The 60,948-nt window shown below is 39.6% G+C and overlaps 1 protein-coding gene across 1 annotated transcript; it reads right to left on the bottom strand.

Annotated features, from left to right (window-relative positions):
* Positions 1-28,400: 28,400 nt before the first annotated feature.
* FAM171B (family with sequence similarity 171 member B) lies at positions 28,401-60,335 on the bottom strand. Its single transcript, XM_039555284.1, has 8 exons — positions 60,083-60,335; positions 38,682-38,915; positions 37,885-37,977; positions 37,435-37,590; positions 35,441-35,608; positions 31,779-31,895; positions 31,116-31,239; positions 28,401-30,845 (listed from the first exon to the last, which is right to left on the bottom strand). Exons 1-8 carry the CDS (start codon positions 60,249-60,251, stop codon positions 29,510-29,512), a joined length of 2,397 nt encoding a protein of 798 aa, XP_039411218.1. The 5' UTR covers positions 60,252-60,335; the 3' UTR covers positions 28,401-29,509.
* Positions 60,336-60,948: the final 613 nt, after the last annotated feature.

Raw genomic sequence — 60,948 nt, forward strand, 5'->3', positions numbered from 1 at the left:
GGTAGAAAAGAGGGGCAAACAAAATCTGTGCCCTTTTTTTGATCCTGAAATATTCCAAAAAAAAAGAACCTTAAGAAAACAGTGTATGTGTCTGGATTATATCAAAATCTAGTTAACCAAACTTGAATCTCCAGGGGGTGTATTTTCAGATTCCTTAGAAAAATAAGCCAAAGGCTTTAGTGGATACTTGTAAAAGCCACCAACAGCTAATGAGAACAACATTTTTATTTTATTCATAAAGCTTATCAAACTCATAAACTAGAATACAGGAAGAAATTATTCCCTATCTATTGGTTTAGAGAAACTATAGTTATTACTTACTGTCCACTCTACATGCTAAGTATTATTTTAACATAAACAGTTAACGGCTTCTTGGAAATGTCACAAAGTTATTCTTTCTCTCTAGTTTCAGAGAAGGTACTAAGGAGACTGCAGAGAAAGTAGATACCATCTGAAGTGAATGAACGGCTGCATATATGCTCTCCTTTAAGGTATTATTAGAGAGATTAATTTCATCAGGCACTTTAGGGAATTAAAAGGACACTTTTGAGCACCTAGTGATATTAATGTTTGAGCTTTACATTGGTAGAGAAACTTATTACGCATAGATGATATAACTGTGCATGGTACATTAAGCAAAGAACTTGAAATATCAGCAGCTAAATTGTCAAGGAAAACAATCTACCAGAAGCAATGACTTTGAGCTACATCCACCCAACACACATTGCACTGTATGTGACTCAGGAGCAGGTGGACTCTGCTGCTACTGATAAATATAACATTTTAAACACAGGATAAATACTTTCTGCACCTTTCTAAAGCAAAAGAATTCTTCTCAGAAGCCAGCACTCTCTCAGATCATTACTGGCTCCTGGTGAGCAGTCCAGAGCATTTATACTCCAAGGGACTCCCACAGTCCCACAGAAGGCATGAACAGCTGGCTCAAGATTCTGGACAGCCTTCAAAATAAACCCTGAGTACAGTTCTTAGCCAGCAACAGTAAACAAGTGTAGGGGGAAGGGGTCAGAGAGGCAGCTTGGCGTGTGTACAGATCACTGCACAAGCCCAGGCACAATAAGCACCGTTCATACCAAAACTCATAACACAACTCAACACAAGTTGATCTTCTGACACTGTTGTTTCCTCTGCCTTACTCATTCTTTTAATGCAAAACCAGACTTTAATAAGTTAGGTAGGGCTTTTTGGTGGTTTTTGCAATCATTTTGTATCACCAAGATAAACTACTCATTATTTTAAAGAGAAAGTTGTTTGAGACTATGGATGATGTGCATTGAAAACCCTTCTATTACCTCTTCAGCCATCTTCAACATTTCTACTTCAATATGCTGAAAATCAATAGAGAAAAAGCACCAGCGTGTGGAGAACACAAGAGCAGGCAAGTGTGGTGTCAGCACCTCTGTTCTGTCCAGGACAGAGGTGCTGACAGGCACAAGTGGCTTTCCAGCTGCAGGGATACTCAATTTTCTCGTACCCACTGGTGATAACATGCTGGCTCCAAAACCTAATTGTGTGTGAGATCCAATAATCATTATATACAACAGTCTGAATTTATGGAACTATATTATTTACATCATTTTTAAAAATCTGAAATTATTTACCTGTCTTTTAGAATTATCTACACTTGAGGAAAATTCATACAAGCCAGTGGAAAAGAATTCCATCATGTACATCACAAATCAATAAGCTGAAGCATTGCTTGGCTGACTATGTGGCTGCTTTTAAGCTGCTGTAGTAGCTTATGAACAAGAATAGAGAATGGAATTTTGCTTGGTTTTTTTCCTTACTATGAGATATTGATGCATTTTTATGCCACTTGCATTGTCTTTGTGGGCTGTTCTTTCTGCTAGAGGTCTAATGGAAAAAAAACATTAAAATGAAGAGCTGCTAGCAATGAGCATATAACAGAATTCTATATCTAGTAATATAATTGAAATGTGGTATTATGAAGAAAAGGCTTAATAAAAAAATCTGTTTAGATCAATGTTTTGCAGTCGTGAATATATATAGAATCGATGAAAAAAATTGCAGTTTAGAAATTACTATATGTAATCAATAACCTGTTCTTAAATCACCTTTAAATGTTCCTTGACCCTCTTAGAAAGTATGATGCAATAACTTCACAAGAAAGACACCTAAGTCCATGTGGTCCAACTGACTTCCATCCAGACTTCTAATGGAACATCAGGAACAGCTGCTTGAGCAGTGAAAGCTCTTTCAAATTCAAAAGCCTTCTCTTGTGTCTGCTGTAGCCTAACACAGTTGCTGCCAGCTGTAGTTGATGGGGCAAGAAAACAACCAGTGAAAGAAGGAGCTGCAAAGTCCTCCAGAAAAATGTGTGGAGGGAAGGAAAATGTGTCCCAGGGAGATGGAGCAACATTTAGATCTGCTTTTCACTCTGTGAGATTCAAGCACATTCATGTAAATGGTTGCAGAGCTTGGTCATAGAAATGTTTAGTCTGAAAAGAACTTCTGAAGCATCTCTCATGAATGTTACCCAGACTTCAGTTTTGTATCCTTTATTACACCAGGCATAAAAAAAAAGTAAAAGAATATTATGTAATACTCTTTATTCCATGTCTCCAGGAGAGAGATTAAACTGAATCTAATAACAATTTATTCATATGGCTCTCATCTGTTATATAATATAAAAACATTTTATATAAATATGCGATCAATGTGTCCACCAAACAGGAAAGGACAGGAGGGTGAGTACATGAAGCGGGCATTCATATCACCAAAGCTGTCAGACAAGATAAGCAGAACAATCTCCTTACTACACATGAAGGATGACCAGCAAAGCCAAAACCGAGAAGTACTGTGACAACCCTTTGGGAAGGGAGAGGGCATTAGCATAAAAACATCACACACAGTCAAGGAAAATCAGAGAAGGAAGAAGTGATCACCTTGGTCTCAGATACTAAGAACCACAAAGGATTTAATCAATAGTCCCAACTATATAGCATCATCTCTGTAGTATTGTATCCTCGGGATAATGTGTTATAAACCTACAGCTTTGTATAATTAGTAAAGTATAAGGATTAATCTTTGCCAAGAAATGTGTTGTTGATGAATTATTTTGGTAAGGGTAATCTTCTAAATACTCATTACAGCAATCTATAATTCCTTTTCCTTTATCCATATGTTCACCATCAACAGCATTACAATAAAGATGCATTAGGTGACCTATAGAATGCATTGGCTGGTCTCCTGCAAACCACTTCAGTGCACAACAAGCTGTCAGCATGTCTAGTCCCGCTAAATGCAACACAATCACTTATTTTAACAGGTGTAGCATTAAGAAGGTTTGATTATCATGGGAAGTTTTGACATCAGATCTTTAATCCTTAAATTTTATTTTTTTAATAATCAGAAAAAAAAAATCACTAGGACCACAGAATTACAGTAGTGACATAGTAAACTCCCAAGATAGACCCACCTTCTCACAATAAAGACAAATTAACTCTGGCCAGTAGAGAAAGCAACTACAGGATATGTTAATTTTATTATTATGGATATCGCAAGTTACCATGATCTGTGAGATTATACTCCAATGCCTCTGAAGTCTCATAACTGTAGAAGATTTATTCAAAAAGACAAGAATTAAGGAACACATTCCCAAAATTTATTAGCATGCTTTCTGCACAATCCCTTGGGAATACTTTTTCACCTTATATTATCTCTTGAAACTTAACTTTTGGAACAGTGTCTTGTTCTAAGTTGGGCCTATATTACAAAACTGATTTGAAGTCAAAGCAGGCCATGAACAGGCAAGAGCAAAAGTTAGGGTTGCAGCAGAGAGAAAACCACCAAGCCCTATACAAACCAGTCCACACAGATCACAGTCCTCCACAGAACCGGGAAGGAAAGTAAGCAGACTCCAGCTTGATGCACATATTTCATTTCTCACTTTTCAGACCTGCTGTCCGGGTGAGCTCAATGTAGGCACTCAAAGAGCTGGAGGACAGTGGCCGATAAGGCAGGAACAGAGAGAGTCATTAACTACAGGCTCAAATATTTTCAGTCTACAGTAGCTGCAAAATATCAAAAGCATAACATTGTTATTTTGCCAGAGAGGTAAAACAGTAGTTGTGTTCTAAGAATTTAGGGCATAGAAAATTAAAGACATTATTTTTATTTCTATTTCTTGCTGCTTTGCTTTTTTTTGGAAATTCTGCCAGGACATTTCGGGTTGGTCTCTTTATACTACCTCAACTGGTCTATGTGGATTTCCAAAATCCAAGCTACAAATGAAGATGTGTATTTTATTATCACATCTAACACTGGGAACTATGAATTAAGGAAAACGTGATGTGTTTATATTAGTCAGAATCATGTAATTCACAGGGGCAGACACAGTAGCCCAGGAGGACCAAAAAAAAACTATATTCTCTGTAGACAGAACATGATAAAAATGTTGAACATTTCTCACATCCTTTCATAGCATTAGGCAGGGGTCTGACTATAATTTGAAAACTAAGCAGCAAACTCAATAAAAACTCCACTCATTCCTTCGTATTCCCCTGATACTGTAGTCAAACAGAGAGCCCTAACCCTGTAAGAAATCATATGGAATCATCAAACTTACTGTTGGCTGGCCATGAGAAACTGTTCCAATGACTGGATTTTAAATCCCTGATTCAGTGATTGTAAGTAATTTGTTTCACTGAAATGCTGAAGTTTACCAGTTTTCTGTTTCTGGGAAAATGGGATAAAAGGCACTCTAGGGTTCAGGAGCAAAGGTACTTTTACAGGATATTTTTCATCTGTCATCTTGACCATTTATTTAATTCCTTATCTGTCAGTGTCTGTTATTTTTTCTCTTACCTGTAGATTAAACTTATTAACACAGGACCAATGATGTGAAGTTTATGCTCCCCTGTATGGCACAATGCATGCAGGGCCCAAGAGCCAAGTTCCTAAACACTGCAATAACACCATGAAATACCACTGACAGTCATCAGTTGAGCTGTATCTCCCTGATGAACACACTGTATCAATGTAGCTTAGAATGAATGACAGAACAAGGTCAAACTGCAGATTACAGCCCACTTTCGATGTAATACTTTGTGCCTTGACTTAAAAGCGGTGTTGGGTTCTAGTATTTTAATGAAGCACAGCAACTACATACAATTTTTACTGAAAATTCATTCACAGCCAGAATACCCATACTGTAATTACGTAGTTCTCCATCAAGAAAAGCATCTAGCCAGAATTACAAACATGCATCGAATATCCTACAGTCGGAAGAGGAGGGAGGAAAAAGAGAGCCCTTTCCTTTCTCTGTCTGGCATATTAAAATGTAAAGCCTTTAGAGCCAGCTCAGTCTTTTCAATATGCATTTGGACAGTGCCCAGCACAAAGAGCTCAAGTTTCCAATTAAAGTGTCTATTCTCCCTCACAACAGGAATGAATAAGTATTGAATATATTCAACACACATTAATTCACCAAATAGCTTAGGGTGATATTTCCGTTTCCTAAAAGAAGAGGAGAGCTCGAAAGGAAGTCACTTGGGCTGTAAACAGAAGTTTATCATATTCCACTTCCTTCTGTGATGATTTTTCTTTTTATGGCTACCTGATTTATAGCACCATACAAAGCTCAGCTGCCAAGCAGAAGGGAATCCGAGCAGCAGCAGAGGCTCCTCTCCCAGATTTTAACTCCATTCTCACTCTGGCCCGCAGTGTCCACGCCGCACATGTTTGCAGCAAGCAAACCAGCTTATAGATGAAATAAAGATAATCACAGCACTCAAGTTGGCACTCAGAAGACACTGGTTTCCCACATTCTGAGGGTGTGCCTTCCCAAAGAAACAGGAACAAACCACAGAAGCAGCACCTCTAATCCTTTTCTCACTCAAATTCTATGGTAGGAAGGAAGATACAGTTTATGCCAGTGTATCTAACATCTGAACTTTAAACTCACACCGGCACTAAGGCACCTCTAGCCTAGTCATCAGTATTTCTGTCAGATAATAAGAACAGATGGTGATATTTGATACAAACTAATCAGCTAACTTAGCAAAGAGTTGGGTATACATTTTCATAACAAGGCATCTGATGAGGCTTGATAAATAAAATTTCCCATGGGAACAGAATACTGGAAATACCATCCTTATAATAGAAAAATATAACTAATTCAATAAAGAGCAAGCAAAGGTAACCTTAATTATAGAAACCTCAGTGCTTACAATCTTTATGCTACTGGAATTACATTTTCAAAGTATAATTGCCAAAAGGTGACTTTCCCACAGCTAATAAATGCCAGCAGACAAATCAGTTGTGAATGTCCTGTTCTTTTCCTAGAGAATCCTTTTGCAGTAATACAATCATTATCAAATAAAGTAACTGGAACTAAAGCTGGTCAGGAAATTTTTATTAAGTGCTGTTCTTCAGAAAATACTAATTTTTATTATCATTAACATTGAGGGTTTTGGCAGAGAAGATTTGATTGATTTTCTTTCCCCCAAAAAAATCCCCAAGCTTGAAGTGTCCAATTTCTGTGACATTTTTCACAGAGAAGATTAAACCTTTCTTTTTTCATTATTTTGGCTGTCAGAAGAATAGTGATCTAAAAATCTTCAGGTTAATAATAGAGAGCTTTGCTTGCGATTTTTCTTTTTTCATTTTAGAACTAAAATGTATTTCAGAGATTATTTTTACCCTTCCTTCTGAATGGATTTTTACTTAGAAAAATATTGGAGCTATTATAATGGCATCTCAGCTCTGCTGAGAATGAGTAAAAAAGTTTATTTAGCAGAACAGGATACAATAAAACTTGCTTTGTTCTGTCTGATGTCTTGCATATGAGAGAATATCCATTACTGACCAAGAGTCAACAATGAGTTCAGCTATAAACTAAGTTAGCAGCTAACTCTGCACATCTCGGAAAGCTTAGCCTTTTTCTGTGCACTCTTTGAATGGGCTTTCTCAAATACACATTCTTGACTGTGCAATTCATATTTTAAGTGCCATTCATATTATATTCCAGAGCAGCTTAGATTGTTCTTCCCACAGGATATGCAAGATCACAGGGTAAAATTGCTTTGGTGTCAATGCAAATTCATGGGATTCTGGTGTTCCAGAGCTGAACACTTGTGCCACTGTCACTCTATTTGGTTCATTGCTCAGACTGTAGATGGATTTCACCTGAGAAAAACAGGATTTCACAATGCAAGAGCTCTTCCTCTCTGCAGACCACAAAAAGGCAACATGAAAACAATAACTGCACAACAGGAGCAACAGTTGATAGGCTCATTTGGTGTTTTGTCAGGTTTCCCTCTCTAGGATAAATGATTACTCATATCATGGAGTAACTGTCACCAGTATAGAATAATAAAGTCATTCAGGCTAGAAGGAACTTATGGCTGTTTTTTAGGCCAATCTCCCACCCAAAGCAAGGGCAACAGAAATAACTGTGTCAGCAAAATATACATTTGTCTTAAAAGATACACAAACCTTGTAGGTTTCCCTGTTAACTTTTACCCTTTGAGGTTCTTTAAAACTTGGTATCTTTATTATTGATGACAATAAATGAACTAACCGCATCAGCAGAAAGGTCTTCCAAACAAAATTCTATTCTGTTTGGTAGTGTAGTGTGACACCTGTTTCTTTGGGCTCATGTACTAATTTCTCAGCAGGAAGGCAAGAAGCAGAGGTATGTTTATTTGAACAGCTGAAGAGCAGTGCAAAGAGTTTATGCTGGGAAGACCATGACCTACAAGAATCCTCTCTATTGCCAGCTGTTTTTAAAACCTGTATCAATTTGAAACTCTATCACATATAACAAAGAACTAGGAATTTCTTACTTAGTGAAGTGAAAGATACAAAGTCTCTACCTGATGCTTCAAAGAGAAATTATGAACAAAAGTTTCAAAAATATATTTTTCTTTTTGTCCCCGTGGATCTTATTCTTATCATCAATAAGCCCCACCAAAAAACCTCAGGTTTTTTAGCCTTCTTGACTTCTAGCTGAAAGATGTCACACAAACAACAAGCTAGGAGGAGGTAAATGGGGTGTGGTCTCCAATTCATGGTGGACAGCCAGTGCCTACCCTTACATTTTGAATTCTTGGTCACAATGAAGTAGTGCTGAAGAAAAATCTTCATGTCCAGACTCTGTTTAAATAAAAAACACTCTTGGAAAAAGAAAAAAAAAAATTAGAAAATTCTACCATGGAGAATTGATGGCAAATTAAAGAAAGAGCATTTATGAGTTGAAAAGGAGGAAAGAGTCCTCATTTTTCTGACAGAAGCATGGCAGAATTAATGACAGTATCTCATAAAACTCCTGTTATTAATATTATGTGTCACATTTCAAATATGAAACAACACAATGGACATAAGCAAGCACTAGATAGATTCCTTCAGTTGTGGGAAAAAGAAAAGTGTGGGAAAATACAGATGGGAGGGGTGATGACACCATTGCTGACCTCTGTTCAAAGTTCCCAAGAGTAAATACAAAGCAAATTGTAGCTTGCATTGTGGCAACCTTTTATGGTGCCCTACATTTGATTTGTGAACTCTGCTGTACTCAATAACAACAGCAGAAAAGAGTGAGGATATAATCCCTCTTCAATTCTTCAGTAACTCTAAGACAAAACCCACTTAAGTGTGAGCTATTTTATTTACCAGTGCAATGCCCAAGAGATTTTTTTCTGTTATTCTTTTTTTTCTCTCTCTCTTTTTTTTTTTCTTTCTTTCTTCTTTTTTTTTTTCTTTCTCTTTTTTTCCTTCTTTGGTTGCTATTTTCAACAGAATATCAAAATGAACTAAACAAAGCTGAAAAGGAAAAGTTGTGTTCTTTTTCAGGAACAAAAAATGGGCCTCCATTATGCTGTTCCTCACAAGAGATGCATACAGTCTTCTGCCTATATGCTTTTAAATGTGTTAACAGTGTTTAAAAATTATTCTTCCTCATTTTGCATTCATTAGTGTTTCTCAAAGTACATATGCTGCTACCTTGGAAACCATTTCTCTCCTAAAAATAGTGCATTTTTTGTATTCTATTATTTTAGTTCTAAGAAAACTCACACAATAAACATTCTCAAACACTGAAAACATTAAGGCATCAAATTAAAAACCCATAGGCCCCGCCCTGCAAAGCCTGTCAGCTGTGTACAGAGACCTTCCAGGAGCATTGTTGGTGTTTTAAAACACTTGAATTGCTGCCAGGTGTGAAATCAATTTATTGCTGCAGGGTGAGATTTTCTAGAGAAAGGTCCAGCCCTCATGATGTTTACAGGCATTTAACACAACACAATACAAACTTAGAATGTGGCTAATGTAGATATGAGTAAGAAAGTTTTTCTAAGAATTCAGGGCATATAAACATGTATTTCAAAGAGAAATTACTACGTTCTTCCTAGAATTAGAAAACAAGAAAATTCAGATTTCCTCACAGGCAGAAACAGGACTTCTACATTACCTTTCTTGAATCATAATAATTCTCTACTGATCAAAACAAAGAGTTTGCAATCATTTACCACTTTAGACAGGTTTTTTTCTCCTCTAAAGCTGGAGAATAGACCCTTCCAAACCTTTTATTCATTAGATGTGAAAGACACTGCCTCCTCAGTCCCATCATCCTATTCCATTATGAAAAGTGGGGACTCAGCCATTCTCCTAGCACTGTCTGTGTGTTATGACATACACTCCTCCTTCCGGGTCTGCATGCTAAAAGGTGAATGAATGAGCCAAGGATTTATAGAATCCACTAACCTTTCAGATTCTTCAGAGATTATCCACTAAATAAAACTGGATCTAGAGTTCTACTACTACTTTTTCCAAAACCTGCTCACACTTAGCATTCCAAAATAGGGCAGTGATATTTGTCACTCCATTACAAAGCAAGGACAGAGCCTTTAAAAAGGATGCTGGCATCCTAAAAATACCAGTAAAACCAGGGATATTGTCTCAAGTGGACAAAGCATTGTTATTTCATTTCCCTTATCTTGGATAGATCATGGCTTAGATTTACCTCATGATGGTTCCCTAAAGAAATAAAGTTTCTCACAGAGATTTTTTCACAGCTCCTATTCTATGAGTTTCACTGCCAGACAATATGACCATTCCCAAGAATCCTTTTTACATCATTATTTTTGCATGCATTTGTGATCAAGGTACAAAACAAAAACCAGAATAGAACAATTGATTTCTTACCAGTGCCTTTTTTTATTTAAGCTTTTCAATAATTTTTGAGTCTACTCTTGACAAACAGTACAGTCCAACAAATCCCATATAAGAAGGACTTCCTTTATCGTCACAAAAAATAAGATCAACCAACCAACCAGAACACGCTTAGTTAAAACAGATCAGATTTAGACATTGCAAAGAACTCCAGCCCCCTCTTGTGACAAACGATCAGATGACAAACACAGATTCATAGTGTGATAATGCACAGTTTGAAGCTGTTTCCATCCCAAAAAAATTCCTTTCGAAAGATGGTGAGGCTGGAAGGAAATAACTTGGCTTCCTGTAGTCACAATCCTCTCTGTCTTAATTCAGGTAAAAAAGTAACATTCAGATAAAATTGCATCAAGTAAGAACAAGAAGACTTTTTTTACCAATCAGCATGAATTCCTTCCGCCTCTGTCATGTAAGGGCTGTTAAGACTACTGGATATAAAAACGTAGTTTTGGCGTAACATCTTGTTCCATTGGTGCATAATGAACACAGCTTTCAGGATCACCATAACATTAGCATATGCCCTTTAATCAGAGCACTTTTAGTATAAATTCTTCATGAATATGATTTGCAAAAGTTCAAAGGACTAAGAAAGGCATAACATGTGGCAAAATGCCCAATAATTTTTGACCTGGTCTGACATATCTCTGTATATGCATCTGTCTAGATACATGTTCATAAAATTACTCGTAGACTTTGTATCTCAGAAATTACAGTTCAACAGTGAAGAGAATACCAGCCTGCACTACACTGACTGGCTCTACAAATGGAGCAATTCAGCACTGGTGTATTGGGAAACCAGAGAAGCCATTTTCACTGCTGTTAAAGGAAATTTGTCAGAGACCTATTTAGGGTATGAAAAAGCTAATAACTTTCAGGACTCAGGCAGGATCCCAAACACAGGGTAAATTATCACGGTTCAAAAGGATTAGGATGAACCTTCCGGTATATCATTTCTAATCCAGGATTTTACCCGCAGGTAGGGAAAATACATTGTACATGTTCTGCACATGTAGAAGAGGTTTGTCCCTGCTATGCAGACTTGAAGAAACTTTTGGGGTCCTGAACATGACCAGTGTTCAGAGCTGTGATGAGCTGACAACTCTGTATGGACATACTGGTCCAAGCTAAACCTTCTACTGAGCATAACTGGGAGAGTCCATTGCATGCAACATGCATAGCAACACTCAAAGTGCTAACCACTTTCTAACAATTTTCCAAATACAAATGGTCTGAACCACCCCCTCAAACATTGATGGTATTCCAAAATTATCAATATAACCCTTCATAATAAAGACACATCCATTAAGACAGAAAAGCCCTCTTAGTTACTTCCAAAATGTATAGTCAGGAAAGTGCAGTCATCAGATGTGTTTGAAAACCTTTTTCAGTTCAGAGCCTCTCAGTAGCTCCAGCTTGCATGTACATACAGTGCAGTTTCACTGGAGGCTACAGAGATCTGTATTAAGCAGCACAAAGCTTTGAAGAAAATTGCTAAGAATCAGTCTTCTAGAATATCAGAACTGGAATTGTTTAATGTCATTTCTATTTCCTTCAGATAGACAAGGATCAAAAGCTTCAGATTAATCAAGATGATCAGTTGTACATACAAACAGGCTACCTACTCACCTCAGACCTTATCAAAACTAAAGTACCAGATCTCAATAGTTCAACTCAAATTAGTCCATTGAGTGGCTTTGCTCAAAGATGGAGCAAATAGAAAAATTCAAAGATGGCAGAAGAAAAATAATATCAATCATATTTCTTGTAGAACCACAAGCATAATCCTCCAAGTACCTCTTCTGTGAGTGAGCCATCTGCTCTGAATAGGCAGTTTAAATGCCAATTCACTAAAATGTTTCCCTCAGCCTCATCTCTTGTTTCTCTAGTTTCACCATCTGTTTAATTCTGGTCATTTCCTCAGTGACACCTTTTATTTTTTACTCTATCAGCAAGCACAGGTTTTTCAGCACTTGGATTTTAGCTAACATGAAAGGATGCCAAGTACAACTTACAAATTGCTGCAGTGATGGATAACTCAGTTTGAAATCATCTAAAAATGTATTGTTTTAAGCCAAGTTTAAAGCAGATGTGTAATGACATGGCATACTCTCAGCTAAAACTCTAAGTGCCATTTAATTTTTCATTCAATATCCTTTCTTCAGCTCTGTAGCCTGCCCTTGCTTCTGCCTATAGCCTTGCTTGTCACTAGTACAGGTACATACCTACTCATTATGCCTACACAGCCTTGAGCTGTGTAATGTCATGTGGTCACACATCTCTTTTCCAGCTGGCAGATATTTTATCTATTAATAAGCCACTTCCTCTCCCACTTCTTTTCCCCCAGCAAAATCCTGACAAACCTTTCTGATGTGATGTAAACCCAGACATTTATACATACACAAAGCCTGCAGTACTCATACAGACCTTATTATAAAATAATATGAAATCATTCAAGCACTTTCACTTTAAAGTAAAACAGAAGAGACAGGATTATAGCAGGATGTGAGTTTATATTCAGCCAGTCTATATTCACAGCAGCAACTCTATAGTAGAGCAGCAAGAGTTACTTGCCCTGATGGTCTATTTTGGGATTGAAAGCTCAAGTACTATTGTTACCCTTATTCTCCACCTCAGAGCAGTGACTGAAAGTAGTGCTTAATGCCAGCAGTCTTTAGGGACAACCTCCGAGCCCAGCTGCTGCATCCCTTGTGTGAGATGAAAAGCTTTACCAGCAGTCTCTGAGTTTCTGTTGCTGTGAATACACCATTTCTTGCTCTTGGTGCACCCTGCTAGATATACAGGCAGCTCAGGAATGTAGAAGTTTGTGTTTGAGTCGTAACATGATCCTATTTACTCATCTATCAACACCTCCTCACCAGACTTTCACAGCTGCTTGCTGTTTCTATCCACACAGCACTCCAAAGTGGCAGGACACAGGCACTGGATGCAGGATCTATACTTCTGGTTTCTCATTTAAAGTAATCTAGTGATCTTAATAGAGGAGGCAAACCATTTTAAGGCCCTTCTGAAAGTATATTAAGCTCTTGGCATAGCCACTGGTTATGTGAAAACAAAGATACAACAAGTAGAGAGATGGGACAAACTGCAGTAAGGCAGTGCTGCACTCACTGGCAGACCAAGTCATCAGACCAAAGACCCCATTCCTGACTCCCCTGAAGGCATGGACAAGCAGTCAACATAACTCTACTTCTGCAGTACTCTGTTCCCACAGATATCTGTGTATGTTATTTATGGTGTGGCCTAGAAATTCCAGGTAGAGGCAGTACATCATAGCAGAGCTTGCAGTGGTCCTTAGAGACAGAAGCTGGAACTCAGTGTGCTGACCTGATTTGTTCTGTCCTGAGCAAAAGCCAGAGGATAGGAACTAATATAATGTATTGGGAAGACTTTCCTGAAGCAGTAAACAATGTACCGGAAGCAGAAGAGAAGCCGCAAATAGATCCAAATTTAGCACTAATGACTGTGGTTCCAAAATAAGTGCTGAAACATAAAGGTTCTATTAAATCACCTTTCACATTCCAAAATTACAGAGAGGTGGGAAACGCACTTTTCCCAACACTACACCCACAGCATTTCATTAGATGAGCTTGCTAATATATTGTGCATCATTTTATTCTTGATACACAACACACTATATGTTAAAATGAGGAAATCCAGAATGAATGTAAGGCACCTTCCATCCTGTTTGCTAATTGAGTGTGAGATTGTGTCTGACCAGATGAACTTTATGTTCGATTCTTTACCACTTAATCCCATTGCAGCTTTGCTCTTTACTAACCAAGCAATTATTCTTCTAACACAATGCAGCCCTGCCACTGGAGATGATCCCACCTGTAAAAGGTTTGAAATGGATACCTGTAGTTAGGTTATAATAATATAAAACCAATCAGCAATAGACAACCACCCTTCCTTGAACTGAAACATACCCAGCATACAGAATAGGATTGCTGGGTTATAGTACTATTGGCTCTATACTACCTTAGCAGAGCTCCCTCAGCTTTTAACCAACCTGACACTCTTCCTGCGTTTGTACTTTGCTGAACACAAGCAGGCTCACAGCTTCCTGTGTGATGGTGATAACATATGTCTGACTTCGTTGTTGTCAGCTGGAGTGAAGGGGAAGACAATGCCCTTTGAACCATGAAAAGCAGTATAAAGCTTATCAGATCCTCTCCAGATACCACTGAAGGAAATGGGCTGGAAGAGTTTGCCCCACATAGGAAATATATATAAAAACCTGCCAGTACTAATCTTTTCGAAATGTCATTAAAACCATACTTTTGCAAATCCGAGTCCCTGCTAGACAATGTCATTTGTACAAAGTGAACTGAAGTAGAAGTGGAGAGGAAGAACTGTACGCCACACATTAAACTTAAGTACATATCACACAGTAGTCTTCCCCTACATTTTACAGTGCCAAAATAAACAACTCTTAGTGATTATTTCTCTGGTCCTTTTCTGAAGTTGAGATTTAAAGGTCTTGTACCATATAAAACATTATGCACAACTTTTCCTACTAAACAGTTCATTTGGGGGTTTTGTTTATCTGCAAAGCCTTCTCGATGAACTGCAGCAAAGAAAGATCATGGAATGACCCCCACAAAAACCCTGCACATAATAAAAAATATATTTTCAGACTAGTGTTAGGGTAATGTTCTTATTGCCCTGCCAGATACTGTAGACAGTATTAGCATATAAAACTTCTAATAAGAATCATGCAGTTTTATATTGATAAAAACACCTATTTGATTTACCCTGTACTATACAATCACAAAAACAGTTAAATAGCACAAACACAAAAGTTGTAAAAGTGAAAAAATCACTTGGACTTTTTTTTTTATATGATAGTTGAAAAAAATACAAACAAAATACTAATAACAAATGCAAGGTTGAAAAGATTATGAGCAGAGATTTGGGAAACTCAGTTCTTCATTTTGATGTGCTCACTTTGTGGTTATGGCAACACCAGTTAAAAAGCAATTTTTCGGTATCTTCACTGACATACTGGGGAACATTTCTAGTTATTACAACTGGAGAGGAATACAAGAGGGAAAAAAAAAGAAGCATATTCTCTATTCCTCAATTTAAGTAACTGAAAGAAAAAAACAACCAAATCTGCAGATGTCAGGTGAAGCATCAGCAAAAGAAGTGCTTCACAATATTTTCATTTAATTTGCTGTGGGTTTTTATTGCCCCTATAGCAGCATTATTACACAGTATATAATAAAACCTTGTGTTTCACACTCAGAAAACTCACCCCCTTAAACAATGGTTAAATCACTTAGAAGTCATGAAATAACACTGGAGATCATTCTGATGGTGTCAATATAAGAATGTAAGCAAGAGTAAATATTGTTCTCTGTATTATTTAAAAATCTGTTTTAAAATAACATCCAGGCACGTTTATTGGCAGGACTGAGCACACAACGTTCCATTGCAAATCTGCCCCAATTTATCAATGCTGTGCTCTGTTCCAGGTCTCTGTCACAATGCAAGCTTCATATATCCGGTAGAGAGGAAAAGGAGAAGTCAGTTTTTCTGATATCGGGTGTTCATTGGGTTTTTTTCTTATATTTATAGCTTTCGAAATAATGTGGAACAAATGCAGCTGGCTGATGTCTGCCAGGAGGAACCTGTACCCATATGGCTTTACTGAGAAACTACCATCCAGTTTCAGGAGCTCACAGCTCACTGAAGTCAGTCTTCTATTGGACAAATCCAAATCCCAAACTTAGGACCATGGCTTAGTGGTTGTTAGAAAAGCACAAAGTAGCTGATCAGAAGTCTACTGTGTCACTGCCAATATATACAAAAAGCCCTGAAATCCCCCTCCTTGAAAGGGGGATAGGTTGATCAGACAAGGCAGGGAAGAGGAGAAAGGAAACACTCCTAAGAAAAAACTGAGGCACTGAACTATTTTGACCAAGGTCACTCAGGATGCCTATAAAAGAACCAGGATGATGAGCTTCTCCTTGGTCCTGGTCTACCAGGTTTTTTTTTGGTCTTACTTCTTAAGTCTCACAATACTTAGGTTTTTTCACCACTAAGTTACTATCTCTGACAGGAGTTATATCTTCTATTTTCATTATTTGCAGGAGATTTCAGAAATATTGAGATTACATATATGTTTTTTACTTGCTCATATTTTATTTCATTTTGTTTACTATAGAGACCTTCTCAAAAAAACCCCAAGTGTTCACAGACCAATATATAAAGTAGCAAGGTAAAAAAGTCATCTTTCTGCTCTCTGACCCAATAAATCTTGACAAGATTACAAGAGAGGGGCAAAGTTCCCTTTTCTGTATTATTGCACATAGCTTAAATTCTGCAAATCAGAGACTTCCCAAGCATACAGAAAATAGAGATTTGACCTTCCACAGAGGTGGGAACTGAATTTTGTTTCTACTGTCTATTTCAAAATGAAATTCAGAACTGGGATCCCACAGTATTCAGAGGGCAAAATATTCCACTGTTACCTGGACACTTCATGGTAACAATTTAGAGAGATGAACACAGATAGCTGATGCCACCCAGCTGTACCTTTTACACAGCCAACAAACCCTAGGGGTTCAAGATGCTTTTGTGCAGTGACACTAAAGATTAAGCTATCATTGCCTTAAAACGCAATAAAACAAATTAAGAGGCACATGTCATCTAAAAAACATTAGGAAAAAACCTACAACAGTTATTACTTTTACACACAGTTATTTCCAAAGACCATTAGTCCAAATGGATCCTGAGACACAGCATGTGAGTGCCCATACCGGGAATATGCTATTCAAGCCTCTGCTGGCAAAAATCAGTACAGGCTGATCTGTTCTAATGGGAAATAAACCAGAGTAATTTCAAATTCTGTAATGTTATAAGGGACTGGGGTTAAGAACACTTGTACTCTGAGGCCAGTAAAGCCAGACAGAATAAAAAGTGAATAAATACCAGACTGGATCTAGAACAAGAATAGTTCAAGAGGCAAACAGTTCATAAGAGCAAATGGATACATCTTGTGTCATGTCATGGAATTTTGTAACTGCAAAAGGAACTGTTTACATATAATAAACAAATAGAACAAAATTTCCTGTGTTATCACCGAAAGGGCTCCCTATACCATGACCTGGGAAAAATATGTCCAAAATATGCTCAATGCAGCTGTTAATCTGTAACATTTACTGTAATAGGTTATTTTCTGAAGCTCTTTCTCTGAAGAAGTTCAAAATAATCTGTAACTTAATCCTTTTAAAGTATTTGTGATTCCATGCTTCAAAAGTTTAGCAAGGTACAAGCATTGTCAGGTACCATTCTCAAACCCAGGATTAAGAATTGTATAAATCACAAGATCATGGATTGATCTTATCCACTCTTAGGATTCCTCTTCCCGCACAAAATTTCTGCATGGCCGTTAACTCTATAACATTTTATGCCTAGCAGGGAAAGAAAAGTGAAAAATAACTTTTTATTTATTAAAACATGATTCAGAAGAGATGACACCATGGTGAAGACAAGGAAGAGAACATGAACAAGCTCATCTGGGAGATTTTGCAAGAACTCTGTGATACCTAGCTAAAAATGACATCTTGAGGACTTTGCTTAAGAACGTTAAGCACCTAGGAATGTTGTCTACTGATCCTCTTCCAGCTCCCTTCCCTTTATCCTCATTCTGCTGGCAGGATTAGTTTAAAGATTATTTAAAATTATTTGAAAGAATTAACTCTGAGGGCTATTTGACACACAACTTATTTAGAAACAGCCCCTTCAATTGTTCCAGTTTGATGTGTCCACTTGAGTTGACTCAAGCCACAGCTGTGACCAGCTCACCTGAGATGTTCCATGTTGTGGCTGTATCAAATCCCTGTGCAATTGGTGCCTTTCACATGACAGTTCTCTCTTACTCAGGCCCCTGTTTCTTTCATGAGCCAAGCATTCAAAAACCTCTATGTCTAACCTTGTTCTCACCTCTGCACTGATCTGGATTCTGCAGCTTGATCAGCTTTTCTTCAACAACACTTTTCCTTCACCAACACTTTTCCTTCACCATCTGACACAGGGAGGGTTTATTCATTTTGGTGTGGCACAGTGCCAGCTCCCAGAACCTCATCCCACCTCCTCTGGCAACCCCAAGCCCCTCTGCTGACCCTTCCTGCCTTTCTGGGAGCTCTGCTCCATCTCTGTCACGTTCCAGCTGGACTCAGCCACTTCTGAAACAAAAAGGCACTTCAGAGAAGCTGAGCACAGGACAAGAAGAATTTCTTACACCTTAAAAAAACATACATGTGATTTAAAGCTCCATTACCACATTATCATAGAATGGTTGGGTCGGAAAGGACCTTAAAGCCCATCCAGTTCCAACCGCCTGCCATGGGCAGGGACACCTTCCACTATCCCAGGTTGCTCCAAGCCCCATCCAACCTGGCCTTGGACACTTCCAGAAATAGGGCAGCCACAGCTTCTCTGGGAAGCCTGTGCCAGGGCCTCACCACCTTCACAGGGAAGAACTTTTTCATGCTATAATATATTTAATATATAATTTCCATATTATTATAGATATAATAATATATTACACATACTATATATGTACTGTAACATATTATAATATAAAGTGTATATATATATACATATATACACACACACTATATCCAGTAAACACTACATCAATTACTCTTCTATTCCTAAAAGACTCGTAACTATCAACTGTTTGAAGAATTGTTACAAGTATTTAACAGAGAGGGTAAATAAACGCATTTTTGCAGGCTAGAGGGAGTGCAACAGTTCCCCCTAGCGACCACCGCACAGAACAGAAACCCCGCTGGTGAAGGTTTTCAGGGCTGTTCGGCCTTTTAAAAGCACGTAATAAAACACGGCTATTTCAAGAACGTTCCTCGCCGAGGAGCGGCGAGGGAAGAGGGCACAACGGGGTGAGGCGGTTCCCCTTCTCTGCCCGGGAAGAACTGAGGCCGGGCCGCGGCATGGTGGTTGCCGTGACGACCGCCCGCTGAGGGGCCGCCCATGTCCGTGGGATCCCGCGTGTTCCCACCGGGAATGGTGGCTGTGTGCGCCCGTCGCTGAATCAAGGCATCCACTGGGCTGCAAAACACCTGCGAGGTCATGGGGTCCAACCTGTGCCTAACCCCAGCGCCCCAACACTAATGGGGCGTCCTCTTCCCTTAAACGCCTTCGGGGCCGTGACGCCGCCACCTCCCTGGGCAGCCCGTCCCAATGTCTAATCACCCTTTCTGTGAAGAAATTCTTCCTAATGTCCAACCTAAACCTCCCCTAACACAGCTTAAGACTGTGTCCTCTCGTCCTGTCACTTGTTAACTGGGAGAAGAGTGTGACGTCCCGTCAAGGAGTTGTAGAGAGCGATAAAGTCTCTGGATAAACAGCCCCAACTCCCTCAGCTCTGGCTCCTCTTCACACTTGTGCTCCAGCCCCTGTACCAGCTTTGTGGCCCTTCTCTGGACTCGAGATGTTTATAGATCAGATATGCAAATGTTTATATATCAGATACATAAACACAGTGAGCAGGTGTGTTTAAGTCAGAGAAAAGACAACCCTGGTGTCAAAAACAGCCATGCAAGACCCACCTCACGCTTCACAAGAAACCCTCGTGGCTCCTACCTGAGCCCCGGGTGCACCGAGAATGGAGACACGAACCCCTGCAGGGACACGCAGCAGAAATCAATTACATTGTCTCCTACTGCCACTGCAGTTGTCCCGTTCTCTCCTCACTGTTGGGGATATATTACTTACCTCAAAATTCAACAGGATGAATTAAAACCCACCACATCAACAGCAAATTAGTGGGTTTGGCTAGGTTAGTTCTTTTGGCAGTCTGGAGAGCAGGATCAGGTCACTGAAGAAATCAGTGACAGGAATATAAGCTGGGGGTGGGACTAAGCTCTTGATTTAAATTTATTTTTAAAAACGGATTTAAATTTATTAAACAGAATTTGCTACAGTAAGATTACTCAGCTTCTCTCATCACACAATACTTTCTCTGTAGAACAGTTTAAGACTCTTATAAGGAAGAGAATGTCAGATGCATTGATCAGGGAGAACTTGATTATGTTTTTCCCATATGTCAGGAGGCATTATTAAGGAAAATGCTCTCCATCCCTTAGTGCAGGTTAGGCATAAAATTTGTTATCTGTCTTCCTGCACTTCTAATCATAGAATAAATTCTACAAGACCTCATAACATAGCTACTCCAATACACAAGGAAAAACACCCAGCAGTTGTTACAGCCCTTTTGCAATCTGGGAAATTGGACAATCTGAGGAGTTAAAATGTGGATGGAGAGGAAGGAGGAAAAGAAAAGGAAGACTATTTAGTATTGCGATGTGATTTTTCTTATTTGCTTCTGGAGAGATAACAGAAATTGGAATTCATTTTCTGTAGATACCTTTGTGGTAATGTTCCCATTAAAAACATAATCTTTCGGCAGACCACCAAGATGAACTGGAGAATGGCTCTGCAGTGAAGTGTCCACTTTACAGAGAAAAACGTGCACCTCTTATTCTCATTCTAATAGAATTTAGAAACTAAACAACTTGTGAATGCAACAGAGAAAACAAGACTGAACAGGCACCTTAGAAACCCTTGTAATAACTGCAGAGCATTTCCAGCATAGCAAAGCACTACAATAAATATTTTTAAACCAGTATTTTGAGAGTCTTTCAGTATATCTTATAGCTTGTCACTTATTTCTCTGCCTTATTGTAACTGATTATGATGCCTAAAACCACAAGCCAAACAATATTAAAATGATAAAAAGTGGTTACCTTCAATGAAGGTCCTTCAGCTGCAAGTATGGCAAAAAGCACAAAATACAGGACTCCAACAATTTTATAAGTTTAACAAATTAGCATAATTAACAGAAATTATCCAATTGGAGAAACAATTAAGTAACCACCCTTTTGGTTCAGCCCCCCCCCTGAAGCCACTCCCCCCCCCCCCAGCTTCTAACCCCACATTTATTATGTCTAGAATATCTGGAAAAAAATAAAATGTCCTTGGTTCACTACAGAGGTAAGACTAGGTAAGATTCCAGGAAGGTTAGCTTGCTGTTCTAAGATCTAAGAGAAAGGGTAAGAAAAGTATTAGTTAGTTAAGGAGCTATATAACTATGTAATATTAGTCTAGAGAGCTACCAATACATGAAAAATGTATACAAAGCAAAAATCTTTTTGGCATCAGCTTCACCTAGAGAGTAGACAACATATGCTTTGATCCATGACAAACAAAGTTTGTCAAAGTTTGTTTGACAAGGTTTGATCCATGGCAAACAAAGCAAATGTTTTTAAACTTGCTTTTAGTGCAGTACATCTCCAAATGATTCTGTAGTATGCATTTGGGTTGTCCTTCTCCAAATAAATAATTTAGCTACTACTTTATCATAAAGGGTTAAAAGCTTATTAACCTAGCTCCTTATTCTGTTGATGTGCTTTTGGTTTTTTTCTGAGGTGTACCCAGTATGCTGAATATCACCTATGGCATGACTCCTTCACTGGCTTTTGCTGTTCTCCACAGTTTTTATTTTTAGACAGGTATGAAACATTTTTTTTGTATCCTACTCAGATCTGTTTAATAATTTTAATTTCCCTTTTACAAATCACACTGGATTTGATTTATTCAGCTAAAAGCTAAGTACTTACAGAAAGATACTGAGAAAAGCAAAAATAGCACTATAAAATAAGAAAGCTTCATCATCCTTTGCCTGTGTACATTGCATCATGGCACCCTTACAAGGACAGCAGATGCAAATACATCCTACCTTACCCTACCTTTCCCATATCTTTATGTAGATAAGTCCTTGCAGCTGACAATGTGGTCCAAAATAAAGGGCCATAGGAACCAACATGAGCTGAGGAGATTATGGAGGTTCTTTGGACTCTGCTTGTACAGGGCATAAACCATCAGTGCCAGGATCTTCCCCAGTTAAACCTGACTGGACCTTATTAACTTCTCACTGTTATTATCCAGGGTACCGGTCACCTTCTGTACGAGGTGTACCTGGGACTATTACAGCCTGGGGAATTCTGTCAGCATGAACAAATTCACAGCGAGTCCAGGCCTTGAACTAGAGCACAGCAACTGCAAAATTAAGGCTCTGTGAAAATGAGTATGTGTGGTTCTACAGATAGCTGGCTCTTTCATACCATCCATGAGTTTAGATAACTGTAACAATCACAAATGCATATACTTATGTCTTGGAAGTTAATTTTGTTGCCATGTTGTCTCTAGATTTCCAGAAAGAGCAGCATTTCAAATTTGAGTTGTCTCACAAACAAGGAGATTGTCTCCAAGGTCCAGCTGAAGACCAGAAGTTTTTCTTCACAAGAAACAGAACAGAGAATGTGACTGTATTAGAACTGGCAACCTGAAGGAGGATAACATCCTTTTTTCATGAGAATTATGGTGATGACAGAAATACATTTAATGATATTTAGAAAAAAAGTGTTGTGAGATGTCCCTAAACAACATATGGCTTCAAAGAAGCTCAAATAAAAGTTCAGGCATTGGTAACTTTTTCGAATTTTTATTATAATGCATAAGCTGCAACATTTTACAAATCTTAGTTACATTTTCAGCAACAGATACACTGATACTGTAGTAAATACAGAGATGAAAAGACACCTCTGACAAAATATAAAAAGGTAGAAATACTTCAAACCAGGATGCCGAATATCAAGAATGTTTTACATAAACAATATCCATACTAGAGAGTTTTTGCAAATGGTTGCCAAAGTCATGAAGCATTTGTTGAATATAAAGCTCCATAATTCAAGGTGGTGAACACAGTCAGTGCCATGAGTTCACCTGCCTTGCAACATCCAGAGCCAAGCTTTGTATGAACAACATGCTCTAATGAGCACTAAAAACTGCATTTCTACACAATGACATGTAAAAATATTACTGTTCTAACATGGACTGAAGTGCAACAAGTGCTTCAAAGGAACTAAATTAATTACCTGGGGAATAAAGTACCAGGATGTTTTGGGGAGGGGGAATATAGGAATGTTCAGTAAGTCCTAAAACCGACAAAAAATTTCATTTGGTAAAACAGTTTTCAGGCTGAGAATGCTAGAACAAAAAGAAATGACAGTTTTGCCCTGCCAGACTTAAAAAAACCTGAAGCTTTTTTTTTTTCAGAACACAATGCATACTGCTTTTAAAAAGAAAATTAAGCTCAGATTCAAGTCATTTAAACCACCTTTCATATAAATTCTTTAATGCGAATGTAGCTGCCTACTGTTAGAAGTGTGGCACACATTAGTACAAACTACTATAAAAGAATGCTCATTTAACTCCGTAGGCATAGTACTGTGTTTTCATTATACCGCTGAATTAAAAAAAAAAATTAAAAAACAATTAAAAACAATGCAGGTTATGCTCCAAATTGAGATGATAATTAGTTCTAGAAAATAAGAATTATGTACCCATCTCCATACACCTTCTACTGCTACTGGCAAGCAAAGTTAGCAGCTGAAAAAAGGAGTTTTATCATTATAATAGTGTTTATATATAAATATATATTATTTCATTTTTGTAGTTAATATCCCAGTCAGTTTCATATTTGTCCAGTGACTTCAAGATGCTTGCACTTGATGTACGAAGTTGAATCAGATCCCGTATGTGCATTTTAAAAAGACACTACTGTTCAGATTGCTAAAGACATTTTCTTTTAATTTCTTTTCAAACATAAAATACAAAAAACAGGGTTTACAACAATTACCATCATCAGCAGCATGCAGGAGTCAGTATTCCAACATAAAGAACACTAGATCTGCCTTTTAGAAGATTATAAAAGCTACATAATTGTATGAATTCAGGGGTTTTTTGGCTAACAGAAAAAAACCATAATGTGCTTTTCAGATAGTCAGGTGTCCCACTGATAAAATAAGTCTGATTAAAGAGAAAGGCACTTCAGCAGGCTAATTTATCTCCAGATTTTCCTAATGTAAAGTAATAGACAACAGACATAGTGCACTGCCTTTTCATTTACACAGTGTTAGATCAGTAGCGTTGTGAAACTGTGTCATTTTTTTAACTAACAAGAAAAATTTATACTGGTGCCCATTCATTTCATCCTCTTTGGTACAAATTACTGCATAAAACAAAGGAGACAACTAAACATTCCTACATCCTGGATTATTTTTGGCGCATCATCTCTAGCTTTATGTTGGCAAATAATGTCCCTAATCAACATAATAATTTTTACTTTCAGGTTTCTAATACCAGAGTTCTTCTATTTTCTGACCATACTATAAAGATTTTTTTCTTTTAATCAGATGTGATTTTTAAGTGATTCCCCCACCTTTTTTTTTTAATTCTAAAATATCTAGCATTTGGTAACAATCTAAAAATTACTGTCAATGAGCTTGCACTTAAAACTATATGTACATAAATAAAGGATTTTCTTGCAAAAGCTGACAGCTCAAGAAGTGCCTTGTGAAGAACTGAGACATAAGTCTTGCAAACATTTGTGTTCTTCAAAAAGAATTGATTCCACCAAAGCACAAATACATACCAGTTTGCAAATTAGCATCAGAAAGAAGCTGTATCCTTTCCAATTTTCCCTACTCATTCCCCTCTCCTTAGAAGGGGCTCACAGACATGGCCCACTTCTTATTCTCAAGGTAAGCAACCTCCAGATTCAAAGAAGTCAAAACCTCTGAAGGTTTCCCCAGCCTTTCCAAGAGCTATATGCCACAAATCCTTGGTAATTATTGTATAGGCCCAATTCCGGCACCAGCATTTTAACAGTCTGTTAATGCCACAAAGAGTCAACAGAAATCTTAAAAAAGAAATTCAGTGATTCCTATAAATTCATATGTTGAAATCATACAGAGAAATACAGAAAACCATTAGTTTGACTACCAAAACAAATTTCACTGTGACATTCTGTCTTCTCCACATGTTAAACATCATGTAGAATTTTTTGTGGAATTAAAATTCTTAGTGCTCAGCATAGTCAAACTCCTTTTTTTAATGATTTAAAACCAAAAAGAATTCTAATCACTAGTAGGCAATACAGGTTTTTCCAGTGCATAAATTCCAACATACAGCTAGAATGTGAAGACTGAGATAATATATTCTGAAATATTCTGTGTGAATATAAATCATAATCATTTTAGAGTTGGATTTCTAATCCTTTTTCTTTGACAACCAGATACATACTCTGTCAGAGAACGAGAACAATGGAGTGCCAAACCTGGTTCCTTTGAAACAAGGTAAATAAAGCCATTTACAGTAGGCTGTATTTTTAAATGATACAAGTAAGTTTGAGAAATTAGGTCTTTTTGGTACGTACAATGAAAAATGCATTAAAAAATCTGAAATATTATTGTAGGTGAACAAAATTTCAAGTAAAGACATATGAATTTAATATGAACTCCTCAAAACCATTAGCTTGTCAGGGATTTTCTATTATGTTCAACAGAATGTATAATAATCTCTTTTTGAAAAGGGAGCCATCAGAACCAATGCAACTCTGCAAACAGGGCAATATTGAACCTTAAGAGCAGCTTTCAGAAGAAATGTGCATACATAAATTGACTCCTACTAATGTAAATAATAAAGCAAAGGATGCAATTATCAATATCTGGGGCTAAGAAGTCATATAAAAAAATCCAGTAGAACTGCACATAAAAAAAAAGTATTGTGAAAATGTATTTGGTGTTGGACAACAAAATTCCTGTTACCTAAAAAGAGAACCGAAGGTATGCTAATATGACAAGCCATCTTCACATCTGAAATAGATGAATCATAATTAAACCTCTTTTAGGTTCTATAGGCCAATTTAATTACAGACTTATTTGCACACCGTAGTGGTTTGACCCTGGCTGGATGCCAGGCACCCACCAAAGCCACTCTACCAATCCCTTGGACAAAGTGGACAGAGGAGAGAAAATATAATGAAAAGTTCATTAATTGAGATAAGGACTGGGAGAGATCACTCACTGAATACCGTCACAGGCAAAACAGACTTACTCAGCTTGGGGATATTAACTGAATTTATTACTGACAAAATCAGAGCAGGATAATGAGAAGTAAAATAAATCTTAGAAACACCTTCCCCCCACCCCTCCCTCTTTCCCAGCTCTACTTCCTCCCTGCAGTGACACAGGGAGACAGGAATGGGTCCGTTCATCACCCGTGGTTTCTGCCGCTGCTCAGGGACAGAAGTCCTTCCCCTGCTCCAGTGCAGGGTCCCTCCCACAGGAGGCTGCTCTCCATGAACTTCTCCAACTTGAATCCTTCTCACGGGCAACAGTTCTCCACAAACTGCGCCAACGTGGCTCACTCTTCCACAGAGTGCAGTCCTTCAGGCACGGCCTGCCTCCAGCACGAGTCCCCCACAGGGCCACAAGTCCTACCAGGAAACCTGCTCCAGGGTGTGCTGCTCTCTCTGCATGTCCACAGGTCCTGCCAGGAGCCCACTGAAGCACAGATTTCCTGTAGGTTCACAGCCTCCTTCATGCATCCTCCACAGGCTGCAGGTGGATATCTGCACGCCATGGGTTGCAGGTTGCAGCTGCTTCACCATGTGTATTAAGTTTGAGTGGCCAGGTTTTGGTAGTGGGGGGGTCTACATGGGTGGCTTCTGTGAGAAGCTGCCAGAAGCTTCCCCTATGCTAGCAGCTCCAGGACAGAGCCGCTGCTGACCAAGGCTGGGCCAATCAGAAATGATGATAACACCTCTGTGATAACAGATTTGAGAAGGAAAAAAGTTACTGTGCAGATGTAATTGTGGCCAGAGAAGAGTGGGGTGAGAATATGTGAGAGGAACAACTCTGCAAGACACCAAGGTCGGTGGAGAAGGAGGGGGAGGAGGTGCTCCAGGTGCCGGAGCCGAGATTCCCATCTGTGATGGTGATGCCCATGGATATTGGGTGTGACTGAGCTGGAGTTCATTTCCCATAGCAGCCTTCCCAGCACCGTGCTTTCCACTGGGAGCTGGAAAGGTGTTGATAACACACCAGTATTTTGGCTACTGCTGGGCAGGGCTGGCACAGCATCAGTGCTGACTCTCAACATTGCCTGCCAATCAGCAGGCTGGGGGTGGGCAAGATCCTGGCAGGGGACATAGCCAGGCCAGCTGACCCAAATTAACCAAAGGGATATTCCATACCATATGATGTCAGCTCAGATATAAAAGCTAAGGAAAGGAGGAGGAAGTGGGGGCATTTGTTATTTACAAGGTTTGCCATCTGGAGCAACCACTACACGTGTTGAAGCAGCCCAGGAAGTGGCCACACATTGCTCGCTGATGAGAAGGAGAGACTATTTTTTTTCCTCTTTGTGCACACGCAAACTTTTGCTTTTGCTTTAGCAAACTACCTTATCTCAATCTAGGAGTTGTTTTCCAACTAGGAGTTATTTTCTGTCCCCCTGTCCAGCTGGGAAAGGGGAGTGACAGAGAGGCTTGATGGGCACCCGGCATCCAGCCAAGGTCAACCCACCACACACACACTTATCTCGAACTCAATTTGCACTTTCATACTTGTGAACTCAATAGGAACACTTCATTCATGAAGCAACTGCTCACCAGAATTTGGACTGATGCATTGCTAGTACCATCGTGGTTACCTTACATATTCTTCTAGAAACAGCACCAGACAACTGACAATCCCAACACAACAGACATATTTCACAGTAATATTTCCTGAGTAAATATTCCCAGAAGCCCAGCTGCATAGGATACTTCCCAACTCTTGAGTGTACTACAGGGCAGACAACCAAGCACTGTTCACACCACAATTCAAATATAGGCATTGTATGTTTGGGTCTTGGTACAGAACCTTAACCAAGCTCTAAGGGAAATATTTATAAAGCCTTTTTAGGATGATTTATAATCAAACTGCCAAAGCCAAAATGCTGGAACTTATTTCACCGGGGAAACAGCCTCAAAGCCACAGAAATACATTCTGTATACTGTATGAAGCACATTAAGAGATGCATCCATTTTTCTGTTAGCCAAAGTTGAAATGATCACTTTGACAAGATGAACATTAAAATTAAAGAATATTTTGATGGCCTTTCCTTCCTCTATACATATCTTAGTTACAATTCATGCATTCATGACTTTTGGTAAATGTAACTCTAAGATGAGTCATAAGTAGTATTTATATTGCATTATAGACCAAATTTTGCAATCTTCTGTCTCATGCTTGTAACCCTCCCCCCAACTTTTAAAGCCTGCTTAACTCCTCTGCAAACCTAGATAAAAGCAGCTCAGGCTGGCAAAATGTAGGCACATAAACCTCAAATGATCTCCCATTGTTTTAAACATAAAATAAAAAGCAACAGTGCCGAGCTTTCCTGCTCAAGAAACTATTTCCAAGGCATAATTTGTCTAATCTTACACACTTCATCATGGGCCAAACTCTCGCTTATAAATATGCAGAAATTCAAGGCTATATTGTGGAGCACAATTGGCCCAACAGCATGCAGAAGAGAAGATGTTCACTGACAAAGAAGCCAAAACAAGACACTGGGATCAGGAGTAGCTGCAGCTTCAAATGCTACCAGAACCAGTCCTTTTCTGCTGGACATAGGTACTTCACAACTGATGTCAGTCTTCAACTTCCATGGGCCATAACAAAGCAGATTCAAACAAAGCAGATGGGCAACATCTTAAGATAGCGTGGACCGTGAACTGCAGTGGCCACAGAGCTTGTACACTTCCCCCTTCCCCCACTGTTGTATGGAATTGCACATGGATGGCCACACAGGGAGGGCAGTAATGCTATAGAGCTCCGCTGATAAATCCAACAGAGCTCATCTGCTGGTGTTGTGGGACCAACGGATGAAACATTTCACATTGTACAAAGAAGTAGTAACAGATCCCTAGAAAAGTTCACATATAAAATGCTGTACAGAATGGTCACGTTGATTAGGAACAAGGCTGAGGAATGGCTTTAACTAGGCTACCATCACATTAGCAACAAGTACAAAAATATTAAAACATGTGCCTACATTTCTCACTGTGCATTCCCAAAGGTGTGTCCAAGAATGACAGGCTAATTAAAATGTGGGCCTTCCCCATACTGCCAATAAAATCAGGAACTGGAAAAGTTTACAAGTAGCATTTCCCTGTTTTCAATTTGCATGGAATATCAATTGCCCAGCTGAAGTTTAGTAACTCAATCTGTACGTTAAAAAAAGGAAACTTTTTATACTAGAAAACAACTTTTCCCTTGTAAACCCAACACTGCAGAATTACAGAAGCAGCCAAGAGGTCAACAACCAGCAGGGAGAGCAAAAGCACAAAGCACATTGTGTTTTAATTTATAGGAATAAGGGGCCTCTCCTCTCTTTTCTTCCAGATATTGGTTTTGCTATCTCTTTTCATTAGAGGTGGTCTATCCCTTTTTTTAGCAGAAGGGATACCAGACTCATGACTTCCTGGTAGAGATTTTTTTCTTAGACCTTCCTCATCATGCTGTTCTATGACTGGCCCATTCCCTCCTTCCATAATGTGCCTCACAGCCTGGTCCTCTGGAGTGCAAACAGTGGTCCCACTTTCACTGCTACTCAGATCCAGATCTTCCAAGTAAAGAATCTTAGAATGTGGCATACTTTTAATGAAAGTTTTCTCTCTCTCCAGTTTCCTGCTAGGATGATGCTCATTCATGTCCACACCAGAGTCCAGACTAGTATCATTACTCTCTGTTTTTTTGCCCTTTTTCAGATCTATGAAGGAATGCCTCACTTGAGCAATTGGTTTTCCATCCAGGGACACAAACCATGCTCGAGGATGTGGAGATGGTTTTCCTTTAGAGAGTTCCAGCAATGTTTGTTCCGAAATACCTTGAAGTTCAGATGAAAATGGAGTCATTACAACTGCTTCATTCAATGTCCCAGGAACAGAGACAGATTCCAGTAAGCTGTTGGTGTACCGGCTCCAGTTGGATGTTTGGGAAGGTAAGCCCTCTTCACCACCCAGGGTACTGTTTTCATCTCTGCAGGCAGAAGGCTGGGGATGAGAGTGCACTGGCATTTTGGGGAGTGTTTGCATGTAATTGTCGCGATTCATGGGTTCCATCATGGGGCCATACACCAGCTGCCCTTTCCTTGGCAAAGTTGCTGATTTAGCAGGATGCAGTTGTTCTGGGGAGTGGAAAAGGTCTGAGGTTTGAAGAATAGCAATAGGCTGATTGTAAATATGCATTAGATGTTCTGGGATGTGGGAAAGCCCATATATCTCCTCTTTCAGTGAAAGGTATCTGTTTTGGTCTGGAATGTCCCTAGGAGCCTGGGAAATAGCACTGTTACTGTGCTTTGGCTGCTGTAAAAGCCTCACTCCAGCATTAGGCTCCACTGAATGGGCTGAATTTCTTGCCTGACCAGTCTGACAGGATGACTGGTAAGAAGCATCCTCTGTGTAGATTTTAAAATTGTCTTGTGATTTTCCGTCTTCTGTGTCTATGGACAGCCTTCTTTGAGGGCTGTATGAAGAAATCTTCGGTGTATATAACTGTGACTTATCCTCCAACTTTAAAGACCCTTTCACAGCATTGATGTGATTTATGTGAGTTGTTGACGTTGTCTGATCTTTTTTTATGACCTCCAGCTTAGTTGTGTTTTTTTCCTTCTTCTGTGTGCGACGACATTTATCCCTATGCAAAAGAGAAGTAAGGTGACTGCAGAGCATACTACAAAATACTGGACTGTTGACTAGCAAAGCTGAAGGTTAGACTTTGGTTAAGAAGTCATAGTGTAATGAGATATCACAAACTTAAAATGAAATTCTGTAACTGTAATTTCTTAAAAAATTTTAGGCTACCCATTATAGTTTAGCTAAGGAAACAAGTCTTAACCTGAAAAGGCTATTTTATCAACCTCAAACTCTACTCATAATGAGCCCACTGAAACTTCTTTTTGCTTACCTGCAGTAACAAAGAAGAACAGCAAAAAATCCAATGATAATGACAAGAGTTCCTCCCAGTATGGCCGTAAGGAACACTGTGTGATAGGCTGTTATGTCCTTGGAAACAGCACTAATAATGGATTCTAGATTGTCAAACAAAACCAGACAAGCATTAGTTCTTAAAACCAAATGATTCCACTTGATGTGCAGAGCTAATAAACTGAACAGTACTTTTCCAGTGATTTTGTGTTCCAATGGCATTATGTTCATCCTTCCCTTTTCACCTTGCTATTTCAGCAAACTAGAAAATATACAAACAGGTTACAATATAATGACAGGTTCATCTCAAGTACTAAAGCCTTACCATGACATCTACCTCATTCCAGACAAATTATATTTGTATTAATTGTCCAAACTAACTTAGAAAAGTGGTCTACATTTTCTACTTAGCACTCTGTCAGAGAGTCCTACCTGGTTTTGGAATCAGACATACTGTTTCTCTGATAGATTCCTTCATATGAATTTACAAAACATGCAAGAAAATCACTGTAAGGACTCAAACAAAAGTTATCCAAGTGAAGAAGCTGCATGTCACTTCTCCCTTCCTGCTATTAAATAAAGAAATCAAACTGACAGCCTTACGTGGGGCATTCAGCAATTGCTTGGCCAGTTGTTGCCTTACCTCTCGTTCCAGGCAGTGGAGCTGCTATCCAGTAGCCCAGGTGTTGAGCAGTGTATGTCCATACTAACTGACCATCCACTTCCTTGACCATTCCTAGCCCACGGTTTACCCAAGCACCTGGGGGGAAAAAAAGGACAAACATTGCACATGCCATGCAAGATTCTTCTATACCTCAAACCATCAGCAATTATGCTATTACCAAAAATACACAAGGTCATAAGAAAACTGAAACTTCTGACTTAGCCATTGTTTATTACACAGCTTTAGCTAAACAGGCAAACTTCCTCTCCTGACAATTTCATTGCAAATATCCCTCTGTGGCTGTTTACTTTGAAACAAAGCATCAACATTACTTACCAGAAGTAAAATTAATATGACTTATTTTCTATTAATAAATGTCTTTTACATATATGCACATAGATATGCACACAAATAATTTGAGAAAGCCTATTATATGACCTTAAGCATGCATGAAGGCCAAGACTAAAAAATGAGGGAGCAGGTTAACTGATGCATGTGAACACAAGTTTACCATCAGCTAGCAGAACTTAGTGGGAAAACATTTTAATCTTATTAAGCTGCAACAGGATAAACAATGTTTGTCTTGAATGTTTCTCTCCTTCTCCCTGCCCCAAGGCTGTAACAGTTCACTTAGCCCAAGGAAGTGCTATTGTTAGGACACACCATCTGTTTGGCAACACATGGGACAGGTATTATGGTATGCCCGTTTCTACAATTAATAAAGCATCCATTAGAAGAGGGAGAATTATACTTAATTCACTTAAACACATTTATTGTGGGCCATCTGTGAAATTCTAAGGACAGAAAACATCCTCATGTAACCAACCTTACATATTCAACCTGCAAATACTGAGAGGTAGAGACAACCACCAGCTTTTTTTAAACACCAGTAATCGAAGTATGAAAACAGTATAGCTCATGTAAGATGGAGCTTATATGAATTTCAGTTCTATTTTCTTCCAGGACCCTTCTTTCAGCAAAGCAAAAGTAAATATCTCCCAGCCAGGAGGTAAAGATGAGGATGGATGCCTGCCACAGATGTTCACATGCACAGGCACACACAGAGAAAATACCACTTAGCAGTAAAACATGCGGCTTTCTCCTGGTGCTTGTGATGGCTGGCAGAGGGGAAGGGCAGCAGCAACCACCTAGAGCTCTGAAAGTGCTTTCTCAGCCACCTGAGAAACGTTGCCCAGAGTCAGGAGTAATACCAGCAAGCATTGTATAAAAGGCAAAAATAATTTCTAGGTGTCCAGAAGTTCTGTCTTAACTGAACAAATCCATAAGAAGCTATACACTGTTTGCTGTCCTTTTCTGTAAATTACATCTTCCCCCAATATACTCCATAGAAAATACTAGGTATTAAGAAAAAATATTAAAATGTGATTAATGAGTAAGCCCATTTTCTCTATGCTTTACTGCCATTCAAGCAGAAGGATATAATTCTCAATTTAATGTTGAATGCAAGCTTTCTGGTTTTTGTAATTCTATTAAAATCCACAAAGCACTTTTAGCACTAATGCAGCAAAATATTTAGTGAGAAGGAAGACATACTCAATACAGATCAACAAATTCTGCATTTACAGCAGCTGGAGTACAATTACCAAAGCTCATTTTCCAGGAACAGTCTCAGTACTACTACACTTGGAGTAACCCCAGGGAACACTGCACAGGCAGACCTGTGAAAGCAGTTTCTATCTTTTTCCTGGTGCATATGGGTCAGCCCACACAGACCTGTTCCCTTGCCACTTCCAATACTGACATGGGAGCTCTGATTACCATCATAACACATTACCCAAGGACTTTAGAGTTAAAAATTGTGTCAGTGTCTTGCTGGGGACATCCCGCATGCAACATCTTGGATGCCAGAGCCTCATTACTGAGTGCAGCAGGAGCTATGCATTCAGCTCAGATGAGGGCCTGCTGCTCCTTATGGATGCTCTGGAATGCTTGCTGCAGAGATGAGGCGTTCAGCTGCCCTCAGTCACCAGAACCTTGACTACAGCATGCCTTGCAATTACTCAGTTACCTTGGGAAAAAGTCATTTTTCATGTGTTGGATCAAAGGTAAAAAATAAAAGAAACATATTTAAGAATAAACATCCAGAAAGTGAATACAGTTGCAAATTTTTACTGTAAGAAAGGAAGAAATGGGAGAAAAAGTTCAAGTTAAGTTATGCCCCAAAAGTTTCTGTCCTTTTTTGCCATCCTCCTTGCCCTCTCCTCAGCAAGCAGCAGTGAAGGCTCCATGTGAACAGTACACCTCAGAGAGTATCCATTACAAACAATTTGCCTTTCTGGAATCTCTGTCAAAGTACATCCCATTGGAGAGGAAAAAAACAACTGGTTTTACTGGGTTTTGGATCAGCATGCCATGATCCTGGCTCCTGTTTTACTCCCAAGGCCAACATGCCTACGTAGGAATGCTGGGAAGGACCCTCAACACCCACATAACAAACACCTTACACTGGTTTATATTCTGACCTGATCCTGTGCTGCTCCAGTTCTGTCAACTCGTTGTTTTAACAACAGTGTTGACTTAGCTTTGTTTAGGGAGTTAAAGCAGCTCAGCACAGGATGAGCACAGGAGCTGGCAAAAGTGGCTGTGGCAGTAAGAAATTTAAACCCTGGGTGATATTTTGCCACCTCAGACTAAAACCCTTTATTTGATCTCTTCCCACCAGTTACCCCTCTAAAGTATTCTAGGTGTATAGACAGACTTAATCTTCTATGCCAAAACTTATCCTATTTACTTTTTTCCCCACAAGACAGCCTAGCCAAATTTTATTAGCATGTTCTTAATTCAAATCCATGTTCTTCAGTTGTTCTCCATTAAGATGATCAGTTTCTTGAACACATAAACAACACTTTGTTAGAGCTGGTGTCCCTCTCCTGTACTTCCAACAGCTGGACAAAAGCTTTTTGCCTTGATAAGGAGCAGCACATGCCCTCCTAACTCACTTGCATATTTCAAGCTGAAGTGTGATGGCAACCATAAGGTACAATGTAGGACAATCAGGACATTAATGCACCCACACCTAATACAGGTCATCTAAATGGGTTATGTGGATGTAGCTCATTACTCACTCCTGACTAAAATTAGACATGAAGGGATGACAAAAGCTTTAGAATGACTAATCCCCAGCCTCCTCTTTGCATTTTGGAAGAACGATGTTGTTCCCTTGAATAACTCTTATTTCCCCTTCATTTCACTTTCTGAATTGTTTTTGTTAACTGAAGCAACATCTATTCCAGTTCTAGCATCAAAGGATCTTTAGAGCTACAGTCTAGGAAACAAAGCATCCAAACCTTCAGTTCTGGTTTGCTTTCTTATAAGAAGGAATTCACAAAATTACTAGGCTTGAAATTTAACATCATCTAAAATATATGTTCTGTGAATACTCAACCTCCCACGAAAATAAAAATCCAGCACATTAAAAAAGCAGGCAAGAGGAATGCTAATGAATTTTACCAAAGCTTTTTGAACTAACAATTCAAGGTAGTCCCTTAAGAAAATTGACCATCTATTGACCATCACTTCTTAGAATAGTGCCATCACTGTTCCATGACCTGCAGTGCCGTGTGCCCGAAACTACAGGCGTGTGCTGGAAGGCAGAATAACAAATAACTTAACCCACTTACCAATTTTCATATCGAATGTCCAGGCAGGTACAGCATCTCCTGATTTTACAGTAGTTGTGGGAAGAGGAAGTGTAACCTGAATAGGACCATTTACATTCAGTTCTTTCCCAGCCAAAAGAACATTTACACATATGGCAGCAAGAGGAGTTAATTCCATGCTTTTGAAACCTGAAAACAAGAAATCTCTTGTAATTTTCCATTCATAGTTTATTTTAAAAGAAACAAATTAAGAATTAAGCTACTAAAGGCAAGTCCTCATCTACATCCAGCTACACAGTCAGCTGTTATCAATTTGGTCAAATAAAAATCAACATTACTTTTCTTCTGAACTTTTAACAACCTATGATTAAAACAAAACACAGTCATTTCTATACTAATGCTGTAAGAGAAACAGATTTGCAACATCCAGGTTCTATGCCGACTGTAGAATTAACGATGAGGCAAAACTTGTCTTGGGATGGGGGAAGGAGGGTTTTTCCCCTCAGATAATGAGGTTGCAAAACACCTAACTGATGTGAAATACAGATCATACAAGAATTTTGGTATAATCACAATGTACATAACATTGAATCAAACTGAAGGCATATGGAACTCCTCCTGTAAGGATTAATTTCCTAATTTGGCAGCCAGAATTAACTGAATAGGTAATCATGAGACTTGTCAAAGCACTCAGAGGAAATGTTGCATTTACAAAGCAGCCTGAAAGTATCTTTCCTTTGTTTCCCTTTCAGCAGTTTGCAAATGCTCCAGAATGCCCAATATGACAAGATGGTGAGAGAAGCTGAAACAGAATTAGTAAGCAGCAGAATAATGTTAAATCTATGCAGGCTGTTAGAAGCTGGTTGTGAGAGAACTGGCACATCAGATATCAATTAGCTTCCACCTGCCCTAAAACGAAGCCTATTCCTTTAGGGGTATATGAATAATTTAAAACACATGCCAGACAAATTGAAGGGAAAACTCAAAGAGGATAAACACTGCTTAGTCTCCTATGCTTCTTCCCTTCTGCCTTCCATTTAAAGAGATGAAATACTGATAACAAAAGATTTTAAAATATCTATGTCAAAATATCAGTATATATGATGCCTTTGATGGAATGAAAATTAAAGAATAGAGTATAACGAGTTTAAATAAGCCATGGAGTGCCCTCTTCATGCACTACAATGAATTTCAGAGCCTCATGACTTCAGATCCACTGGGAATAGAAAGAAAAGAACAAAAGAAAGATGGAACTGCACACAGTACAACCTACCAGAGGTTACTGCACTTAGGCAAATTAAAAAACTATCTGATAGAATGACAAATACTAAAAAATCCAGTGGTATAAGAGCAGAGTTATGACTCATGAAACCACTTAGTGCTTCTCCAGCGAAACAGATGAACAAAAAACATTATTACAACTGTGCGCCGTATACACAGGGACCACTTGGTCCCAAACTTGCCCAGACTGACTGACTGTGAGCCAAGCAAGATGTTCCACACAATCTTTGTGCTGGGTGCAACGCCCTAGAACCAATCACTCCAGTGAAAATGCAGAATCCCCACAGCTGAAGTCAATGGCTGCTGTTACACTGATTTCTTTAGGTTCACCTAGTTTACAGTCTGGCTATAATTGCATTTTTAAGGTGTTTACTAAACCAATTCCAGTCTCATGAAATCCTGAACATATATATATATATATATACATATATATATATATATATATATGTATATATATATATATATATATATGTGAAAGCAGACTCTGAAGGAGTATTTCAGTGCACCAAGATACGTTCTCATACTACAAGGACCAACATAGAGTAACACTGATTACTCACCTGATGTGTTTATAGCTTACTCCTATGGAACAAAGCTTTGTGATTTAATATAATGGAAACAGGTTCAAGCCCTCTTAAATTAAGCATATGTTTTTCTGAAACACTGTGCACTCATATGCATTTTAATATTATAATCTTTTTTTATAGGAATTCTTAACCAACATACTCACATACCTGATTTATTTAGAATAATTCCTGTTGTATAGAGAAAGCTGTCCACTTTCAAAAATTGCTCTGGCACTGTCAGATAGGCTGTAACATTTGCAATATGATTCGTTGGAAACTTTATTAAAGATTTTGGAAACTGAACACTCAGTTGAGATTTGGCATCTGTAAAAGAGTAATATTTTGTCTTAGCCACAGTAAAACACACAAACAGTGTTTTTACTACTCTTCAGAAATCCACTTAGCATAACAACCTGTTTTCACCCGCTTTCTCCATGATTTATGTATTTCCAGTCTAGCACTTGTCACAGTCCCTCATACAGCTACGTAATTAACAGAAAATCTGGCTTTGAGTGGATAGGTATTACATGAGAATAAGATGATGCTTAATTTTTTTCCATGTGTGTACAGATGGCTATCACAAAGTGTTTAATTACAGTCTGCATACACAGAACTTACCAGACAGTTTTCCAGTAATTAAGACAGTATCTTCAAACAGCCATATATTAGCTTGACTTTGTGGGAATAATGAGAGCGTCACGGACGAGTATACTGTGGAAAATGGTAATATCTGTTACACCGTGCAACCAAAAAAAATCCTCCAAGGTCTCCAAATCCAAAGAAATATTGAACAGAGCACTTAATAAACCAGAGAGTACATGAAGACTAAATAAGTTACTCCTGTTATCCAGAGCAGCAATTTTAGTGTTTAGGCAGAAAGACCTCTGTTGAATGTTTGCTACTGTTTTATACCTTCTATGGATAAACAGTGACTAGAATTCTTAAAAGTCTCTTTTTTTAAAAAAAATCATGTACCTTTTTAAGAGTATGCAGTAGTTAAACAAGAAAACCTGTGAGGAAACACTGCTTAAGGGGAGCTGTAACAACAGGTTATACCTGTCATAGAGGACAAAAAGCATTGGCACTCCAGGAATCACTCAGGTCAACAGGATTTTTGTCAGAACACATTAACAGCTCTTTGCTAAATCTAGGCAAAAAAATTTCTAAGAATTCACTGTGTGTCACAACATAACCTACTTAGATTTAGAAAGGGCTATTTTGTGTTTTAGAGTAATCAGAATTTTGACAAGTTTAACAGACCGTTCACCCTTAGATCTGCATTGACAGGCATCACCTCCCTTGACTGACTTCACTGAGTCATGTTCAGCTGACAGCAACTACCCAGACAGCTTGGGAGAGAAATTTAATTACTGCCAGATACAGTTTAATAACAGGACTGTAAGATGCTTACGTACTTGGCATTCTTGCAGTCTTCCAAGGCAAAGGTGTCAGCAGGTAGCCATCCTTGTATGAGACAATAGTTAAGCTTAATCCTAATTTGTAGGGGACTTTTATTAACGCTGCTCCATTGTTCCCAGTAAGAGTAGAATTTGTCAAGGTGTAGTTCACAAACACCTCCACCACCGCTTGTCGCAGGTACTGATGACTGATGATGTCATTTACTTGAACTTTTAGCGTAAAAACAGATCCTATTGACAAAAAGAAAAACAGGAGGTCATGATAATACATCACAACTAAGGACCATAAACTTGTAAAGAAGTCCTGGAGTTCAGGTCTTTGTTATTCATCCATTGCACAGTGGATCTCTTATCTCTAGCCAAAGGCAGGGGTAACCATGCACTTATATACCCCAGAGAAGAGGGAAACAAAAAACCTTAAGACGGGGCACAAAGGTGTCAAAAAGTGTTTATCAAACTCAACAAACATAGTAACTAACCAGTAAAAAAAAAACCAAAAACAAAACAAAAAAAACCCAAACAAAAACCCAAAAAGCCCCCAAAAAACCCCAAAACAAAACCCAGTCAAAACCAAATTACAAAGTAATCTTCCCCTTTTTGTTTAAGCTTGAAGAACGCATCTGTGATGACGTGAGATTTAATATGCTCTGCAATATCACACTGATAATACAGATGGTCTTGTTATCCAAGTGTAACCCTTGGCTTGGGACACACATTTCAAGATGCACCTTGAGTTTGTAAAAGCAGAGAACCTGATGTCTACAGACAGAGGGACAACACATTTATATTTACATGTGTAATGTTATTATAAAGCAACCAAATGCATCCAGACACTGTTTTAAACTACTATCTCCCACCAGACTTACACCGGCCTACTTTTCAGTTCCGACATTGCAACTTCTAAAGAGTATCTCTCTACTGCCAATTAGAAGATCTGATAGTCCGTACGATACCCAGTGCCTTGCAGAGATCATAATTACAGTGACTAAAAAGTATGTTGAAAATAATAAATCCACTTGAACAGCAGTCTCAAGGTGCTCTGAACCACATTCAATTTCTCTTCCACCCTGATGGCAAATAAATTATTAGGGAGTCTTTTCACAGTATGTGAAAAGGGACAGAATTCCACATTATTTCAAGAATAAAATTAATTTATTGTTAGAAATTAAAATATATATGGATCACTGTTAAAAATATTTTAAATAACAAATTTTCCAGGATTTTGGTTACAGATATACTACTATTCAATACCACTGCACTACTTTGTATCCTAATACTTTCAAATACATTCATCACGAATATGCATTTCTATTTAGGTCAAATGTCAAGTTAAGTTATTTGAAATGTATCTACCTAAAATCATACTTCAATTTCATTATGCTATCCCCACTATAATTGAGATTGACATTGCACCAAGAGATTACTGCCACTGACCTTGATTTAAATGAATAGGTCTTGAGGAGCCAAGTGCAATCCATCAAAAAAATCCAGTGTGTAGTGGAGATGCCCAAGTTGGGCCTCTCTGAAATAAGTATTTATTTAGATCTATTATATGCACGGAGCATATCGTATATTCATGCAAAAAATGACCTGCACACAACAAAAGCTACACTGGCCTCAATTTATTACTGTTTACCACATACACAGCAAAAACTTACCAGCTGTGCCAGACTGATTCTCTGCAGTGTTATACAAAAATCTACATCTCCTTGAGCAAATTAATACATATTTTCAGAAAAATAAAAAAAGACCCAGTGTACGCAAACGTATTTAACAGAATTAAACAGAAAATGCACAATAATCTTGGAACAATGTCATCTGGGTGGGGGTTTTTTTCCTTATGTAAGATATTTCGAGAATAAAATTTCTTTAAATTGCTGTGCTAGAGGAGTTTTAAATCACATAATGATTGGGGGGAAAAATTATGTCATGTCAGCAAATTATGGGCTCCAAACAGCTCCTCCAGGCATTGATCCAGTTACACAGATACTAGCATCATTCCAGTGGCTGCCAAAACTTGAAAAACAGGTCATTTGCCCCTGGCCAATGACTAGTTAAAAGGCTACAGAGGAGAGGAAACAGGCTGTGTACAATATTATTATCCAGAAATCATTTGGAAGTCAGAAGTATATAATGAAATGGTATTTAAAAGTACAAAATTCAGCAGTAAAAAATTCAAGCTCATGCCAGTAAGGAGCAATACCAGAAATGCCTGTTATAAAGTGGTATTTTAACAGCTGGAATCAAGTCAGGAGAAAAAGAGCCGAGTTTTAACAGCTGAAATAAGTCATAAAAAATTAAAACCTAAAATGTACTCAGAAAGAGACATTCTTTCAATCATTCCATACTTTCAATGAGTATTTTCCATTTCCTGCTGACAAAAAGCCTAACAAGAAAATACAGGAGTGAGGGCAAATGCCACAGCTCTCCTCCAGCTGTTGGTAAATTCAAAGGTTGTTCTGTGCAAAACTATTTCTTCCTCTCATCTCCTTCAGTCACAGCCATATTAAACCCCACTTTCTTAGAATCTTTGGGTTCCCAAAAAAAAAAAAAAAAAGACTGTAAAACTGTAGAAAACTGTGCTATTTTCACTCTCTCATGGTGAACTGACAAATATCATTGGCTGTTTTTAGCCATGCTGAACTTTGATTACTTCCTTCTCCTATGGGTATAGAAATTGCCACAGCATTTCCCAAAAGTGATACTCTGCCTGAAGGGGTGTTGAGGAGATGCAGACGCGAGGCTGGAAATGCGGATTGAAATCCCAGGGGGGTTGCTGAGACAAGGCTCTCCAGTGGCAGCTTTGGAAGAGTCCCCACCTATGTGACTGTCACACACAGGCAGCAGCTACTCCAGAGAGGAGTGCTCACCTCACAGCCCTGAATATCCAGACACAGATTAAAGGAGACTCAACCCCTGGCTCTCAGTGCCTTTGGCCTTTCTTTTGCGCTAAAACAAGTCTTCCTGGCAAGAAGTCGTCTCCTGCTCGGCAGGGAGTCATGCCCTGCCTGCACTTGGATTTGGTGATATCAACTAGAATATACCCTGCCAACAAGTCACTTGCAACTCTGGTGCAATGGTTTTGGAGAGACTTTTTTAAAAAATTAACCTTTCCACTCCTCAACAGTAACAGAACAGAAGACATGAGGACACATCATTATGCCTCTATCCAAATGCTTGTGAAATAATAACGTGTTAAAAATCCAAGTGAAAAAAAGCCAGAATCCAACAGTAACAACAATTTTTTACTCACACAGCCATGTTCACCATAGTTTTGGAGACCAGTTGTTGCAGCCCAGTTAAGAGCACAACAATCCCATGGCCCTAGAGCTCAGAGTTTGTAGTTCTGGTCCTACAGCACTGATCTATATCTTTCCAAGCTTGACATCCCACGACCAGCTCCCTCCTCAAACCAACCCCCCCACAAGCCTCACATCCATTTATTGTGCAAATTTATCACAGATTTAATGGCATTCAGTTATTAACAATGTCATAGTAACATCCAAGACACCTAATTTGCAAAGAAAATATTGTCTTTCTTTTCCTTTTTATAAATATCTTGATTTACAAGTCTTTAAGGACACTTTTAAGTCTCAACTATGATCAAAACTGCAGTAGGATATTTTAATCACAATAAAATATACTGAAAAAAAATTCACATAAAAAAATGAATGGTTGGTTAACTTTTTAACAAAAGCAAAGCTGCAAACTTAAACAATGGATGAACCTTGTGCTTTTTTCTGGTCAATGACACGTGCCAAACACAAGTGGGTCAGCTGTATCTCAGTATTAAACAGATTTGACAGAACTCCCACAATTAGAAGAAAGAACTCAGTCCTTGCTAATTTGATTTGTGCTGCCTCGGAGGAAGGGATTCCTCTCTTGGCAGGTCCACTGGAAATGCCAGCTCCCACAGCATTAAAATGTTTCGGATAAACCTTCATAGAAACACAGCAGTTATTCAGACAAAGGGGAACAAGGCCTTCTACCATATTTAGCTCCTTCAGAAATGTCCTGGTCAGTAAAATGACGCCTCATTTCTTTGAGAAACATCTAATGCCTGAATTAGAAGAATTTGGCTTCACGTCACTGGCCTAACTCAGAAATCGTATCACAGAATTAAGCCAAAGAATGGCTTGGAATTGCAAGCTGGGTACAAATGTACCAGTGCAAAAAATCTCAGTTATGGTCCATGTAATTTGTTCTTAATTCTGACCTGCACATAAGCATGTCATCTGGTTACCATTATTGTGAGATTTAATTACCATGGTCAAGGCCGGGCCCTTACAGGCACCAATATATGCCAAACTACACATATCATTAACTGATATGGTGGTGAAAACACACACACAGGGCACTGCCCAGGAAGAATTCCTACACATTCTGCAACCCAGTCCTAAGTCCCTTTCCCTATTTATCACCAAATTCCTATAGCCAAAGAGGTTCTGTACCTGGAAGGAGGCAGTTACTCATCTCAAACACACAGACAACTACCCAGTTAAGCAATTACCTTATGGGATGAACAGTAACTACAATTAAATCATTCATTAGTTCCGTCTTTCAGAGGGGACTCCTCTCACCCTTGCCCAGAGATGTTTAAACCCATGCCAGAAAAGGCACACACTGATAAGAGTTTTATGGCAACTGCCTACACCAGGCTCCCTGCTACCCAGCCAGAGAAAACCTGGGCTGTGCCATTTTCTTGGTCTTAGCTGACTGAACAACCCTTTTCCCATCTTTTACATTCATGAAGCACCGTATTTTTTGGCTTAACACAATTAGGGATATGAAAGGTGCACTGATGTGTAAAGAAAAAATGTGTAATAAAAATACGGGGTTTTACTACACATCCAGTATTGCAATGGATATTGCCATGGGGGTGGAAATCAATGAAACATATAATCTAGACAGCCAACACACATCTGGCTTCAGTAAAAAAAGGTCATATAAAAGCCATCCTCCTGCCCACAAACACCAATCGTTACTTCTCAGAATTTCCTTAGAACTACAGTAATAGCAGTGACAAACTACAAAAGCATAGATTGAAAAAGTAAAAGCCTACTGCACCTTCAGTTCATTAAAAATCCACATACATGAAGGGGAGTTGCGGCAGCACCAGAGGGCTATGGGGTGATTTAGTGCTGGACCAAGCCCCCTCCCCACAGCTCACCATCCATCTGTGAGTACCTTTGTTCTGGAGCAAGATACAAAGCACTGACACAGGACTGAATTTTCTGCCTTGCACAGTGCATTAAAATGACATAATAGGTGACCCCTAAACTCCTATAACAGTTTTATGGGTGTACTGTGAGAGTTATTGTCAGGCACTGGGGTGAGCTCTCTGGCTGGTTTTCAATTATGCTTCTCATAGCTATCAAATAACCTGCAAATCTAATTAATAACCTCTACAACCAAATGTGGGCTTCATTTGTTAGCTATCAGTGTTCTTTTATCCTGTCATACTCCACACAGTAATTTATAGACCCTAGTACCAATGGGCATATACATGCATAAAGATCTTTCTAACTCTACACAAATCATTCTATCTATTCCAAATTGGTATCAGGATATCTCATTTAGAAACTAATTACATGATTCTTTATAAGGATGTTTTATATGCTGCTCCTCTGATTTAAAACAATAGCGGAAACTAAATAGGAGAACATTATTTTTCCTCCCTAAAATGGAACAGGACTTCTGCTAAAATAAAAAATACACCACAAGTGTTTTGCCCTGTGAAATTTTAACTTTGTCTTTATAAATTAGTTGTAAGTACAATCTGCGTATTTTATTTTCAACAACCTATGACTGAACTGAGAAGCAAAGAAGCTCACCCTGTTCACAAAAGGTCTGAGAAAATTCAGCAAATACCTAACCAGCTGTAAAAATCAATTTCTCAGGAAAAGAGAACCTTAGATTTAGATAAGAACAACACACACAACAAATATAATCATTCCACTTGGCTGTAAAAAGAAAATACTTGGAAGTTGACAACTACTGACAGTTTCACTCTCGCACTTAGCAGGAGGTTAAGTTTGCACCACCCCTCTCCAGAATCCCTCGGGGAGTTAGAACTTTCCAGCCAGGGACCCAACACTAACCCCAGAATGAATGATAAAGAACAGGGGTACATAAGGACAGACACAGACTGCAGCAGTTGCTAAAAATTGCCTTATTTAGGTTGATCTTTAGGCAAAACGGCAGCATTATGGCTCTAAATTTAAAGCAAGTACAGGCTGCTCCTTGAAATGCCCTTTGGAGAAAAGATATTGATGTTTTACTGCTCCATGTCAGGGGTGCTGGTCACCACAGTTCAGCTACAGACACTTACAGAAAACTGCTTTTAGACAATACAAAGATATTGTAAAAATTAAATAAACCGAAGCACAGAGCTAATCAGCATTTGCTGCAGTTGCATACGAACAGCCAATCCACATAATCTATACAGCACAGTTCTGTAGCTCTGCACTCCCTCAAAATATTTTAATGCAAAATCAAACATTAGGATGTATATTTAAACGAAGAGCTTTGGCAAACATCTCTTCAGGGACACAGAACACATCACCAATTTCCAAGGACAAAGCAGCAAAACAGGGTCTGGGAAAGTAGGACACCACAGTATTCCCACTGCCCTATTTCTGGTCAACCAATTTCCACAGAAGGCATCAACAAAATCTCAATTATGAGGGAGCTAAGGCTAGATCCTGGGGGGACCAAGCAGTGCCTGTTACAGTCATTTACAGGAGGCAGTTTAACCCAATCTAGTCAGATCTAGGTGTCTCCACCAAGCTGGTGCTTCACAGTCAAGAAAAACTGTAACAGATTAGAAATTTTAAAAAATTTAACACACTGTTACCTAAGCTTTGTCACACATCAGAAGCTCAAGTGAGCTTTTGCTGGAAAAAGAACAATTATAGTCTGACTGAGAGCTTTTCAAACAGATTCTTTTACATTTGCTTCAAATAATGCTTTATTTCAGTTACAGAGAAACACTTCCTTATTTCACCAGCATGGCTGTGATAGGCACAGACCACAGTGCCAGAACTGTCAAGCATCTGTACATGGGTTAAGAGGAAATGGAAATTATTTACTAGAAGCTCATTCATGTCAATATATGCATCATTTCAGCACACACTACAGTATTCAGGTGGCACTTCCTCCCACCTTACTGGGAAAATTAAAAATAGAGCCTAAGAACACATTTCACATGCTACTCTGACTCCTCAGTGCCACATCAAGGAGGGGCTGCATCTCTTGAAACAACTGGATATGTCTGCTAAGAGCTGAACAAACTAAAAATGCAGGAAGAGATGTAAACCCAACAATCTGCCGTCATCTCAAAAAAAATACATCTGATTTCTACACATTCATCGTGTTCTGAAAACTCCCTTTCCCACTTCCTATTTCCCCTTGCCTTCTATATTGTCCTCTTTCCTTCACAGAGCTCTGCTCAGTCTCCTTCCTCCCACAATTCAATCCATCCTGGAGTAATCTCTGTGATGATGAGTCCCTGTAAGATTTTAGCCAGTGAGAGCACTGATCGTGAAAAAAGACCAATACTTTTCTAAAGACGAGGGTTTTTGCAAGCCTCACATTAAAAAGAGTGGTGAATGTATTACATGAAATTAAATGCATTGAATTGAACCCATCAGGATGAGCACTTTAAAGGGACACTTCTAATCTAGTAGACTAAAAAACTGCCAGGGATTTGCCTCTGGGAAATTAGCATGATCCAGAGAAAACTTCAAGATTCTAAATAAATTAGTAGGTCAAAGACTAACTATTAATTTAGTTCAAAACAGAGCCCAAATGTAGTTTCATATTATAATAAAACTGTCTCAGACAGTATGGAGAAGCTGTCTGTCTACTGACACACTGGAGCAAGTGTTACGTGTTACACTAATAAGAACAAAGCATTTTTAACTTCTAGAAGGGATTTTGATAGGAAACAAAAGTAAATAAATAAAGAAAAAACCCCAACACACTAAAGAAATAGAATACTTACCTCAGTCATACCTTGTCCATTTTTTCCCAGCAAAAGTATTCATGGACTTGGCACCACTTTTTACATAGAATTAACACTGCATTTTACTGATGCTTTCAGAAAAAAGATTATTAGTTGCATTTATTTACTGACAACAATTTCATTTCACTTCAGCAGAATAATTATTTTCTTTCACTTTAACAGAATAATTATTTACCTTTTAAACCAACATACTTCACAGGTTTATATTTTTTATGGATGTGTGTGCATATGTAAATACAAATCTTAAGCAAACAAGAGGAAAAGGAGGTTTGTTTTTTGAAGAGAGATAAAGAAAACTGCAAAACATTCTTAATAGAAATCCTATCCTCAAATATTTGTTGAAAAATATTAATTTATGCCTCATTAGTACGTAGGCACTGAAAGAATTTCCAAAGTAGTCAATAAGCATTATGTCAGTGTAAACCAATGAACTGCTCTCCCCACAACTTTTGAAATCAGTTCCTCCAAATTCAGAAGCAACTTAAAGGAACGATGAAATTTAATCAGGACTAAATGTGGCCAATATGCAACTCTAGCAAACTTGAGCTGCCACATTTTGATGTGATATTTGCCCAGTATAAGGTAATTTTTCACACATGAGAAAGACTTTAGACACTCCTGGTACTTCCCAACAGACATTAAATTCCCATCCATCTCATTCCATGACACACTTGTACAGGTACTGATTGCAGCACTACCTTGACTTCATATTTAAAAAAAAAAAAAATGACAAAACCCCACATTTCAAAAAAAAAAAAAAAAAAAAAAAAAAGCAAATTTTTAATGCTTGCAATTATTTTAATAGGTTTGGATTACTTTATAGTCTGGATGGCCACAGTATCCAAAATCTGTACTATTGCATAGGCAAATTATCAGCTTTTTCAACCGAAGATCTGTTGTATATAAGAGAGGATGGATCTGATGAGTTATTTGAATGAATAAATAAACAAAAATAACTCTTTCCTACAACCAACAGCTGTGTTCTACCATTAGAAGTGGTTACACTTCCACCCAAGATCTCAGACCAGATGCATAAACTGCATAAGCATGACAATCATTCCACAAATGTTGATAGGAACCAAATATTGATGAAATTAAGGTCCTGCAAAATCAATAAAATAAACCAGATGATCATAGGCTGTATCCCTAATGATTACTGCTGCATAATCAATGAACACCTTCCTGGAATGATCCTGCTTGTAAGAACTGCAGCAGAATGTCATCAGTCTAATCCATAAAGCTGCTAACGACTCAGTCTCCTATCCAGTGGGAACACACTCCCAAGCACTTTGAAGTGCTCCTGGGAAGATATAGAAAATAGAAAGAAAATTCCCCATTCTATATTTTTATGGGCTACCTAAGCGAGAGCCATGAAATTCATACAGGAAAGCAGCCATGAAGGTTAGATGGGATTTTTTTTCCTGTATTCCTTTAAACACTGCATGGCATACATATGTCATTTAACAAAATTCACTGGAATAATATTAAGTGCATAGCATATACTGCTGCAGGGTGCTCATTTGGTAAGGAGCTGCAAGATGTTTTTTTCACCATTAGATGCTTTCTTCACAAATTAAAATCAGACTGCTTCATCACCCTAGACAGAACATGAGAACTCGCAGGACACAATAAACCTATGAGAATCACAATTACCATAGCAACTTTGCATTTTGATTTGCTGCTATTTTGTTGAATCAGCCACCCTGGTTCTCAGAGCTGTGGTTACTATGGAACACTGAAGCAGAAATTCACCTTCCTGGGGCAAGGGAGATAGGCAGCAGACAAGATGAAACGCTGCAGTCTGCAGAGCTTCATTATTTAGGAGTCATTTATTTTAAATATCGTCTTCTGTAATTTGAGATAAGTGAGATAAATTATTAATATTACAAGAATAAAATCTTAAATAAAACTAATCTTTCAAATTAAGATAAATTTGCAAGTGAAAGAGATTAAAATGAGCAACTAAGTGCTAGCAAGAGCTCTTGAAACGTACAAAATAAAACAGCTTTGCCCAGACATTTAAGAGGCCATTATAAGGCTATTTTTTTCATTTCAGTTTACTTACTGGCTAATACTAAGCCTGTAATGCTGCTCTTTCATTTTTTTTTAAATCACTGCCAGTATCATTTTACCTTGCATTAGAGTTCACAGAATGAAAATATTAAAAATTGACACTTTGTTACAGAATATTGGAGAAAAAAGGTAGGAAGGGAAATATTAAAATCTTCATAATACTCTATTTTAAATATGCTGTCTTAAACCCCACATTATATTACACACCTTCAAGAAAAACAGGGAAGTGCCTATTAGAGGATAAGCCAAAAACATACATTTCCCACTCAGGGACTTTACAATTAAACCTCCATCATTTAAACAGCAAAAATAAATCAGTCAGCAGCAGCATCTTGACAAAATGAGACCATTTCTTATAGACAAATCTAATGATTTGTCAAACCTGCCCTCTAACAGTCAATACACTTGGACAGAAAGAATATTCCAGTATCCTTGCAGCATGAATCATCTCATTTTTTTTATCTTAATGGGTCAGGTACAGGGTTTGTCTTGTGAAATTCCTAGTGGTGGCTTGTGACTGGAATAAGCTGAAAAAAAACTGTGCAATTTCCTTGATTTGACAACCCCGTAATTTGACAGAAGGAGGAAATAAAACCACAGGAAAACAAAGCAGCACCTGTTCAAACATGACATTTAATGCTGTGAAACCCTAAGACAGATACGCATCCACAGACTCCATGGCATAATGCACCCCACAAAGCAGAAATTCAAACATCAGGGCATGTTACTCACTAATTGCAAAGGACAACTACTGTTCCATTCAGAGATATTTTTCAATAACACACTGGTCACTACTCCTGTCTGGAAATACTTTTCTTCCCCTAAAGCTGCAAAATCTCATACTACTCCTTCAAGAAAGACATTGCTGGAACATTACAAATATTTATCTTTAACCTGCAGGAAAAGATTCTCTAATCCCTTGGAAGAAGGCCACGGTATAAAGGCATGTATGGAGAAAATAGAATTTAAAGTTTGCAGGACAACATTTCCTAAGGGTACCTCTGTACATGTGGAATGGGAATTTTTTATTACAAGAATTAGGAAATCCATATTGCAGCAACAAAACAAGAGTACCCAACAAGCTACAGTCTCTTTCATATAGAAATTTTTATTAAAGTTGAGTTTCATAAAGTGAATTATCAAAAATCACAAAATAACAATGAATACAACATCAGGTACTAGAAAAATTACTGCAGATTCCTACTTATTTTAAGTCTTATTCCTCAGAGTTTAAAAAAGTTTCAAAAAAGAGGAAGTTCTGTCAAAGCAGATCACAGGCTAAAGCAAAACAATGGAGTCAAGACTGCACCACAGTAATGTAACTGCTCTGCACCCATGGATGCCATCCAGGTAAGTGTCAGTGCTGAGCACATTAATGATTCAGCCACTGCTGCTCGGAATCATTACTGCCTGGCTACAGCTCCTCACTGGATGAAGTGCTCCAGGAGCCAGCTGAAGCCCCAGCTGTGTTGTCTCCAGCACAAAACAAGTTCTCCCTTCTCAGCAACTGGCCCAAGTCCTGTAGGGAGTAATTGGAAAACAACTTAGCACCATGGAAACCTTTCTAGGACGATGGAAATGGTTTTATTGACACCGAGGCTAAAAATGGGGCAGTAAACACTTTCTTCTTCCCCCCAAATACTCAAGATTCATTCAGCACCTCTGAGATTGTGCCAGCTGGACTGGGGGGAAACAAATGCACTTAAGTATTGCTGGGACAATCTGCTCCATGGAATGCTGAAGAATCCAGCAAAGTTGTTGAGGGACAGGTTTTCTCTACTGTGCTTAAGAAGAAACACCCAATAAAAACACAAAAGGGGGGAAAGGAACCTGACAACTAATTAAGAGGCAAACAGGCATGACATATTCTTTTGCCCAATGCTGCACCCCAACTATGCAGGATCTCACAAATGTTTTGCTGGGTCTCTATTCTGCTGAATTTAATTAGAGGATTTTCCCAACATCAGTGGTCTGTAATCCAAAGAAAATCTCTACTGCAGCCCAGTGAGAGTAAGTTTTCTCCTTTGCTCCCAGAAACAATGGAATAAGCTCCTGTGATATTTATCACAAGCCACAATTCATGTTATTAACAGCTTTTATTGTTCCAAAATCTACTGAAATCCTGCATTTACCCAACATAAAACCACTCATTGCTCCTGTTCAGTCACTTAATGAAATGCTTCAAAACAGAGGAAAAATGTTTTCCACAATTACATGAAAAACTTTTTATAATTCCATTAGATTCTATAATAGGTGGAGAGGGCAAGCATGTCCTTCTTCATCCCAGCAAAATGGCCAATATTTTCAAATATCTTGACACCACTGACCTTCTCTCCAGTTTAGCTCACATTAGCACATACAAATCATCAACCAGATTTGCTACCTCACAGAAAATAACTTCCATGAGAATGTTCCTATCGGTTTCCTTTGGAAGCCTTGCCCATGGAGAGTCATTAATAATAATAGATTTGGTGTCTTGCCAAGTTTCATAACCATGCTACACACTGCTATCTATCTCAGCAGACTGAGCCAACTATATGCATATTTATGAAACAGCCCCAAATCTGCAGCAGAGGGTGTAACTCCACTTTGTTCCAATCTGCATGCATTAGGGGAAAGCACATGAAAGACCTGAGCCTTGTTTAAGCTCGCAAAGGAAAGGCTTTGGGGGCCCTACACAACAGCCTTCCCACACCCAGGTGTTTACCAGGGATAAAGGGCCAAGTGCTCTGTCGAAATGCAGGGCAGGGTAATGAAGGGCAACAGCCACCAACTGCAGGGAAGGATCTGACTGGACCTGAGGGATTTTCTTTTCTCTCTAAGGATAAACAATCATTGGAATAGGTTGCCCAGAGACGTTCCCCAATCTTGAAGCCTTTCATGGCCTGGCAGGAAAGAGCTCCTGGGTCTGAATTCAGAGCCAACCCTGCTTTAAGAATGCCTCTGATGGCCCCTCCAGCCTGAACACCCACGCGATTCCAGATCCTCAGTTACTCTCAAGTCACAGAAAATAAAACCAACAAGTATCATCTTCACTTGATTGGTTTATTTCAGCTGCTAATCTTAATACATTTAGCAAATCTGTCTGAAAGTTTTGCCAGGAGTACACCATCCTATGATAATCTGGGGCTCACAACCTGATGCAAATTCCATGCTTCATTATGGAAATAGGGTGAAAAGATATACTTCATCTTGCATGGCCTTACTCAATAACACTTGCAGTAAATGAAAACAGTAATACCAATGATTCTGAAACTAAAATCAGTTTGAGTAATGAAAGGGTTGCTCAGATCTGAAACTAAAATAACCTACAACACAAACCCTGAAAGCTACATGCACACTCCAGTGGGAAAGTTCAAGCGTTGAATACGGGTAAAAGATTCATGAGAAATAAAAAAAATAAAAGTAAGTGAAATACAAGAAAACATTTCAGAAGAAGCAGATGAACTATTAGGAACCACACTGAAACACATGAACAAAAACACCCAAACAAACAAAACCCACCTAAATTCAGCTCTTTCCTCCAAAATAAGCTGCATCATAATGAGTTAGTGCTCCAGTTAATCTGCCTATAACCACACTGTGTTTAGTAAAAGCATCCAAGCCAACACTCAGAGGCACAGGCTGAAGCCCTCATTAATCGAATGGAACTCCACACACCTGAGAGCACTTTTGGGGTGCAGTGGTCACATCAATAATGGCTTTCAACCACAGTGTGCAGGGGACATGTTGAAGTGGCTCTGAGATTCTCTCTGTTCTTCTGCTTCATGACCTCCTAATGCACACAGCTCAATATGTGCCTCACACTCACACCTACAAGCACTGCATCATGTTTAACACACACAAAAACCCCCAACATTCCCCACCACAGCTGTCATGCAGCTTAACTTGCTATAGCTGCCAGTGGTTCAGGTAAGACCCACACCAAAACCACAAGATTTTTCAAAATGGGACAGGGAATATCAGAAGGTAGAGGGACAAAATTTTTTTTTGCTCTTTAACCCACCACAAGCCATAATTTATTTCATGTGATCTCAATGAGAGGCTACCTCTTGCCTCTTCCCTCGGTAGAACTGCAGTTTCTCAGGTACCTGGCACTATCAACACTAAATGTGGAATGCCAGAGAAAGGGTCATGTGGGAAGTCCAGCAGGAGGAACTGACCCTGTAACCCATCTCCTTCAATAGTCTCATTTCCACATTGTGACAATTGTGCCCTGAAGTCTGATTTCTTTCAGACAGCAGAGACTCTCTATGAGTCCATGTGATGAAGCATAATCAGGCAAGATAAAGAAGGACAAGAAACTGAGGGGAAAGAATAAGGGTTCATGTGTGCCCTTGGTGAGACTTAGGGGGCTTATGCACACACAGACAGGCAAGAACATCACTCCCAGGCCTGCCCACCCCAGCAGGGCACACAGGGTGGCTTCCAGGAGCTACACCAGACAACGCCACACATCACCAGGATGATGCCATGCAAGTGTCATGAGCTGCAGACCTGTCACTATGGTGTTTACAAGAATGCACACAATGTGCTTACAGTCAGAGGGCACGCAGAGTAATTTCCAAATTTAGGGCAGCTGCTCAACCTGAGACACGAGGAGGCTTTTTCCACATCCTCTACAAACTACTGACAGCTGCTTGTGAAGTTCACAGCATATGATTTTTTACTGGAGAGAACTGCTGGTGCCACACATTTGCTCTGCATTCTGCCTGAGAAGCTGTGTTAAGGTACGTGGTGCTTTGGAGGGTCCTCCACACACAGGACCATCCTTGTTGATGCTGCTCTAGTCACAAGAACCTGTTCACACTACAGTCCATGTGTGCTCTCTCATATGGAAGATCTAAGAGTCATCCCTTCCTCACCCAAATCCCCCCAAAATGACAGGGCAGCAAACTGCACAAAGATTACCCTCCGTACAGCGTGTGTCTGTGGTAGCTGTGAAAGGGAGATGTGGTGGGGATGCAGCAGCACGTGCTCTGTGCTGCAGGCTCAGAGTTTGGAAAGACTGCCCCTTCCCAGGAACCCAGCTCTGCTACTGAATGGATCTGGAATGCCTATTCCAACTGAGTACATCTTGAGTAAAATCTGCCCTACTGAACACTGGGCTTAAGGACCTCTGCAAGACGAATTCATTCTCTTCAACTTTCTAACCCCGAATTCCCTAGCACAGGTTCTCTCAGCAAATATATTTCCCTACTGCTGATTGTGAAGCTGAGCACACTCACATCCTCCCCTCAAACGTGTGCTAGCAGGGAAAGTGTTCTCAAACCTCGTGTTTTCTGCTACAACTAGTGCCAGAGAAGCAAAGCAAGAAATGTAACAGCTGCTTTGCAGCCTGTTGAATACAACTTCCTGAGGCCATGTGTGGAAGGTGGAGGCTAGGAGTACTCAGGAGCTGTGCTGGGACACCCCTGGCAAGCCAGGATTAGGCAGGAGGAGCTAGACCTGCTGGTTTCAACCTACTAAGCACAGAAGAGTTATTTGAGAGTACACTAGCTCTGATGGTTCAAGGGAAATTGTTGATCACAGAACCTGGGTGCTCCTACAGCACCCCAGATGCAAAAATCTATGAATTAGGAATGAGACACAGCATCAGGAGTAATAAAGAGGACACATTTACTCTGTCACATTGTGCCTCAAGTCCCTATTCATTACAGAAGGATACAGTGATATAAAAATATGCAACGTTCAAGACAACAAAGTAACCTGTGCTGTTTTGCTAAGTCTGACACACCAAGAATTAAGTTTATTTTGAATAAACTTTCCTCTCAGATCTTTGCCCGTGTCTTCAAAGACTTCATCTACTGAGCTAGTTCACAGAGAAAGCATGCTACAGATCCCCAGTGACCCAGATAGCAGCTGCATTCCAAATTCTCAACCTGCCTTTTTCTCAGCCTGATAGTAATTCTGTGAATGTTTTTGCATAGCAATTGGCCTTTGATGGTGTACTTTCTGCCAACAGACTGACAAGAAGCAAACTTTAGCAAAACAAATAAGAACTGCAAAAACTACCACCTTGCAATAGGTGTCAGTTCCTGCCATCATTTATCCCTTGTTTCCTGCCACTTCTGACCATGTAACCATGGGCCCTGATTCCATGGATGCTAAAACACATTGTCTCTCTCAGTTCTTTATAATGAAAGCTACCATCAAGACAAGTTTCTTGAAATCTAGCTTTCTGAAGTATAGAGCATGATGCTGTATAAAGTATTACAGGCTTCAACAAAAGCAAGCTTTCAGCTCAGGAGAGATCTCGTACTCTTCAGAACTCCTCAGTACGTTTATGCAGATTCTCTTCCTGAAATAAAAACACAGCACATATTTTTTTCATGTGTGCTTTACCACGACAAACCCCAAACTCCACTTTTTCCTGTATTAGCAACTGAGTGACCTATATCCTGGAGCAGGTGCATCTATGAATATTTCTTTTTTCCTTATTCATTCCCATTTCAAACTGCGGATGCTTTATCCCCTCTCAGTGTCCTAATGCCCTTGCTGATATTTTGTTGCATTACTAAGTCTTAGAACAGCTCAGACTCTTAAGAACATCATCTCCAATAAATCAGGACAAGTCTAAGTCTTGCATTCTTTCTCACCTAGCTGAGAAGCCATTATTATAAATACCAAAGGCTGGGAATCCTGGCAAAAATGAACAGCAAATCAAAAGCCATTTTCTGAGCTTATTTCTATAGGTGGAGTTAGCTGCTTGCACTAAACCTTTTGTCTGGGGTGTGCATGTAACACTTCTAACTTGAAAAGAAACTTTTTCCCTGACACCAGTTACATTCCAGCATCTACAGGAAAAGAGGGTTGTGCTGCTGCTTGTACAAAATAAATAATGCCAGTTCTGATCAGAAGTCTCTACTCAGACAGCCCTGGCTTCTTGAGCAGGAACTGTATCCTACATAATCACTGAGCCATGAAAATGACTGAATTCCCTTCCTTACTGGAATGCTAAAGAATCTCCCACACAGCTTTTAATTCCTCACTCATTTTCTTGGGGTATCTGACTGCAACAAAAGCTCCAAAACAAAACCGGATTTAATCCTGCCATACTAATCCCCAATCCAGTGACTTTGGAGACAGTAAACCATAAAGATTGTTCCATCAAGTGACAAAAAAGCCAGTCACACTACACCTTGGGTTTTTTTAAGTGCATTATTATGTATTGTTGCTCAAATTCAAACCCAGATAAACATAATGAGATAACCAAATGCTAGTCTAAATACCTAAGTATCAACTACGCACAAAATTACAAGTCATTAGGAAAAATATTCTACGGCAAAAAACATGGAACACCACAATTAAAAAAGCAGTAAGTCCACACATCGTTGTTTTGGAGAAATATTTCTCTTTCAGTACCTCAAATAAAAAGGAAGCATGAGGAAGTTTTCTCCTTCTTGAATGGTCAGGAAGAATAAGACAACATACAAAAGAGTTTAGAAAAGTCTGAACTGGAAACGACTTGTCTACAACACGGCTTCACATTAGGCAGCCACTCATCATCACATGCAGGCAGACAGTACTGAGAAATGGGCTCAGAACCAAATTCCACAAGCAGCATCCAGGCAGTGTACTTGTCTCCAGCAGGTAAAAAAAGTAATCTCTAATTTTCTTCTGGGTTTGTCAACAATCACGTATTTATGTCATCTGTCTCTACAAACAGGGGTTTGTGTATTAACAAATAAATGCACACAGCAATTCCAACTCCCCCCTCTCCTTTGTTCAGCACTACTGTTAGCTGCTACAGCTTTTGAATTTCACTCTACAGAATCAAGCTAATCTCCCCATCTCATGCAAAGCCATCTGCCTAAAAAAAGGAAATATACCAAAGCAAAATAAACTCCTTTTTCCTTGAATTCTGGATTGCGGGACAGATTGGTCATGGTCTACAAAAAAAACATGGCAAGGTTTTTCTTGCTCATGCTGGGATTACAAAAGGTACAGGGACTACCCACACTTGAAAAAAACACCTATTTTAAAACATGTTTCAAGTCTAATTTAACATCTCAACATGGCAAAAAAACCTCCAACGTGAAGATGCTGTTATGTCACCCCATGTAAAGTGACAGCTTCCACTGACACAGCTGCTTTTTCTGCAAAGCATGTTGTTCATTCAGTACATGTCAGATCTGCCACAGAGCTGATGCAAATAACTATCACTTATTCAATTAGTGCTCTCTGCTCTATTTATAGCACAATATCTGCATTATAAAGAGAAAACAATGCCCCACATCAAGATATCCCAAGTCTCATGAGAATTAAAGAACATAACCCTCAGCTCCCATAAAGAACGCACCTCAATAAAGATAAAGAAAAGGGAAAATAGAAAAGAAAACCAGATTTGCCTGGATCTGAGCCAGGACTGAATAATTCACTGAATTCTGGCCTCAAGCCCGCTGACCTCAATGATGAATATCTGAAGCTCCCAGCGGCTTCTCTTCAATTGCTACTGCACACCAGAGCCCAGATTTCTGCCACACGGAAAATGCAAAAAATCACTATGAATAAGAAAGAACCAAGGCAGGTTCTCCACTCCAGCAATCACCACCCTAACCAGAGAGGGCTGTCTCTCTCTCTCTCTCTCTCCAATTTTTTAATTTTCTTTTTTAATTTCAAAGAATGCCTGTATCTGTTAGATGAGACGAGTCAGAATAACTCCATGAACTGGGTGCCTCTTGTACGTGTTCTCTGCCTTGTTAAAGAATTCACTTATTTCTCTTGCCAGTGGTAAGTTTGCTGTTGTTCCTAGGGGAAAAGAAAGAGATGAACAAAAAACCCTTCTCAGTCACGATGTGCCACTACCTTCTCACCACTGCACTTCCATGTCACCACAGAGTGTGCACCCCAGACACTACACACAGCTGTGCTGACTTCAGCATCTCTCCTCAGACAGCACAATAATTACACTGGCAGAAGTCAGTTAATCCAGGAGGGAATTGATCTGTAAAACGGTATAATGAGCTTCGACAGAACAGGGCCATCGATACAGGAACAAACGTCAAGTGACAGCAGGTTGTGAACTCCAGCCCCAGCTCTGCACCCTCCCTCGCCAGGGAGGATAAGCCTCCTTTGCTGTAGCAGCACTGGGATCACAAACACACTGCACAAACCTAAATTCAGCCAGACTCCTCCTCACTTGCAGAAGCCGCTGCTTGCCTGGCAGTTCCCAGCGCAGGACCTGCAGCTGCAGGAGCGGCCTCTCCAGAGCATTGCCCTGAGGGATTGCTCTGCTGCCAGTCTTCTGCTGGAAAGGCAGCAGCCATTTATCCTGCCTACCTGTCAGCTGTAAACCATCAAATGATAATTTAACATAAAAAGACATTAGTATCCATTAAATATACATCTGGAGTCACACTCTCCTTTTAAAAAATGTCAAAAATTTCAATAAAGCAAAAATTACTTACATGCTTTACTGAAATACCATGCAGAAAAACAAAGGTGCTTAGTAGTTTCTTCAGAATAAGTAAAGTTTCAGAGCAGTAATTAGCTTATCTTTTTCAAAGTCCACCATTGGTTTTTTTCAGTTTTTATAGACGAAAAAATTAATCAAGATCATTTAGAAATCCAGCCAACAAGTGAAATAAATCTTTAACTGTATTTAAGCATAACGTAAACAAATGCTGACAACCAACTCAAATTTTTAACATTCAGAAATTGCTACTGATTACGAAAGCTGTGCACTAGAAGACACTTTCCGGACTCTCATACCTCAGAACCCATGATGCCAAATGCGCAAATAAAGAAAGCAGCAAGAACTGGGCACGTGAGTCTGCAACAACAACAGCGAGCCAACAGAACAGGCATCAAAATGTTAGATACCAACAAAGACCTTGGCCAGGGCTGAAGGAGATAAGGTAACAGAGCTTCTTGAAAAGAAATCAATACCTGAAACCAAAGAGGATCATTGAATTAGAAAAACGGTCCTTTTTTTTTTTTTTGCCACTCAATTTTTAATGAGCAAAATGTTCACTGCCCAAGTCAGAAATGCTGCCAATGCCTTTTAAGTGGTGTTTGATGGTGATTAATGGTATATTCTACTAAAAGTATGATAAGAAACAAACTAATGAAAAATCATCAGTGAAAATGAAAAACAAGGACCAAGATGTTCATCAAATGTCTTTCTTCAAAACGCTAGCTACAGTTTTAATGTTTGGAAAATAATGAAAAACACAAACACAAACCCCCACAAAGAAGACCTAAAGAGCAAACTGGGGCATTTTAAGAGTGTATAAGGAAAAATTTAAGACTCTGTTCGTATTCTACCAAATCTAGTTACTTGTTCTATACCTTGAAGTTGCAAGCAAATACTGTAATTTAATATCTTTGCTTTCCTAATTAACAAATATACTTCAGCAGCTTTGTAAATTGGCTTCAATTCAGGAAAATATTAACCATCTGCCTAAAACTAAGCACATTTTATACCTTCCTGAAGTCAACTGGAAACAGAAGCATGCCTATATGCTAAAAATGAAACATATGCTCCAGTGATATGCCAAAAAGGAGCCTTGGTGTTAAAAGGTCTTAAATAATTCATGTTTGAAACCATCTTGAAATTCTTTGGTGAAAGGCAGTATGTCAAGAAAAATACTGATGCTGGGTTTATCGTCGTTTGAGCCACTAAACTTCAGACTATACACATATTTTTTTTAAACGAGATGACAGTACAGACACCTTATCATTTTCTCTGGTTCTGCAAAGAGGTAGCCTCAAATATTTGACTGCAAAACTAAGGCCTGAAGTTGAAATAAGCACATTATTTTCGTGGTCTTGGATAAGCAATGTATCATCCATTCTGCAGAGGGGATGCAAAAACTAACGAGCTCATCAGCCCCATCACGCATTTGACAGGCTCAAGATGCTCGCACACGAATCAGCTGGTTTATTTTTAAAGTGATACAAATATACACAGAAATAAATACATGTCTATGACATATATATTTATATTCCATGGACGCTCGGCTATCTCCCTGTGGAGATTCCTGCCAGCCAACAGGAATCCCTGGAGCCCCACTACCCAAGGCCGCGCTCCGGGCGCCCGACGGCGCACCCCCGTGCAGGTCAGTGCCCGCTCCCCGGGGCGCTCCCGGCCATCCCGGCCACATCCCGGCGCGGCCGCGCACACACCCGCGGATTCCAAACATGGATCCCGCTCCAGCCAAACCACAGCCGCTCATTTTCGAATCCGGGACCGCTGCCCGCACGGCGCAAACGCCGGGGTTCCCCGGGCGAGCAGAGCCCGGGGGAGAGCGGAGCCATCCCGCAGGGGAGGTGGGTGCAGGGGAGGGGTCGGTACCTGGTGCCGCGGCGGGGGCGCCCCCGGGCAGCGCCGCTCGCTGCTGCTGCGGGCGGGTGGCGGCGGCGGCGGGGGGCGGCCGCCCCAGCATCAGCATCACCAGCAGCGGCAGCAGCGCGGCCGCCAGCCCCGGGAGCAGCGCGGAGAGGCGCTCGCAGGAGCCCGGCATGGCGAGCAGCCCGAGGGCAGCGGAGGCATATTGCGGGAGGCCGGCGCAGCGCTCCGCACCCGCGGCCCCGGCGGCGGCTCTGCGGCGGCAGCGCCCGCCCGCCCACGGACGTGCCGGGGCGGGGCTGGGGCGGGGCGGGGCCACCTCTCGGAGGTGCCGGGGGACGTCGTCCCTGCGAGGCGGCAGCGCTGGCGTTGCGCGCGGCGCTTGTCGCCGGCAGTGCCGGAGTGCGTTCCGGGGCGCGTTCCGGGGCGCGTTCCGGGGCCGCGCTGCCCGGCGTAACCCCAACATCGCCCTCGCTCTGACGCTGGCAGCCACGGAATCACCGAATCACATTCACAGAACCACGGAATCGATTGGGCTGGAAAAGACCTCCGAGGTCGTCGGGTCCGACCTGGGACCCAACACCACCTTGTCAACCAGACCATGACACTGAGTGCCACGTCCCGTCTTTCCTGAAACACCTGCAGGGACGGTGACTCCACGATCTCCCTGAGCAGCCCGTTCCAATGTCTAATCACCCTTTCTGTGAGAGAAACTTTGCCTAAGATCCAACCTAAACCTCCCCTGGCACAGCTTAAGACTGTGTCCTCTCGTCCTGTCACCGATTCCTTGGGAGCAGAGTCCTCCCCCCTCCGGGCTCCTGGCTGCACCCTCCTGTCAGGGGGTTGTAGAGAGCGATAAGGTCTCCCCTGAG

The sequence above is a fragment of the Corvus cornix genome, chromosome 7, assembly GCF_000738735.6.
Source record: "Corvus cornix cornix isolate S_Up_H32 chromosome 7, ASM73873v5, whole genome shotgun sequence".
Lineage (NCBI taxonomy): Eukaryota > Metazoa > Chordata > Aves > Passeriformes > Corvidae > Corvus > Corvus cornix.

Excerpts from the sequence above, each read along its gene's own strand:
- FAM171B (XM_039555284.1), bottom strand. The coding sequence starts at position 60,251 with ATGCCGGGCTCCTGCGAGCGCCTCTCCGCGCTGCTCCCGGGGCTGGCG. Across the intron at positions 38,916-60,082 it reads CGCCCCCGCCGCGGCACCAG|GATCTGTTTTTACGCTAAAA; the intron begins GTACCGACCCCT and ends TTTTGTCAATAG. Across the intron at positions 31,896-35,440 it reads GACATTCGATATGAAAATTG|GTGCTTGGGTAAACCGTGGG; the intron begins GTAAGTGGGTTA and ends TTTTCCCCCCAG.